The following is a 59,921-nucleotide window of genomic DNA, read 5'->3' on the forward strand; positions in this document are numbered from 1 at the left end:
CTTCTTGGGGAGTAGTGGCAATCCGACCATGCACACCATTGTTGTTCAGTGTTTGCCTGGTAGTAGACCCATGAACACTGACATTAGCCAATGCAAGAGAGGCCCATAGCTCCTTAGATATTACCCTGGGGCTCTTTGTGACCTCATGGAATATTATACACCTTACTCTTAGAGTGATTTTTATTGTTCGACCGCTCCTGGGGAGATTAACAATGGTATTTAATTTCCTTCATTTCTACATCATCTGCCTGACTGTGGGTTGGTGAACTCCAAATTCTTTAGAAATGGTTTTCTATCCTTTTCCAGCCTGGTGAGAATCAACAACTTTTTTCCCCGAGGTCCTCAGAAATCTCCTTTGATCAAGGCACGGCACACTTCCAAAACCTGTGTGGTGAAGATCAGACTTTGATAGTGAAGATACAGGTTTATGTTCTTTAAAATGGACAAGGCCTCCCATATTCACACCTGATTATCCCATCGATTGAAACACCTGACTTTTATTTCCCCTTTAAATGAACTGATAATCCAGCTGTTCATATACTTTTTCCAACAAACGTGTAATATTGGATATTTTTTCTCAATAAATAAATGGACAAGTTAATTTTTTTCTGTTATTTATTTAATTGGGTTCTCTTTATATAGTTCTAGGGCTTACCTGAAGATCTGATCACATTTGAGGTCATATTTATTCAGAAATAGAGAAAATTCTGAAGGGTTCACAAACTTTCTAGCACCACTGTGTCTATGTAAATAGATGCAGAAACAACCTGAAAATCAAGCCAAAGAGAACTGATTGCATTGTGGTAGATAATTTATTCTCACACAAATTATATTTAGACAATTTCAACAGGCCTGAAGCTGTCAATCCTCTCAACTGCAGAACTAGGCAGATTAGCTTGTAGGTAGTAGAACATACACGAGATATAACAAAAGTGAACATAGTAGCTGTAACATTGAAGATTCACAAAAATGATTCCAGGAATGTAAGGGTTACCGTATGAGGAACGTTTGGCAGCTCGAGCTGGAGCTGTATTCCCTGGAGTTCAGCAGAATGAGGGAGGATCTCATAGAAACATTGTGGATGTTAGAAGGCCTGAACAGATTAGATATGGCAAAGCTATTTCCCATGGTAGGGGAGTCTAGGACAAGAGGGCTTGACTTCAGGAATGAAGGACGTCCATTTAGAACTGAGATGCAGAGAAATTATTTTAGTCAGAGGGTGGTAAATCTGTGGAATTTGTTGCCACGAGTGGCTATGCAAGCCAAGTCACTGGGTGTATTTAAGGCAGAGATAGATAGGTTCTTGATTAGCCAGGGCATCAAAGGGTATGGGGAGAAGGCAGGAGAGTGGGGATGACTGGAAGAATTGGATCAGCCCGTGATGGAATGGTGGAGCAGACCTGATGGGCTGATTGGCCTATTTCTGCTCCTATATCTTATGGTCTTACAGGTGGAACTCAGCCCTACAAATAACTGCAACAAGAGGATAAATATACTTGCGCAAAGTACAAGTTGCTGCAGGATACACTGAAGTTAGAAGGAAGTAGCAATGTGAAACTCAAGCATCTGCTCGGATGAGTGGCCTGTGTTCCACCATACATGAAGCACAGAAAATCTAAAACTGAAAAAACAAATGCACAAACATTCAATTTCCATATTTAAAATATAAGAGCTGTAGAATTACTATTTCCAGAATTTGGTTCAATCCTGCCAAATCCATGAAATTGACAATAGACAATAGACAATAGGTGCAGGAGTAGGCCATTCGGCCCTTTGAGCCAGCACCGCCATTCACTGTGATCATGGCTGATCATTCACAATCAGTATCCACTTCCTGCCTTCTCCCCATAACCTTTGATTCCACTATCTTTAAGAGCTCTATCCATCTCTTTTTTGACTTGGGACAAGTTTTGTTTGATGGCAAAGCCATGCTATCAAAATGGAATTCCAGCTCAAAGATAAAGGACTTCAAACAGGATTCCTGCAAAACCTCAATTTCAGGATGTATATTGTATACATTTCTCTGACATTAAATATACCTGTTGAACATTGAGAATATAGAATTTAGTGTCACATAGTACATGGCAATATTTTATTTACAAAGTGAATCAAGATCCAGATAAAATGAACAGACACAGACACATTATAAAAAGAGCATGAACAATTTGGAAAAAGAGTGGACACTTTTTTTGATTCTAAGTTAAATAAAATAATCTGCCATGACACCAAAACTCCGAGGGACACCAGCATTTTGAGTGTGTTGCTTTGAATATCCAGCATCTGTAACTGTAACGAAAACCAATTTTCCCCGGATCAATAAAGTATGACTATGACCACCATCTGCAGATTTCCCCCTCCCCCCAACAAATTGCACAAATAAGACTCCAGCAAATGGGAAAAAAAGTGAGACGTTTTCCAAGAGTGAATTGGTTTTGATTTCTGATGGTTCTCACTGCCTGCTGCAACTGTCAATTGATTTAGCTGTCAATAACAGGTACATCTCGAACAAAGTATGCCCTGTATCACCACTGATGCTTCTCTCTCTCTCTCTCACTCAATTTGGTAATGGGGAGGGTGGGGGAGGAAGGAAGGTGAAGTTAGATTTAAAATTCAGCTCACCTACCTCACCTCAGGATTGAGAAAAGATCCGAAAGGGGATGCAGGAAAGATTCGAAGGAACAGCTTGAGAATAAGGAGTACAAAAGACTGCAGATGCTGGAATCTGGAGCAACAATCTGTGGAAGGAACTGAATGGACTGAGCAGCTATTTTAGAAGGAAAGGAATTGCTGACATTTCAAGTTGAAATCCTGCAATAAGACTCGGATTCATCTTAGTTCACTCTCCCCTCCTGAGTAAAAAGAGATCTAATCGCAGCATTAGAGGCTTACAATTACTTACACGTCAATAAGCTGAGGAAAGTTGGTAAACAACTTTTACAAGGAGGAAACACCTCACACATTGAATAGGATCTGGAATGATTGCGGACGCATATTGAATGCCTTTCATATAGAATGTACGAACCTGATATCAAAAGTGAAATATTACAAGCATTACTCAACATTATGCCAGTCTTGGGAAAATTAATTTCCTGCATTTTATTGTTCATTTTAGTTAATGCACTAGGATTAATTTCTCCAAATAAACTACTTTCCAACGGTATAAATATACTAGCAGGGCTTAGCAAAGTACAGCTGGGTTGTATCCTACACACTACCCAGCCAGGAGCTACACTTAGCACTGGCCGTGGATGAGCCGGGCACTGACAGAATAAGCTGAGGAAAGATTAGAGTCGCTGTTACCTGCAGCAAACGAGAAATATGAACCCAGTTGGAAGCCTGACTGAGCAGCTGTGATCTCCACCAACTGGGTCACTGATGCTGAAATATACCCCAAGATGGAGTTAATGCAAGCTTTATTTAGTGACTGGTCTTGGTGTCTGAACCCTGTTCAGCAGAAACAGGATTTTTTTTTAAGAAAAATGGAAGCAAGTCATGCAAAGTGGAAAGTGAAATCAGAAATGCAAATCATTTAACTGAAACATTTATTTTCCACTCATCGAGATCACTGAGGAGTTTTATAGTGTACATTTTCCCTCAAGTTTCCTGTTCAATTTCTGCACCGGGAATCTGGACAGATAACCTCAGCTTAACACGTTTGTTCAACCTCAGCTTAACACGTTTGATCTGTAGTTAAGTTCATCTAGTTTGCATTGCTCAGAACCACATTGCTTTATTTTCTTCAAATAGTGTAAAAGTGTATTCAAAACAGTATTGATTACTTATGAGTAGGATGTGCTTTTCAATCAAGGACAAAGGTAGCAGTAACACAGGATCACCTCCCATGGATTCTCCTCCAAGTCAGGCTGATGTGGGGTCATTTCTTCATCATCACAAGGTAACACTCTACCCAACAATGTGAAAATATTTTTACGACAAGAATACATACATTTCAAGACAATTATTTTCAACTTCTTAAAGGCATTTAGTGTTGAGAACAAGTACTGGCCTTTGCAGGCACTTCATAAATTATTAAACAAAAAAAAACCACAAGAAATCCTTATTTGTCCCTCTTATGCAGTTATTGGACTACCCAACACAAATCATGACTTTAAACCAAATCTCAGCTTTTCAAGGATAAACTTTGAAGATATGTACATTACTGGGTTAGGAGACTGCTGGGGCACAGGAAGGACAAAGACATACAATATGGGAACACACTGAATAAACATTGCAACAGACTCCTACAGGAACACCTGCAGCCCAGGGCTTCACACAGCTGCTGCTGGAAGTTACTCCCCCCGCCCCCTCAAGAAGTCGATGCTCATCATTCCGAGCACAGAATTGCTATTTGACTTGTACACTAGCATGTGTCTGTGTGCTCTTCAGGTGCAGCCCACTGATTAGGTATGAAATTGTCCTGGACAAATTTGCAATGAAAGCAACTTTTTTATATATATGTAAAAGGAAAGTGTAGCAGAGGTGTGTTAAACTCTGAGCAAGACAACAGTGCTATCGCTCAAAAGCAAATTAAGCGAATATTCTTTTCTGTTCATAGTAGGCTTCCATTCTGCACAGGGCATAATCCTGAAACAAAGAAATAGCATGTCAATACCTCTGAGAGCATGACTGAGTTACCCACAATTTTAAAATGCGAATAAGAATGGGCAGGCACCAAAGCCAGCAAGAACGAAGGCTGGGGTTGAAAGGGAGAGGGAGAGCACAAGGTGGAAAGGGAGGGCAAACATTGAGAATGAGAGAGCACAAGGGCAGCAGTCAGCTAAACTGGTCTCTCATGTCTTGCTCCACCATTCAATAAAACCATGGCTTCATACTTTGGCCTCCACACCATTCTTTTAACTCCCTTCTCACATCTATTGACTCCCCTTCGCTGACTATATTTAACATGACAATGACAATGTATTGGTCTCTAACGCTCTCCAGGGTTAAGAATTCCAAAGTTTCATGACTCTTCACAAGCAGGAATTCCGCCTTCTGTCTGAAATGAATGAACACTAAACTAATTTTCAAACATGCCCCTCTCAACATCCATGCTGTCAATCTCCCACATAATCTTAAATCTTTCCATAAGATCACACCTCTCACTTTGCTGCAGATGAATGAGTACAGGCTCAACTTGTTCAACATTTCAGATATCATCTTCCAGAATGAATCTTATGAACCTTTTCTGTAGTCCTGCAGTACAAACAAATTCTTCAGACATGGAGCTCACAACTGAATACATACTCCACGTGTACTTTCACCTGCTCCCTGCAAAAGAGCAAAACGTCTCCATTTACACTCCATACCCATTACAATAAAGGCTAACATCCTTCCCAATTAGCTAATATAATCATCTTCTCCGCTGCCGGATCCCGTGTAACACAGCATTCAGTTGCCTCCGTCAGTGATATTTCACATGTTCATTTTTCCTCCCATTTTCCCCATATCAGACGTCATTTGCCACCTCCTTGTCCACTCGCCATATCCCTATGCAAGCCGTGTGCTCCCCACGACTTGCTAACACACCCACCTCTGTATCATCAGCAAATCTGCTCAAGTCCCTCACACCCAGTCTGAACCGCAATTATTAATAGTTGAGTCCCAGCACCAACTCTTGAGGCTTGATGGGTTAGATGGCCTAAATCTGCCCTTATGTCTTATGGTCTTGTGGTCTTATGGCTTTGCCCTGGTTACTGACTAGTATTTTAAAACTAATCCAGTTATCTCAACTTACTTTTCTGTTAACTACTTTCCATTCCATGCCAACACAAGAAGTGGGGAAAGGGGATGGGAGAAGAAAGTAATTGAGGTGGCTGTATAAACAGGAGTGGCAGAAATATGCCCACACGACTCACCATGTACCCAAACTCAATTGTGGAAAGTTTTGCTTGTATAATAGCCCAAAGTGCCCACAGGTAGTGAGAGGCTAGGGCATACCTTTTTTAAAAAAAAGAGGTATATTGCATTAGTTGAGCCTTCTAAAACCAACCTGTTATCAGTTCAAGATGACCACCTCCCACAATGCACACAGGTCTCAGTTACGTAGCAGAGCAGCTTAGATTAAGAGTAACAAACCCCCCAGGCACATTGCCCTCCAGTCTCCTTCACAGCAGTTTGGTTGGTGGGGAAGAAGTTATTTGTGGCGATATGAGAGGAGTGTGCTGAGGGGTTGGAAGATGCAATGTAAACACCAAAGGAAAATGGAGATCACTGAGGCAGGCGAGGAGTTTATTCTCTGAAAGGCTCAGGAAAAGGTCTCAGTGGGGCCACAGTGAAGGTACAACAGAATGAAGCTGGCAAGTATTAGGGTCCAGCCGAGCTCTGGCCTGCATGGTATGAATGTGGACAGAGACAGGAGAAGAGGTCAGGAGGTGAGAAAGATAAACAAAGCTTTGCGGCTGTTCAGAAGGCTGCCATCACATTTCTTCAAGAGCCCTTTTGCTCAAGTATGAAGTGCAGTGAGATCGGTTTCCTACTAAACGACATTATTTTATGGTTTGAACAACATGTCAGGAAAGGCCCTGTATTGTTCGATGCACATTTAAAACTGATGTTGTACCTCTTTAGTACACCCAAGTGACATGCAGTCGCATTTTTGATGATAACATGCTAGTGCACTCTGAGGCTTCAATAACTCCCTTGTGGGTAAAAAGTGAGGTATTCTTGTCCCAACAGGGAGAATCTTATATCTTTGGGTTCTGAGTAGATAGCGGATTAAACAGCATCTACTGAGTCTACCAATCTTCAGATTCTAGAAGTTAATTGTGCAGAATAAGAATCACTTAACTGCTCACCTCACAAACTTAATACCCTATTGCAAACAAACCTCTCGCCAACTTAATCCCTTATTTACTCCACACAAGTGCCCAACCTGTTGATTTCGATGATCATCTCCTCTTCAATTTTTGTTTGGTCCTCGTGCACCGAGTCTCCTTTATTGCCAGAGTATTCAGAAAGATAATGGCGGATAAAATGAAGCTGAGGAGAAATAGGAGAGTTCAATGTTATTTAAGGGGAATGTGTAATCACATTTGGTCTTCAAGCTGACCGTGAATACTTTTAAGACAGACAGCAGACCTCCTGATGGCAAAATGCTCCTAAACAACTTCTGCAGGTGTTTCTTCAGAGACATTTTATTACCAAAACATGGTCATGAGTCAGTGCCAGATATTCTGGTATCTGAGAGAAAGGTGCATTTCCACTATACGAAAACGCTGTAGGAACTCAGGCGGCATCTATGGAGAGGAGTCAACATTACGGGCCGAGACCTTCACCAGCACTGAAAAGGAAGGGGGAAAGAAGCCAAAGTAAAGTGGTGAGGGGAGGGGAAGAAGTACAAGCTGGAAGGTGATATGCTAAACCAGGTGGGGGTGGGTGCAACCTAAGAGAAGTTGGGAGATGATAGATGGAAAATGGAAAGGGCTGAAGGAGGAATTTGATTTCCACCATTCGTGCAAATTTCCTGATATCCTTACCTGCTGCTGTCGGTTGGGATATTTTTCTTTATTAGCTTTGAAGAATGGCCATTGATCATAAGTGTAATCATACATCCATTCACAGAAGTGATTCCCAATATCAAAGCCTCTGAAAACACAAAGTCAGTACACCAGGAACAATCAAGCAGCCTCTTCCCAATAGCAATCCAGATACCCATCACATCTCCTTCCCAATGCATTCCTCTCCCAAAGATAGCTATTGTAGTTAGTGATCAAATCCAGCTGAACTGTGTACTAAAACATAAATAGTCCCCCACCCCCAGAACAAGTAGACCTTTTCATTTGCAAACATGGCAGTATTACCTAGAACCAAGCCAAAGCCAGGATGTGCTGGTGGTCCCCAAGCTGTTACTTCATCTGGGGGTGGGATATGGTAATAATTGCTTATATCAAAAGTACAGCAGCTCAAGTTGGAGCTCCAGTCTTTGCCTTAACCTCTCCGACAAGAAGTTGCTATTGGAACATGCATTATAATTGACAAAAACAATACTGGTTTAGTAACTTGATAACAATAAAATGCCGAGAGTTATCATTACCTGTAGTTATAGCTGCTGTACTCAAAATCAATTAACATCAATTTCTCTGTGGATGAAGCGTCTTTGTCTGCCAAATAGAGAATGTTACCTTGAAAGAGAAACAAGTAAGAAAACTAATTCAATAGAACTGTCTCAGTACTAATTTAGAACAAGTTCAAAGCAAATTCATTATCAAAGTACAATGTCACTATATACAACAGTGAGATTCATTTTCATAGAACATAGAATAGTACAGCACAGTACAGGCCCTTCGGCCCACAATGTTGTGCCGACCCTCAAACCCTGCCTCCCATATAAGACCCCACCTTAAATTCCTCCATATACCTGTCTAATAGTCTCTTAAACTTCACTAGTGTATCTGCCTCCACCACTGACTCAGGCAGTGCATTCCACGCACCAACCACTCTCTGAGTGAAAAAACCTTCCTCTAATATCCCCCTTGAACTACCCTCCCCTTACCTTAAAGCCATGTCCTCTTGTATTGAGCAGTGGTGTCCTGGGGAAGAGGCGCTGGATATCCACTCTATGTATTCCTCTTATCATCTTGTACACCTCTATCATGTCTCCTCTCATCCTCCTTCTCTCCAAAGAGTTAAGCCCTAGCTCCCTTAATCTCTGATCATAATCCATACTTTCTAAACCAGGCAGCATCCTGGTAAATCTCCTCTGTACCCTTTCCAATGCTTCCACATCCACATATAGTGAGGTGACCAGAACTGGACACAGTACTCCAAGTGTGGCCTAACCAGAGTTTTATAGAGCTGCATCACTACTCTTAAACTCTGTCCCTCGACTTATGAAAGCTAACACCCCATAAGCTTTCTTAACTACCCTATCCACCTGTGAGGCAACTTTCAGGGATCTGTGGACATGTACCCTGAGATCCCTCTGCTCCTCCACACTACCAAGTATCCTGCCATTTACTTTGTACTCTGCCTTGGAGTTTGTCCTTCCAAAGTGTACCACCCCACACTTCTCCGGGTTGAACTCCATCTGCCACTTCTCAGCCCACTTCTGCAACCTATCAATGTCTCTCTGCAATCTTTGACAATTCTCTACACTACCTACAACACCACCAACCTTTGTGTCGTCTGAGAGACACTGTTGTGGGCATTCACAATAAATACAAGAAACATAATAGCATCAATGAAAGACTGCATCCAACAGGATGGACACACAATCAATGCGCAAATATCAACTATGCAAAATACTAAAAGAAAGAAAAAAATAATCATCATCTGTGAGGGCATAGTTAGAGCAGTGAGAATGACTCTGGGGCAGTGTTGTGTTTTTTGTGTAAGATGTGGGAATTCTGGGAGTCCTCCAATCTCCCAGATAACCACATCTGCACCGGGTGTACCGAGCTACAGCTCGATGACTTTCAGCTCACACAGGAGACTGAGGAAGTGATCAACAGGAGCTGCAGGGAGGAGGTCACCCCCATGTTGCAGGAGGTGACTGTCGGATGGAAGAGAGTTGGCCAGCCAGTACAGAGTATCCCTGCAGCCATTATTGAGGGGAATAAGTATACAATTTGGATACTGCTGGTGGGGAGGGGCACACGACCTATTGGGTGGAGCTACAGCGACTGGGTCTCTGGCACCAAGTGTGGCGCTGTGGCTCAGAAAAGAGGTGAACAGGATTTCAGTAGTGATAAGATATTCCACAGTTCGAGAAATAGAGACGAGATTCTATGGACGCAATAAAGATACCTGGATGGTATTTTGCCTCCCAAGTGCCAAGGTCAGGGATGCGTTGGATCAGGTCCACGGTATTCTAAAGTGGGAGAGTGAACAGCCAAAAGTCTTGGTGCACATTGGCACCAAAGACATAGGTAGGAAAGCAGAGGAGGCGCTGAAGAGAGAATTTAGGGAGCTAGGTAGAAAGCCAGAAAGCAGGACATCCTGGGTAGTAATCTCTGTATTGCTGCTTGTGCCAAATGCCAGTGGGGGCAAAAATAGGAGAATTGGCAGGGGGCAGGGGTTCAGATTTCTGGATCACTATGATCTCTTCTAGGGAACTTACAACCTGTACAAAAGGAGTGGGTTCCACCGGATTCTGAGGGGAATCAATATCCTTGCTGACAGGTTTGCTAGAGCTGCACAAGAGGGTGGGAGCCGTCATAATAGGGCAGCTGGTTTACAAACAGCGGAAGCGTGTAGTGAGACTGCAAGCAAGGACAGGCTGATGATAGGGCAAAATTAGTCAGCAGGATGAGTTGCAATGTAAAAGGAGGGACAAAAATGAAAAGGGTGATGAATACAGGATTGAAGATGTTACATTTGAATGTATACGGAATAAGGTGGGTGAACTTGTAGCACAATTAGAGATTGGCAGGTACTGTATAATGCCGTGGTGATCATTGAGTCGTGGCTGAGGGAAGATTATAGCTGGCAGCTTAACGTATACACATTGTATCAAAAGGACAGGGAGCTAGTCAGAAGGGGTGGGGTGGTTCTGTTGGTTAAAAAATGAAATCAAATTCTTAGAAAAAGGTGACAATCACAAGGTGTAGAATCGTTGTGAGTGGAGCTAAGAACCTGCAAGGATGTGAGTTATATACGGGACTCTAAACAACAGCAAAGGTGTGGACTACAAATTATAACAGGAAATAGAAAAGGCATTTCAAAAGGGCAATGTTACGATAATTATGGGGCATTTCAGTATGCAGGTAGATTGGGAAAATCAGGTTGGTGCTGGATCCCAAGAAGGGGAATTTGTACAGTACCTACAAAATGGCTTTTTAGAGTAACTTGTGTTTGAATCCAATAGGGGATCAGCTATTCTGCACTGGGTGTGGTGCACGGAATCTGGATTGATCAGAGAGTTTAAGGTAAAGGAAGCCTTAAGGGCCAGTGATCATAATATGATAGGATACACCCTGCAATTTGAGAGGGAGAAGCCAAGTCAGATGTATCAGTATTACAGTAGATAAAGGGAATTACAGAGGCATGAGAGAGGAGCTGGCTAAAACTGATTGGAAAGGAACACTAGCAAGATGACGCCAGACCAGCAACGGCTCGAATTTCTGGGAGCAATTCAGAAGGCCCGGTATATATACACATCCAAAGAGGAAATGGTATTTCTAAAGGCAGCGTGACACAACCATGGCTAACAAGAGAAGTCAAAGCCAAAGAAAGGGCATCTTGTAGGGCAACAATTAGTGGGAAGTTTGAGGTTTTATAAAACAACAGAAGGCATCTAAAAAAAGGTCAAAAGGAGGAAAAGATGGAACATGAAGGTAAGCTACCCAATAACATTAAAGAGGATACCAAAAGTTTCTTCAGATATATGAAGAGTAAAAGAGGCGAGGCAAGAGATCAGATTGCTGCAAAATGATGCTGGATAGGTAGCTATGGGGGACAAGGAAATGGCAGATGAATCAAATAAGTACTCTGCATCAGTCTTCACCATGGAAGACACTAGCAGCATGTTGGAAGATTAAGAGCTTCAGGGGGCAGGAGTGAGTGAAGTTGCCATTAATAGGGAGAAGGTGCCTAGGAAGCTGAAAGGTCTGAAGGTAGATAGGCCACCTAGACCTGAAGTTCTGAGACACAGAGAGAGTGAGAGGTGGCTGAAAAGATTGTGAAGGGATTAGTAATGATCTTTCAAGAATCAGTGGATGGGAATTTGTTGGAATCAATTGTTAAGAATGTAGCTTCAGGGTACTTGGAAGCACATGGCCAAAGTCAGCATGGTTTCCTCAAGGGAAAATCTTGCTTGACAAATCTGCTGGAATTCTTTGAAGAAATGATAAGCAGGATAGACAAAGAAGAACCAGTGGATGTTGTGTTCTGGATTTTCAGAAAACCTATGACAAGGCGCTGCATACGAGGCTGCTTAAAAAGTTAAGGGCATATGGTATTACAAAATGATACTAGGATGAATTGGGTATTGGGGGATTGCCAGGAGGTAAAGAGTGGGAATAGAAGGAGCCTTTTCTGGTTGGGTCACAGTGACTAGTGGTGTACCACGGGAGTCTGGGTTGGGACGATTTCTTTTTACATTATATGTCAATGATTCGGATAATGGAATTGATGGCTTTATGGCCAAACTTGTGGATGATATGCAGATAGGTAGAGGGGTAGGTAGCACTGAGGAAGCAGGGAGGCTGCAGAAGGACCTAGAAATTAGGAGAATGGGCAAAAAAGTGGCAGATGGAATACAGTGTCAGGAAATGTATGGTCATGCACTTTGGTAGAAGGAATAAAAGCAAGACTATTTTCTAAATGGAGAGAAAATTCAAAAAATCCGAGGTGCAAAAGGACCCGAGTTCTCATGCAGAATTCCCTAAAGGTTAATTTGCAAGTTGAGTCTGAAGTGAGGAAAGCAAATGCATTGTTAGCATTCATTTTGAGAGGACTAGAATATAAAAGCACGGATGTAGTGTTGAGACTTTATACAGCACTGAGTAAGGCCTCACTTGGACCCCTTATCTATGAAAGGATGCACTAACATTGGAGGGAGTTCAGAGAAGGTTCATGAGAATGATTCTGGCAATGAAAGGGTTACCATGACTGATTGATGCCTCTGGGCCCGAACTCACTGGAATTCAGAAGATTGAAGGGGTGGGAAATCTCATTGAAACCTACTGAATGTTGAAAGGCATCAATAGAGTGGATATGGAGAGGATGTTTCTTATAACAACATACATCAAAGTTGCTGGTGAACGCAGCAGGCCAAGCAGCATCTCTAGGAAGAGGTACAGTCGACGTTTCAGGCCGAGACCCTTCGTCAGGACTAACTGAAGGAAGAGTGAGTAAGGGATTTGAAAGCTGGAGGGGGAGGGGGAGATGCAAAATGATAGGAGAAGACAGGAGGGGGAGGGATAGAGCCGAGAGCTGGACAGGTGATAGGCAAAAGGGGATACGAGAGGATCATGGGACAGGAGGTCCGGGAAGAAAGACTGGGGGGGGGGGTGACCCAGAGGATGGGCAAGAGGTATATTCAGAGGGACAGAGGGAGAAAAAGGAGAGTGAGAGAAAGAATGTGTGCATAAAAATGAGTAACAGCTGGGGTACGAGGGGGAGGTGGGGCCTCGGCCTGAAACGTCGACTGTACCTCTTCCTAGAGATGCTGCTTGGCCTGCTGCGTTCACCAGCAACTTTGATGTATGTTGCTTGAATTTCCAGCATCTGCAGAATTCCTGTTGTTTGAGGATATTTCTTATGGTGGGATCGTCTAAGACCAGAGGACACAGCCTCAGAATAGAGGGGCGACTCAGAACGGTGATGAGGAGGAATATCTTTAGCCAGAGACTGGTGTATCTGTGGAATTCGTTGCCACAGGTGGCAATGGAGGCCCTGTCATTGGGTATATTTAAGCCAGAGGTTGATTGGCTCTTGATTAGTCAGGGCGTGAAGGGATACGGGGAGAAGGTACAAGATTGGGGCTAAGAGGGAAATTGATCACCAATGATGAAATGTCAGAGCAGACGTGATGGGCCAAATGACCTAATTCTGCTCCTATCTCTTATGGTCTAAATAAACAAGCAATAAATATCGAGAACATAAATGAAGCGTCTTTGAAAGAGAGTCCATAGGTTGTGGGAACAGTTCAGTGATGTGGTGAGTGAAGTGGAGTAAAGTTATCCCTTCTGGTTCAAGAGCCTGACGGGTGAGGGGTAATAGCTGTTCCTGAACCTGGTGGTGTGAGTCTGGAGGCTCTTGTACCTTCTTCCTGATGGCAACAGTGAGAAGGGAGCATAGCCTGGATGGCAGGGGACAGCTCTCCGAGTACATGGATTCAGTGCTGGGGAGGGCTTTACCCTTGATGGACTAGGCTGTACCCACTACCATTTGCAGGAATTTCCATTCAAGGGCATCAGTGTTTCCATACCAGTGAAGCAAACACCACCGCATATCTATAGAAGTTCTTATCAAGGTTTTAAATGACGTGCCAAATCTTCACAAACTTCTAAGACAGTAGATACACTGTCATGTTTTCTTCATAATGGCACTTCCATGCTGGACCCAGGACAGATTTTCTGAAGTGATAACAGAGTGAAGAACCAATGAAATGGCATCTGCTGTTGACCTGTTGTGACACTAGTCAATTTGGAGTAGGTACAAGTCAGTTCCCAGGCAGGAGTTGACATGTTTCATCATCAAACTTTCAAAACATTTCATCACAGTGAATGTAAGTGCTACTGGATGAGTCATTGTGGCGGGTCATTCAGTTCTTCTCAGGCACCAGTATAGTTGAAACTTGCTTGAAGCCGGTGGGTACCTCAGATTGCTAAAGTGAGAGGTTAAAGATATTGGTGAACACTGTAGCTAGTTGATCAGGACAGTCTGGGCCAGGTACTCTGCCTGGGCTGGTTGCTTTCCCTAGGTTCACTCTCGTGAAGGATGCTCTCATGTCCGCCCGGATTGAGGATTTTCTGATTTTCATCACCAATTTAGTGTTGGAAAGCAATAACTCAGCGAGTCTGTTATAGGAACACTTTGCGCAGGTTAACCCAAAACAAACTAGTCCCACCTTCAATTTGAGTCACTTGTTTCCATGCAAATATTGAAGTGCAAAATCTCTTCCACATGTATTCCTCTGAATAAATCTACCAAGGCAGTCACTTCAAATGATGGTTGGTACCTTCAGTGTGAGGTGGGTGGGAAGACAAGTTCAAGTAGATTTCATCCCCTATCTGTCATTTCTCTTACCGCAGGCTCCATCTAGTGGCACTGCCTTTCAGGACTATCAGCAGTAACGTTCTGTTCCACTTGTAATTGTAACTGAAGTGCAGATAGCAGTAACAAAAAAATCAAAATAATTGATGAGATGGGGAGAAAGCAGGAAATTATGAGGTCTAACTGTTTTACTTTGTAGGTTACAAATAAAAAGCTCTGATTGCACCTGTTGTTGTGGTCAAGTATAATACTCCACTTATGTGGGTCTTAAAACAGGATCCAAAGCCATTTTTAGTTTTCTTTTCATTTTGACAGTGCTCAAGACATACCATCTTCTCCCAATGTTGAGAAAACAGTTTTATTATTGAAGTTTATTCAACTTGTTGACCATGCAAACTCACACCCTCAACTCTATTCAGCCCATCTTGCTGGTGTCAAGCCACTAGCCCAAAATTGATTGTTACCTTTTGTTGTTACTTCAATCCATCACAGGTCTGCTGCGCATCCTGCCAATTTAAAGCTAATTATAGAAGTGTACTTATTCTACAACTCATTCTTACCTTCCTGCACGTCATTGTGGCAAAAAACCACAGGTGACCAAGTAGCTTCAAGAAGTGCCCTGAAAGAAAATGAATCAAATTAGTAAATTCCATTGATTTGAGAGAGTAGTGAAGAAAAGAAAAAAGATGAGGAATTATTTTAGAAACAATAATTTCTTTTTCTCCCCAAAATACAAACTTTAGATCAAGCCAATGACCAAGGTCTCCTGTATATTAAGCAGCAATGATCAAAGAATAGTTAAATTCTTACTTTAAACTTCTCAACTCTCCTGGTAGGTTGAAAGTCTTCAGTTTATTAAACTTTTTGACATGTGCCTCTCTGATGAATGTCAGCCCCATTATCTGCTTGAGATACCTTTACAATAGAGGAAAGATTTGGTCTTATTAGAAGTACTTCAGATCAAATCACAAGACTGCTCACTCAGTTTCAACTAAGACCTGGAACCATTGCTTAGAAATCAGAAAAATTAGCCATTTGATCCATCAACCTGATCTGCCATTCTAACTGCTCCTGGCTGATCTTCTTTTATAATGTCTTGTACTCATTCTCTGTTGAGTTTTGGGTCTAGAAGCCACATTATCCCAATCTTCTTTAACGGAGGATTCCATAGATTCTTGTCAGTCTTAAGTTTATGGAGACTGAACGCTGCCGCTAATCCTACCCCAATTCCCACTACCCAGAGGAAATATTCTCCCTGTATCCAGTCGAGCACGCAAGTATTTAGGGCATTTCAAAGAGATCTCGACTCGCTCATCTAGAGTGGCCTGATCAACCTGATCTTTTCTCACTCAGTGGATCAGCCATCCCAGAGATTAGTCTAGTTAATCTTGTTTGAACCCCTTCTATGGTCTCTTAAATAAGGAGACAAAACTTCATCCAATGCTCCTGATGTCATCCACGTTTCATTCTGTGTAACTGTAGCAAGGCTTTCTTGATCCAGTACTCAAAACATTTTGTAAAGAAGAAGAACATACTTTCATATCTGGCTACGTGTTTAAGTGAAGGGTGTACCGTGACACTCAGATCCCATCAACATTTCACAAACCAACAAGGTTTGGATGGTGGATGATAATGGCCTGCAAAAGACCAGCACCCAGCCATACTTAGCAGCCACAAGACAAGGCAGAGCTAGGAGAGGACAACAGTTCAGGGAGTATATTTAACAGCAGTATCCTGGACCTAACTACAAGACGGGGGTGCAGCAGCTAATGTAATGTTTTAAAGCACCGGTGGTCAGGGTACAATTCCTGTTCTGCTTTTGGCAGATGGGAGTGGAGGTGCTCGATGAAGTGGTTCCCCCAACTTATAACTGGTCTCACCTATGTAGAGGATGTCGCTTCAGGAGCACCGGACACAATAAATGATTCCAAAGGATTTGCAGGTGAAGTGATGCCTCACCTGGAAGGACTGTTTGAACCTGAAGTATATGATTGTTTTGCAATTACTGTTGCATTGGCCAGTTCAACAGCCTACCCTTGATATCCATTCCACACAACTTGATACATACCTGTCCATGGTCTCAAACAGCCACTTTGGTTCCTTGTTGAAGGGCATGACCATTCCATGGAATCGTGACATTTTAACGGCAATCTCTGCTGAAATATCTGGAAATCCCAATTCTTCAGTCAACAGTCGACGGCTCTATTCAGACAGATTTGGAGGATGCCAAATTAAAGTGTTTCAACTTCAATGTATTATTTTAGTCCATCATTAATGTTAGTTACACACTCTTGCCTAACAAAGTGCCCCCTCAGATACAAGAACAAACGCAGAGAAATGGGATAGTGGATGTGGGATTCACATGCTACCAACTTGCTAACAGTCAACACGGGGAATGGGTTAGGATTTATGCAGTGCTATCATACGTAAAAATACTTGGGTCTTTCCCTGCTAGGATCAGAATCAGCTATTTACTCTTGGTCTATATTCAAATACACTCCTAGATGCTACAGAATGCAGTGTTATCCAACACCTGCAGTAAAGAATATCAGTCAAATGAAATTGTGATCTACATCTCAGCATTTTGAAAAGAGCAGTCTATGTTCTGGTAGACCCCTTGATATATCCTTCAAACATTAACTCTAAATGTATCCAGAACTTAAAGCTAGCTTTGATTTGACATCACTTATTCATTCTAAACAAGAGGAGCTCCTCCATTTGGTGTTCATACTACCACAAGGATAACTGCTCCTAGTTCAGACTGAAAAATATATCTAATAACATCAATGAAGGATGAGGAGGGGGTTTTAGATTGAGAACTTCATGAGGAAAGTGGAAATACAAACAGGAATAATTCTTTCCACTGGCAAGAAGTCTGCGAACCCTTCCAACCAAGAGGTAATATATCAGTGCCAGAGAGAACAGAGTACAGCACAGTACAGGCCCTTCGGCCCACATTGTTGTGCTGACCCTCAAACCCTGCCTCCCATATAACCCCCCCACCTTAAATTCCTCCCTATACCTGTCTAGTAGTCTCTTAAATTTCACTAGTGTATCTGCCTCCACCACTGACTCAGGCAGGGTATTCCATGCACCAACCACTCTCTGAGTAAAAAACATTCCTCTAATATCCCCGTTGAACTTCTCACCCCTTACCTTAAAGCCATGTCCTCTTGTATTGAGCAGTGGTGCCCTGGGGAAGAGGCACTGGCTATCCACTCTATCTATTCCTCTTAATATCTTATATACCTCCATCATGTCTCCTCTCATCCTGCTCCTCACCAAACAGTAAAGCCCTAGCTCCCTTAATCTCTGATCATAATCATAATCCATACTCTCTAAACCAGGCAGCATCCTGGTAAATCTCCTCTGTACCCTTTCCAATGCATCCACATCCTTCCTATAGTGAGGTGACCAGAACTGGTCACAGTACTCCAAGTGTGGCCTAATCAGTTTTATAGAGCTGTATCATTACATCGTGACTCTTAAACCCTATCCCTCGACTTATGAAAGCTAACACTCAATAAGCTTCCTTAACTACCTTATCTACCTGTGAGGCAACTTTCAGGGATCTGTGGACATGTACCCCCAGATCCCTCTGCTCCTCCACACTACCAAGTATCCTGCCATTTACTTTGTACTCTGCCTTGGAGTTTGTCCTTCCAAAGTGTACCACCTCACACTTCTCTGGGTTGAACTCCACTTGCCACTTCTCAGCCCACTTCTGCAACCTATCAATGTCTCTCTACAATCTTTGACAATCCTCTACACTATCTACAACACCACCAACCTTTGTGTCATCTGCAAACCTGCCAACCCATTCTTCTACCCCTACATTCAGGTTGTTAATAAAAATCATGAAAATTAGAGGTCCCAGAACCAATCCTTGTGGGACACCACTAGTCACAACCCTCCAATCCGAATGTACTCCCTCCACCACGACCCTCTGCCTTCTGCAGGCAAGCCAATTCTGAATCCACCTGGCCAAACTTCCCTGGATCCCATGCCTTCTGACTTTCTGAATAAGCCTACCGTGTGGAACCTTGTCAAATGCCTTACTAAAATCCATACAGATCACATCCACTGCACTACTCTCATCTATATGCCTGGTCACCTCCTCAAAGAACTCTATCAGGCTTGTTAGACACATCTGCCCTTCACAAAGCCATGCTGACTATCCCTGATCAGACCATGATTCTCTAAATGCCCACAGATCCTATCTCTAAGAATCTTTTCCAACAGCTTTCCCACCACAGACGTAAGATTCACTGGTCTATAATTACCCGGACTACCCCTACTACCTGTTTTGAACAAGGGGACAACATTTGCCTCCCTCCAATCCTCCGGTACCATTCCCGTGGACAACAAGGACATAAGCAGCCTGGGGAATATTCCGTCAGGCGTCGGAGACTTATCTGTTTTAATGTATTTTAATAATTCCAACACCTTCTCTGCCTTAATATCAACATGCTCCGGAACATCAACCTCACTAATATTGCCTTCAAGTCATGTCCCCTCTCATTGGTGAATATCGAAGAGAAGTATTCATTGAGGACTTCGCTCACTTCCACAACCTCCAGGCACTTCTTCCCACCTTCATCTCTATGTCCTACCTTCAGTCCAGTCATCCTTTTGTTCTTCACATAATTGAAGAATGCCTTGGGGTTTTCCTTTACCCTACTCGCCAAGGCCTTCTCATGCCCCCTTCTTGCTCCTCTCAGCCCCTTCTTAAGCTCCTTTCTTGCTACCCTATATTCCTCGATAGACCCATCTGATCCTTGCTTCCTAAACCTCATGTATGCTGCCTTCTTCCACCTGACTAGAATTTCCACCTCACTTGTCACCCATGGTTCCTTCACCCTACCATTCTTTATCTTCCTCACTGGGACAAATTTATCCCTAACATCCAGCAACAGATCCCTAAACATCGACCACATCCATAGTACCTTTCCCTGCAAAAGCATCATCCCAATTCACACCCGCAAGTTCTAGCCTTAGAGACTCATAATTTGCCCTTCCCCAATTAAAAATTTTCCTGTCTTCTCTGATTCCATGATAATGCTGAAGGCCAGGGAGTGGTGGTCACTGTCCCGCAGATGCTCACCCACTGAGAGATCTGTGACCTGACCCAGTTCGTTACCTAATACTAGATCTAGTATGACATTCCCCCTAGTCGGCCTGTCAACAGACTGTGACAGGAATCCGTCCTGGACACACTTAACAAATTGCCCCGTCCAAACCCTTGGAACTAATCAGGTGCCAATCAATATTAGGGAAGTTAAAGTCACCATGATAATAACCCTGTTATTTTTGCACCTTTCCAAACTCTGCCTCCCAATCTGCTCCTCGGTATCTCTGCTGCAACCAGGGGGCCTATAGAATACACCCAATAGAGTAACTGCTCCCTTCCTGTTCCTGACTTCCAACCATATTGACTCAAAAGAGGATCCTGCTACATTACCCACCCTTTCTGTAGCTGTAATAGTATCCCTGACCAGTAATGCCACCCCTCCTCCCCTTTTTCCGCCCTCTCTATCCCTTTTAAAGCACTGAAATCCAGGAATATTGAGTATCCATTTCTGCCCTGGTGCCAGCCAAGTCTCTGTAATGGCCACTACATCATAATTCCATGTATGTATCCAAGCTCTCAGTTCATCACCTTTGTTCCTGATGCTTCTTGATTTGAAGTACACGCACTTTAGCCCTTCTACCTTACTACCTTTACACCGTTTATTCTGCTTCTCTCTCCTCAAAGCCTCTCTGTACGTTAGATCTAGCGTTACTCCATGCATTTCTTTCACTGCTCTAACGCTCTGGGTCCCATCCCCCTTGCAAATTAGTTTAAACCCTCCCGAACCATGCCAGTGAACCTACCTGCAAGGATATTGCTCCCCCTCGAGTTCGGGTGCAACCCATCCAATCTGTACAGGTCCCACCTTCCCCAGAAGAGATCCCAATGATTCAAAAATCTAAAACCCTGCCCCCTGCACCAACTCCTCAGCCACGCGTTCAACTGCCATCCCCTCCAATTCTTACCATCTCTGTCACTTAGCACTGGCAGCAATCCTGAGAACGCCACCCTTGAGGTCCTGTTCTTCAGCCTTCTGCCTAGTTCCCGAAACTCACACTTCAGGACCTCATCCCTCTTCCTGCCTATGTCATTGGTCCCAACATGTATCACGACTTCTGGTTGCTTTCCCTCTCATATCAGGATGTCGTGCACCTGGTCAGAGACATCCCGGACCCTGGCACCCGGGAGGCAACAAACCATGCAGGTGTCCTTCTCACATCCACAAAATCTCCTGTCTGCTCCCCTGACTATAGAGTCTCCAATGACAATAGCTCTCCTCTTCTCCGTCCCACCCTTCTGTACCACAGGGTCAGACTCAGTGCCAGAGGTCCTGACACCGTGGCTCACACCTGGTCGGTCGTCCCTGCCAACAGTATCCAGGACGGTAAACTTATTATTCAGGGGAATGGCTACAGGGGTGCTCTGTACTACCCGTCTATTCACTTTCACTTTCCCCCCTCTGACTGCCACCCAACGACCTGCTTCCGACAGCCTAGGTGTGACTATCTCCCTGTAGCTCTCATCTATGACTAGGAGAGGAGGAGAAGATGGCGACGCGACGCAGCGTGCTCGGCTGCTCTGAATTGATATCATATTTGTTAAATAGGGGCCGTGCACAATCCTGATTTGATGGAGATGGACATGAGAAGCAAGGAGGAACATCTGGAGAAACTTCTGAAATGCCTGCTTCGCTGCTGCTGCTACTGTGCGATGAAGAATCTCCAGAGGGGAAACTCCCAATTCCTCAGCTTTGCCTATTGCCTGTTGCTGGGGCCGGGGTTGAAGCGCTCGGCAGAGATGGTGCTCGTTGCTCGGTGTCAGAGGCTCGAAGTTTTCGGACGGACTCAGAGTCGGACTGTGGTCGGGTGCTTCCAGGATGCTGCATCGGCAAGTTTGCGGCGCTGCAAGCTCATGGCAGGGAGAGTTTCTCCCTTCAACCATCTGCGTGAGATGATGGGACTTTCGAGAGACTTTCAGACTTTTTTCTTTTTTACCATGCCCATGGTCTGTTCTTCATCAAATTATGGTATTGCTTTGCACTGTCGTAACTATGTGTTTTAATTATGTGGTTTTTGTCAGTTTTTTTAGTTTTGGTTTGTCTTGTGTTTCTGTGATATCATTCTGGAGGAATATTGTATCATTTCTTAATGCATGCGTTACTAATAGACAATAAAAGAGGACTGCGTGTCCTCATAACCTAATCTAATCATCCTCCCTTACGAGTCGAAGGTTATCCAGCTGCTGCTCCAGATTCCTCACATGGTCTTCCAGATCGCCCAGCTGCATGCACTTCTAACAGATGTGACTCTGTGGGAGAGGGGCGTTCCCCCACGACTGCCATATCTCACATGAGAGGCCATCACCATCTCAGCAGGCATTGTAAAGACTAACTGGGAACAAGCTCGTCCTCCACCTCTTCTCGTCGAAGCCTCTTGAGTCAAAGCCTCAAAGCTTCACTCCTTCACTGGCCCACTCACTCACTCACTGGCCACTTTCCATGGGCCATTCCGCTTAAGCTACCCCTCTATTTATTTGTTTGAGAGTAGCCAGGGCACATAGATTAGTACGCCAACAAGAGATCCTGCCTTCAGAAAGTGGTGGAAGCTAGATTGGAGAACAGAGTATTGAAACTGCAGGGGACAAGGATGATTTATACCAGCGGTCCCCAACCACCGGGTTGCAGACCGGTACCAGGCCGCAAAGCCTGTGCTACCGGGCCGCGAGGAAACAATATGATTTAGCGATAGGAGTCAGCTGCACCTTTCCTCACTCCCTGACACGCCCACTATTGAGCTTGAACTTACGCGAGGTCATTACGCCCGCATCATCCACGTCAGCGCGGGAAGGAGATCAACTCCTCGAGCTTGCAAATGATGGCGGGCTGAAAAGTATGTTTGATATAACATCTCTGCCGGCATTCTGGATCAAAGTAAAGGCTAAATATCCTGAGGCAGACACGAAAGCACTGAAACGTTGCTTTCATTTCCAACATTTTTCTGCGAAACGGAGTTTTCTGCAATGAATGCAACGAAAACTAAATTGCGAAATAGACTGGACATAAGGAACCCCCTTCGAGTTTCGCTGTCTCCCATCACCCCTCGATAGAACCGCCTTGTTGCAGGAAAACAAGCCCAGGGCTCCCACTGATTCAGCGATATTGGTGTGTTGCAATGATTTTATATGTTCATACGGGGAAAATATGTGCTGTGTTTAATATCCAAACGTAACTTAAAACGCTATGACGTTATTGACTTACTTATATAACCATATAACAATTACAGCAGGGAAACAGGCCATCTCGGCCCTTCTAGTCGGTGCCGAACGCTACTCTCACCTAGTCCCACCGACCTACACTCAGCCCATAACCCTTCATTCCTTTCCTGTCCAATTTTTCTTTAAATGATAATATCGAACCTGCCTCTACCACTTCTACTGGAAGTTCGATCAAAACTTACTTCAACCTCCCCTGTCCTCCCCTAATAGCTGACTTATCACTATACTCGTGCGAGGAAAATATGCACTGTGTGTTTAATATTAAATTCATTAGATAAATCATTTTAGAAACGGAATTGAGTGTACTAGCCACTTATCACCTATATTCCGGTCGTGATTAACCCTTCCCCTCAAACAGAATCGCCAAAAACCATTTGCAGAAAAAAAATATCGGCTGATACACGCAGGCACAGGTCACGCATGCACACTGGTGCCCGCACAAGGCTTCATGGTCATTGTAGTCTTTCTCTGGGTAAACACAATGTATTTGACTGCTACTCTTGTCCGTTGGCAACCCTACCCACCCCCCCACCCAGGTCAGCCGGTCCGCAAGAATATTGTCAATATTAATCCGGTCCGCAGTGCAAAAAAGGTTGGGGACCCCTGATTTATACAAAATAAACATTTGGTCTACATAATGATTCTGGAAAAACCTCTGATCAATGGAGTAAAAAAAAACTAGAGTTTAATTGGTTCTCTTACCATTCATAAGGCGACAGTGATTTACAACCTTTGAGATAGGACAGGAATTTGATATTCATCCACCTGTATCAGCATTTTACATGGGCACCATGACAAATTGCTCCAACAGCTTGTGGAGATCTTACATTTGGTGTGCATGTATTGAAAAGATTTAACTTCTATCAACTACAAGGCACCAAGGTTAGCAAATGAACAAAACTGTTCTGGCCACAGTGAAGAATTGCCTGGTCTATCTACACTGACAAGATCTTAAAATAATTTTGTAAGTAAGTTGACATACTGCAAAGAGAAAGAACAAGTTAATTCCATTTTCCATCAGTTACCATGCTAATACTTCAATACCAACTCCAATTGCCAATCTGGTGACGGCCTTGGTCACCAGACCCAACAAAATAAACCACTTGTAACCAGTTCAGCAAGACTTCTGAGGTGTAGGATATTCGACAGAAGATGAATGATTGTGCATGGATGATGCAGTTTGAGAAATGTTCCTGTAACAAATTTAATAATAAAAATGTGACACTGGAAAGTAATAACTTCATACTGGAATGTATTGCTCCAAACGTCCTTGTGGAAACACTCCATATAATCTTGGTCCCAGGGCACGTTCTGCCAAAACTGCAAACATCACGCTCTCCAAAACCAGAGAATCCACACCCTGTGAGGGACAACAAAAGTGCTTACAGTCAAAACAGCAAAATTCTCATCCAATACAGTGATCATTTAAACACATTCTGGAAATGGTTTTTCAAAATAAGCAATACGCATGTGAGAAAAAAGTTCAACGTAAATTTATTATCAAAGAACATATGTCACCATGTACAACACTGAGATTCATTTTCTTGCAGGCATACTCAATAAATCCAAAATAGAATAACAACCATACCAATTAGGAGATTTCAACCGGTGTACAAAAAACAGCAAAATGTGCAAATATAGAAAGAAAGAAATAATAATAATAATAAACAATAAATATTAAGAACAAGAAAAGAAGAGTCCTTGAAAGTGAGTCCACAGGCTGTAGGAACATTTCAATGATGACCAAGTGAAGTTGAGTGAAGTTATCCCCTCTGGTTCAAGAGCCTGGTGGTGTGAGTCCCGAGGCTCCAGTACCTACTTCCTAATGGTAGCAGTGAGAAGACAGCATGTCTTGGGTGGTGGGGGTCCCTGATGATGGACGCTGCTTTCCTGTGACAATGTTTTGTGTAGATGTGCTCAATGGTGGGGAGCGCTAGGCCAGTAAGATTTGACAATTGAAATAGCATCATGTTAGAGTAGTCATGCAGCACAGAAACAGATCCTGTAATCGACTGTGTCCATGCCAACCATCAGGCATCTATTCATATTAATCCCACTTACTTGCTCCATAGTTTTCTATGTTCTGAATTCAAATACTTGTCCGAAGCAAAAATATTATCAATGTACCTTCCTCTACCACCTTATCAGGCAATGAGTTCCAGATTACAATCATGCTCCAAGTGAAAACATTTTCTTCAGATTTCCTCCAACCCAAACTTATGCTCTCTATTTTCTGATACCTCTGCTGGTAGTTAATGTGCTTAAGGTTTCCTAACATCATCAGCCTTACTTTGACCCCTCAGGATTTTTCATACCTCTATATCAGCCTCCCCTTCTCCCTCAGCTCCAAGGAAAACAAACCCAGCCTTCCCAGTTTCTCTCACAACACAGATTTCCCATCTAATCACATCCTTCTACACGTTAAAATGTGTAGTATTCCAACTGTAGTCTAATCAATGCTTTATAAAGTTTACTATAACTTCATTCACGAATGAAGGCAAGTATCCCAGATGTCTTCTTCTACCAACTGTTTACCCATGCTTCCATCTTCAGGGATCTTTGGACTCATGCTGCATGGTCACTGTCAGAATTGAAATCAGGAACCAGAGTAACCAACAGCTAAACAAGCAAAACCCCAATCTCAGTGTTACCAAAGAAATTAAAATGAACACAGAATGCCTACAATGATAAAATATGGCTTCAGCTGCAGAACAGCCAACCTGAATTGTATTTACATCAGGAGAATATACAAAGGACGGCATCATTTTCAGTCAAGGGCTGCAAAATACTGGACTTGACTTGAAAGCTGTGTATAAACAGCTGTGCCAATGGGCTATTGTTTTGTTTGGTGCCAAAACACGAGGTTTTCCCAATGGAGAGGTGGGGGAAGGGAGATGAGAATCAGGCCAGAAATATAGCCAGAAGGAAAAAGGAAACTGGCTCCTTAGAAAGCTTAAACTAGAATATAAAAAAAATATAGGCATCCATTAGTCTTGTAAGACCATGGATTTGCTCCTTGGAAGGTTTCCAGGCCACAGGCCTGGGCAAGGTTGTATGGAAGACCGGCAGTTGCCCATGCTGCAAATCTCCCCTCTCCATGCCACTGATGTTGTCCAAGGGAAGGGCACTAGCACCAATACAGCTTGGCACCGGTGTCATCGCAGAGCAATGTGGTTAAGTGCCTTGCTCAAGGACACAACACACTGCCTCAGCTGAGGCTTGAACTAGCGACCTTCAGATCACTAGCCCAACGACTTAACCATTTGGCCACGTGCCAACACTTAAATAGACTAAACTACAAACTGGGTCACAGTTTATACACTTCTCAATAGTGTACAACTCATTTGACAAGCATACAGAATTACATTGCAATCCCCAAGATGCACTATTGGTTAATGAGAAACTAGACAGTAAAAAGGAGGGGATGGTAACTGTGAACTGTAAGACATTGTTTAGCAGAAGTCATGGTAACATGAAAACAGAACCACTTTGTTTTTGATTTAGCAGCAGAAATCCCAACTTCTTAATTATCCCTTTTCTTTGATATTGAGGTGTCACACATTCGATAAATCAAATGGCTTTATTTTGTTTAATCTGCAACACAAATTATTGTGTAGCATAGCACTGAAGTGTCCAAGTCATTTGGAATTGTGTGAATTTTCCCTTGCCTAAATTCCATCTTCTCCTTTTCCAAATTAGGAAAATTTATTGCAGCAAGGCACTACCAATTCAAGTCCTGATGCACTGCTCAAGTCAAATCTAAATGGGACTGGAAATAGTTAAAAGATTAGACAGATACTTAGTTCAATGGTATTAACAGGCTCATTATACGTCAAGTGTCTGAACTTCAGCACAATTTAAATAAAGGTTCTCCTGGCCTCTACTGGGAACGAAGATGTCAATATTCAGCTATGCAACTAGAGACAGCATTTCGCAGACATTTGCTATGTTGATTCTGATGTGGTTACAGAAGTGAACATTGCAGAATTATGTGCAAGCAAGAGTAAACATATTAAAACCGGACAAAACAGGTGAAGCAAAAATAAAAGCAAAATAATTGATAATTATTGTAAACAATCCTGATTCGTTATGGGAACCACAAATTTAAAAGCAGCTCGAGCAGCTCCGCTATTTATTGCTGTCATCAAATGAGTCAGTTACACTGACCTGTAGGATGGCTCCATAAACACGCAGCAGTACCTGGCGAGGCTCATCGCCCACACTTAACACATGATCTGGCAGAGTGCAGAGATACAACAGGTTACTGAGGCCTCCACTAGAGACAAAAAGGACACAGACACAAGAAAAAAAACATCAGCGATTTGGGAACTGATTATAAGATTTTCTAGCATTTCATTTACTCCGAACAGGAAAGTTTACTTTGTAGAGGTTAATAATTTACAGTATTCTGAAACCAAAGGTTCAGATCACACCATGGTCTCAAATGACTGACATGCTGCCCAAGACCAGAGACAAACAGCCAGGAATTTGGAGAACTAGCCATATCACTGCCTGGTATTGAGACTCCAATGTGCAAAATCAAGAGGCTGTGGAAAGCTGCACACTTACCCAACTCTATCATGGGCACAAGCCTCCCCACCATCTTCTTCTAGTTACTACACAGTTAATGTTTTAGGAACGGTTTCTTCCCCTCTATCAATAGATTTTTGAACTGTCCATGAACACTACTGCATTATTCCTTTTTGGCAATATTTATTATTCGCAATTTCTAGTCATTTTTATGTCTTGAACTGTATCATAAAAGAACAAATTTCACAACATGTCAGCTAATAAACCTGATTCTGATTGTGAAGATTTCCTCTCCAAGACTGAAGTAATTTAACAATTACAAGTGATCTCCCTCAGCTAAAGCTGACCCATCCAGTTTTAAAATGAACACTACTGAAGGGACACTCAACTTGGTGTAAAGGAATTTCATTGTTCCAGATCCCAATTCCAAATCTGAATTAATGAGTTTAAATAAGCACATGACCAATTATTCATTTTGAATTGAACTGGTGCTCCAGCTTCTTTTCCAAATACCTGAAATCATGACTGTTTACATATGCACCAAGGTTTACACAATTCAAACTGCTAGGCAGAGATCAAGGTCACATTAAGCTGGATAAAAAAACACCTGTCTAGGTTATCATTATGTGATTCCTTTGACACTGGATCTAGCCCTCAGACTGACAAGTTCATGTGCTGACTGGTGTGTAACAGCTACCTCATATTAAATCACACACAAGCTACCTTCACTCTCCAATCAACACACACAAAGTTGCTGGTGAACGCAGCAGGCCAGGCAGCATCTATAAGAAGAGGTACAGTCGACGTTTCGGGCCAAGATCCTTCGTCAGGACTAACTGAAAGAAGAGACAGTAAGAGATTTGAAAGTGGGAGGGGGAGGAGGAGATCCAAAATGATAGGAGAAGACAGGAGGGGGAGGAATGGAGCCAAGAGCTGGAAAGTTCATTGGCAAAAGGGATACCAGGCTGGAGAAGGGAGAGGACCATGGGACTGGAGGCCAAGGGAGAAAGAAAGGGGGAGGGGGGAGAAAAACCCAGAGGATGGGCAAGGAGTTATAGTGAGAGGGACAGAGGAAGAAAAAAAGAGGGGAAAAAAGGGGGAAAGAAAAAAATAATAAATAAGGGATGGGGTACGAAGGAGAGGTGGGGCATTAACAGAAGTTAGAGAAGTCAATGTTCATGTCATCAGGTTGGAGTCTACCCAGACGGAATATAAGGTGTTGTTCCTCCAACCTAAGTGTGGCTTCATCTTTACAGTAGAGGAGGCCGTGGATAGACATATCAGAATGGGAATGGGACGTGGAATTAAAATGTGTGGCTACTGGGAGATCCTACTTTCTCTAGTGGACAGAGCGATGGTGTTCAGCAAAATGGTCTCCCAGCCTGCGTCGGGTCTCGCCAATATACAGAAGGCCGCATCGGGAGCACCGGATGCAGTATATCACCCCAGCCGACTAACAGGTGAAGTGTCACCTCACCTGGAAGGACTGTCTGGGGCCCTGAATGGTGGTAAGGGAGGAAGTGTAAGGGCATGTGTAGCACTTGTTTTGCTTACAAGGATAAGTGCCGGGAGGGAGATCAGTGAGGAGGGATGGGGGGGACGAATGGACAAGGGAGTCGCGTAGGGAGCAATCCCTGTGGAAAGCAGGGGGGGGGGAGAGGAGATGTGCTTAGTGGTGGGATCCTGTTGGAGGTGGGTGAAGTTACAGAGAATTATATGTTGGACCTGGAGGCAGGTGGAGTGGTAGGTGAGGACCAGGGGAACCCTATTCCTAGTGGGGTGGCGGGAGGATGGGGTGAGAGCAGATGTATGTGAAATGGGAGAGATGTGTTTGAGAGCAGAGTTGATGGTAGAGGAAGGGAAGCCCCTTTCTTTAAAAAAGGAGAACATCTCCTTCGTCCTGGAATGAAAAGCCTCATCCTGAGAGCAGATGCGGCGGAGATGGAGGAATTGCGAGAAGAGGATAGCATTTTTGCAAGAGACAGGGTGGGAAGAGGAATAGTCCAAATAGCTGCGGGTCCGTAGGCTTATAGTAGACATCAGTAGATAAGGTGTCTCCGGAGATAGAGACAGAAAGATCAAGAAAGGGGAGGGAGGTGTTGGAAATGGACCAGCTAAACTTGAGGGCAGGGTGAAAGTTGGAGGCAAAGTTAATGAAGTCAATGAGCTCAGCATGCGTGCAGGAAGCAGCGCCAATGCAGTCGTCGATGTAGCGAAGGAAAAGTGGGGAACAGATACCAGTATTGTTCCACAAAGCCAACAAAAAGGCAGGGATAACTCGGGCCCAAGCGGGTGCCCATGGCTACACCTTTAGTTTGGAGGAGGTGGGAGGAACCAAAGGAGAAATCATTAAGAGTAAGGACCAATTCCGCTAGACGGAGGAGAGTGGTGGTAGAGGGGATCTGGTTATGTCTGGAATCCAAAAAGAAGCAGAGAGCTTTGAGACCTTCCTGGTGGGGGATGGAGGTATATAGGGACTGGACATTCATGGTAAAAATAAAGCGGTGGGGGCCAGGGAACTTAAAATCATTGAAAGAATTCAGAGCATGAGAAGTATCACGAACATAGGTGGGAAGAGATTGAACAAGGGGGGATAAAACAGTGTCGAGGTATGCAGAAATGAATTCGGTGGGGTGCAGATTTCCTCGTGTTTGCGTTTTTAAATTCACTCCCCAATATGAAGTTTTAGACCAGCAGTTATAGGTCCTTCAAGGGTACCTCTAAAAAACATGACTGTTACCCTGGGATACTGCTTGGGAACTCAAGATTCTTTGTTATTAACAATAGTCTGTCCCTTTATGAGGGCAAGGGCGAGGGGGAGAACACGCACGTGCGTGCGCCTGTGATATGTTGAATTGTCAGGTGAACGATTAGTTTTTATTGCACTGCAGATCATGGTCTTTCTTGGAGGCTTCGCTAAATGCTTGCTAGGTGGGTGGTGGGTGCTGATACTTTCTTTTTTTGCTGAAGTAGTGGGGGGAGGGGAAGGGAAGGGTGTTGCTTTGCTGCTGCTTGTGTGGGGGAAGTAGGGGTGCTTTGGGGTTCCAACATTTTTACTGTCACATTCTTTGGGGCAGTCTTCTGTTTTGGTGAATGTCTGTGAAGAACAAGAATTCCAGGTTGTGTATTGTATACATTCCCTGATATGAAATGGAACTATTGAACTTTTGAACTTGAATGACACTGTGCAGGAGTTGGCCAGTTCAAAGAGAAGACGACAGAGGAAGGTCACACCGATAGGGGAATGCTGTTTTTCAGGGATAAGGGAAGAATAAGCTTGTCTGACATCTCAGTAATTTCTCCTGTGTATTATATGCATGTCTCATGACTCTGGCTCACTATACAGATCATCAGCATTTGCCCCAATACTGGGCAATACATGTTGAGAATGAGGATAAAATGACCTTTCAAAAACAAAACCTTGCCTGCATCACTTTTATGAAGATAACCAATTCCCCATGTGACATCAATGCCAAGGTTATGAAAAGGAGTGACCTTCTGGCAAAGTGATTGGCTGGGAGGGAGCAGGGAGCACCAACTCCAGTGGAAACATCTGGTGATAAAATACTTGGAGCATGTCTTATTACTTGCATTTCGAGACAAAATGCAGGCCCCAATGCAAAATTTCTAATCCACTCATCGCACATATTGAAGTACATCATCTTCTGAGCAAATATATCTTGATCACAAAGGTATCTATCAATGACGATTCTGTTTATCCACTTATCTTCATCACCCTGGCTCATTAACAATGACAGCAACAGAAACTTTGCTGCAATCAGACAAGGACCAGAAGACATAGGAGCAGAATCACGCCATTTGGCCTAATGAGTCTGCTCTGCCATTTAACCATGGCTGATCCTTTTCTCCCCCACTCTTCAGCCCCACTCCCCAGCCTTCTCCCAGTAGCCTTTGATGCCATGTCCAATCAAGAACCTATGTAGTTCTGCCTTAAATACACCCAACGACCTGGTCTCCACAGCTGCCTGTGGTAACAAATTCACCACCTTCTGGCTAAAAACAAATTTTACACATCTCTGCTTTAAATGGATGCCCATCTATCCTGAGGCTGTGCCCTCTTGTCCTAGACTCCCCCACCATGGGAAACAAGCTTTCCACATCTACTCTATCTAGGCCTTTCAATATTCAAAAGGTTTCAATGAGATCCCAATTCATCCTTCCAAATTCCAGCAAGTACAGATCCAGAACTATGAATGATAACTCTTTCATTCCCAGAATCATCCTTGTGAACCTCCTCTGAACACTGTCCAATGCCAACACATCTTTTCTTAAGTGAGGACCCCTAAACTGTTCACAATTTTCAAGGTGAGGCCTCACCAGTGCCTTAAAAAGCCTCAGCATCACATCTCAGATTGTGTATTCTAGACCTCTTGAAATGAATGCTAACATTGCATTTGCCTTCCTCACCACCAACTCTACCTGCAAGTTAACATTTAGGGTGTTCTGCACAAGGATTCTCAAGTCACTTTGCATCTCAGATGTTTGGATTTTCTTCTTGTTTAGAAAATAGCCTGCACAGTTATTTCTACTATCAAAGAGTATTACCATGCATTTCCTGCATTGTATTTCATTTGGCACTTTCTTACCCATTCTCCTAATCTGTCTAAGTCCTTCTGCAGCCGATCTGTTTCTTCAACACGACCTGCTCCTCCACCAATCTTCGTAACATCTGCAAACTTGGTAACAAATCCATCTATTCCATCATCTAATTCACTGATATATCTCCTCAGACAGTACATCATTAGACAACTCCCGATGTCTAACTGCCCTGATGAGCACCGTAATTAACACTTAGTGTCCCCCACTAGAAATACCAGAATTGCTTTGGTAAGAGTGACCAGGAAACCAGGAAGGGAACCTGAAAGTGGTGTCACAGGTAGACTGGGTGAAGATGACCTCTGGCACACTTGCCTTGGGATTCTCTTTAATTCTACTTGACAAGCACCTTCTCCGACTGAACAATCCACACACTGTTTTAAGAAACTCACTGGAATGCACCTACATATACCTCAGTCCTAACGGCTATGGAGGTAGGAATGGTCTATAGTTTCATCCCATCACGAGTGCACTTTTCTTATTTGAGTTCTACTTATGTTGTGTCATTATGTCCTCTTTGAGTGTAGCTGTGATACAGTCTCTGACTAGCAGTGCAACTCTTCCCCCTCTTACCTCCTTATCCCTTCTGAAAATTTAAACCCTGGAATACTAAATCAATCAGTTCCATCCCTCTCTTAACCATGTCTCTGAATATCCTCCAAAATTCCACAACAGTTCCCATAAACCAATATAGAGGAAATGTAACCCTATTAGTAAAGGAAGTAGGGAGAGAGGATGCAAGAAAAGATCAACAGTTGGTTTGTCAGAGTAAGGATAAAATCTATTACTGAGGAGGCAATAGCAGTTCATTTAGAAAATTATAGGTTTGAGCAGATTGAAAGGCAATTATGAAAGGAAGATGTTTGACAAATTGTTGGAATTTGTAGCAATTAGCTGAACAGATAAGGGTGAATGAGTTGTCATGGGTTCAGTTGGACTTTCAGAAACCCTTTAATATGTTGCTGTGCAAATGATTGAGCAAAATTACGGAGCCAGGATAGATGATTGCTTAAATGCAGAGAAAAAATTAAGAATTAAGGTGGTCATTTTTAAAATGAAAGGTTGTAACCAGTGAGGTGCTGCACTGCTAGGGCCTTGACCATACACAAACTATGTAACGGTTTAGTTGAGTAGGTAATACACTCAGTGGCCAGTTTATTACAGTACTTCAAACTTGAAATTTCATAGGGAGAAAGTAAAGTCTGATGTGGCAGAATGTAAAGGAAATTACAGTGGTATGAGAGAGGGATTGGCCAAAGTAAATTGGAAGGAGATAGAAACATAGAAGCCTACAGCACAATACAGACCCTTCAGCCCACAATACTGTGCCGAACATGTACTTACTGAGAAATTACCCAAGGTTATCCAGACCTCAATGTACCTATCCAGGAGTCTCTTAAAAGACCCCATGTTAACCGCCTCCACCACATCGACCGCAACCCGTTCCAAGCCCTCACCACTCTCTGCATAAAAGAAAAACTTACCCCTGACATCTCCTCTGTACCCACTTCCAAGCCCCTTAAAACTGTGCCCTCTCGTGTTAGCCATTTCAGCCCTGGGAAAAAGCCTCTGACTATCCACGCGATCAATGCCTCTCATCGTTTTATACACCTTTATCAGGTCACCTCTCATCCTCCACCGCTCCAAGGAGAAAAGGCCCAGTTCACTCAACCTATTCTCATAAGGCATGCTCCCCAATACAGGCAACACCCTTGCAAACCTCCTCTGCACCCGTTCTATAGTTTCTACATCCTTCCTGTAGTGAGGTGACCAGAAGTGAACACAGTACTCCAAGTGGGGCCCGACCAGGGTCCTATATAGCTGTAACATTACTTCTTGGCTCTTAAACTTAATCCCATGGTTGATGAAGGCCAATGTACCGTATGCCTATTAACCACAGAATCAACCTGCACAGCAGCTTTGAGTGTCCTATGGACTCAGACCCCAAGATCCCTTGGATCCTCCACACTGCCAAGAGTCTTACCATTAAGACTACATTCTGCCATCATATTTGACCTACCAAAATGAACCACCTCACACTTATCTGGGTTGAACTCCATCTGCCACTATCCACAACACCCCCAGCCTTTGTGTCATCAGCAAATTTACTAACCCATCCCTCCAGTTCCTCATCCAGGTCATTTAGAAAAATCACGAAAAGAAGGGGTCCCAGAACAGATCCTTGAGGCACACCACTGGTGACTGACCTCCATGCAGAATATGACCCGTCTACAACCACACTTTGCCTTCTGTGAGCAAGCCAACTGTGAATCCACAAAGCAAGGTCCCCTTTGATCCCATGCCTCCTCACTTTCTCTATAAGCCTTGCATGGGGTAACTTATCAAATGCCTTGCTGAAATCCATATTCACTACATCTACTGCTCTACCTTCAATGTGTTTAATCATTTCCTCAAAAAAAATCAATCAGGCTTGTAAGGCATGACCTGCCTTTGACAAAGCAATAATGACTAGTCCTAATCATATTATGCCTCTCCAAATGTTCATAAATCCTGCCTCTCAGCATCTTTTCCATCAACTTACCAACCACTGAAGTAAGACTCACGGGTCTATAATTTCCTGGGCTATCTCTACTCCCTTTCTTGAATAAGGGAACAACATCTGCAACCCTCCAATCTTCCAGAACCTCTCCCATCCCCATTGATGATCCAAGGATCATCGCCAGAGGCTTAGCAATCTCCTCCCTCACTTCCCACAGTAGCCTGGGGTAGATCTCATCCAGTCCCGGAGACTTACCCAACTCAATGCTTTCCAAAAGCTCCAGCACATCCTCTTTCTTAATATCTATATGCTCAAGCTTTTCAATCCGCTTTAAGTCATCCCTACAACTGCCAAGGTCCTTTTCCGTAATGAAGACTTTGCTTGAGTATTCACTAAGTACCTCTGCTATCTCCTCCGGTTCCATACACACCTTTCCACTGTCACACTTGATTGGTCCTACTCCCTCACGTCTTATCCTCTTGCTCTTCACATACTTGTAGAATGCCTTGGGGTTTCCTTAATCTTGCTCGCCAAGGCCTTTTCTCATGGCCCCTTCTGGCTCTCCTAATTTCAGGCTCTTCCTGCTAGCCTTATAATTTTCTAAATCTCTATCATTACCTAGTTTTTTGAACCTTTCGTAAGCTTTTCTTTTCTTCTTGACTAGATTTTCAACAGCCTTTATACACCACGGTTCCTGTACCCTATCATCCTTTCCCGGTCTCATTGGAACGTACCTGTGCAGAACGCCACTGAAATATCCCCTGAACATTTGCCACATTTCTGATGTATATTTCCCTGAGAACATCTGTTCCCAATTTATGCTTCTAAGTTCCTGCCTGGTAGCTTCATATTTCCCCTTAGTCCAATTAAACATTTTTCTAACTTGTCTGTTCCTATCCCTCTCCAATGCTATGGTAAAGGAGATAGAATTGTGATCACTATCTCCAAAATGCTCGCCCACTGAGAGACCTGACACTTGACCAGGTTCATTTCTCAATACCAGATCAAGTCTAGCCTCTCCTCTTGTAGGCTTATTTACATAAGTCAGGGATAAGTGTTTTTTTTAAAATGCAGAGAGTGGTGTGTGTGTGGAATGAGCTGCCAGTGGCGGTGGTGGAGGCGGAAACAATAGGGTCTTTTAAGAGACTGCTGGATAGATACATGGAGCTTAGAAAAATAAAGGGCTATGGGTAAGCTTAGGGAGTTCTAAGGTAAGGGCATGTTCAGCACAGCTTTGTGGGCGGAAGGGCCTATATTGTGCTGTAGGTTTTCTATGTTTGTATATTGTGTCAGGAAACCTTCCTGAACACACCTAATAAACTCCACCCCATCTAAAGCCCTTGCTCTCAGGAGATGCAAATCAATATTTGGGAAGTTAAAATCTCCCACCACGACAACCCTGTTATTAATACACCTTTCCAGAATCTGTCTCCTATCTGTCTCCCTAGCAGCAGCAAAGATGCTGGCAGGGATGACAGCAGAGCAGCAATGGCATGAGTTTCTAGTAAAAATGAGGAAGGTGCAGGATAGATGTATTCCAAAAACAAAGAAGTACTCAAATGGCAAAATGGTTCAACTGTGGCTGACAAGGGATGTCAAAGCTAATGTAAAAGCAAAAAAGAGGGCATACAACAAAGCAAAAATTAGTGGGAAGACAGGCTTGGGAAACCTTTAAAAACCTACAGAGAGCAACTAAAAGAACCATTAAGCGGGAAAAGATGAAATATGAAAGCAAGCTAGCAAACATGATCAAAGTGGATAGTAAAAGCCTTTTCAAGTACATAAAGATAAAAGAGATGAGAAAGGACACAGGACTGCTAGAGAATGAGGGCAGAGAAATAATAATGGGGAATAAGGAGATGGTAGATGAACTGAATGAGTATTTTGCATCATTCTTCACCATGGAAGACACCAACAGTGTGCCAGAAGTTGAAAGGTGTGAGGGAAGGGAAGAGAGTACAGTTACTATTATAAAGGAGAAGGTGCATAAAAAGCTGAAAGACCAAATGGTACATGTCATCCAGACCAGATGAACTGAACCCTAGAGTTCTGAAAGAGGTAGTAGTAGAGATTGTGGAGGCATTAGTAATGATCTTTCAAAAACTAGACAATTGCATATGTCTCTCCGCTCTGTAAGGAGGAAGGCAGCAGAAAGGAAATTATGGACCGGTTTGCCTGACCTCAGTGGTTGGGAAGATGGTGGAGTCAATTGTTAATGATGAGGTTATGGAGTACTTGGGGACACAGGACAAGATAGGAGAAAGTCAGCATGCTTTTCTTAAGGGAAAATTTTGCCTGATGAACCTGTTGGAATTCTTTGAGGAGATTACAAGTAGGATAGATAAAGGGGATGCAATGGATGTTGTATATTTAGACTTCCAGAAGGCCTTTGACAAGGTGACACACATGAGGCTGCTTACCAAGTTAACAGCCCGTGGTATTACAGGAAAGTTACTAACATGGTTAGAGCATTGGCTGATTGGTAAGAGACAGGGAATGGGAATAAAAGGGTCCTTTTCTGGTCGGCTGCTAGAGACTAGTGGTGTTCCACAGGGGTCAGGTGTAGGAACCGCTTCTTTTTATGTTGTACATCTACGATTTAGATGATGGAATAAATGGCTTTGATGCCAAGATTGCAAATGATATGAAGATTGGTGGAGGGGCAGGTAGTGTTGAGGAAACAAGTAGGCTGCAGAAGGACTTAGATTAGGAAAATAGACAAGAAAGAGGCAAATGAAATACAATGTTGGAAAATGCATGGTCATGCACTTTGGTAGTAGAAATAAATTTGCAGACTATTTTCTAAACAAGGAGAAAATCCAAAAATCTGAGATGCAAAGTGATTTGGGAGTCCTTGAGTAGAACACCCTGAAGGTTAACCTGCAGGTCAAGTCGGTGGTGAGGAAGACAAATGCCATGTTAGCAGTCATTTCAAGAGGCCTAGAATACAAGGGCAGGGATGTAATACTGAGACTATAAGAGGCACTGGTGAGGCCTCACCTTGAGTATTTTGGACAGTTTTGGGGTCCTCAGCTTATAAGAGATGTGCTGGCATTGGAGAGGGTTCAGAAGAGGTTCACAAGGATGATTCCAGGAATGAAAGGGTTATCATACGAGCAACATTTGTTGATTTTGGTTCTGTACTTGCTGGAATTTAGAAGGATGAGGTGGGATCTCATGGAAACCTTTCGAATGTTGAAAGGCTTAAACAGAGTAGATATGAAAAGGACGTTTCCCATGGTGGGGGAGTCTAGGACAATGGGACACAGCCTCAGGATAGAGGAGCGTCCATTTAAGACAGGTGCAGGGAATTTTTTTTTAGCCGAGGGTGGTGAATTTGTGGAATTTGTTACCACAAAAGCTGTGGAAGATAGGTTGTTGGGTGTATTTAAGGCAGAGTTTGATAGGTACTTGATTGAACACGGCATCAAAGGTTACAGGGAGAAGGCTGCGGAGGGGAAAAAAGGATCAGTCAAGAATGCAGAGCAGACTCGATGGGCCAATGGCCTAATTCTGGTCCTATGTCTTATTACGTACAACTGCTTGTTAATGCAAATATCTAATCAGAGAATCGTGTGGCAGCAAGTCAATGCATAAATGCATGCAGACATCGTCAAGTGGTTCAGTTTCTGAACAGACCAAATATCAGAATAGGGAACAAATGTGATTTAATTGACTTTGACCATGGAATGATTGTTAGGACTGGATAGGGTGGTTTGAGTATCTCAGAATCTGCAGATCTCCGAGGATTTTCACACATAATTGTCTCTAGAGTTTATAGAAAATGATGTGGAAAAAAAAAACAATGAGTGGCAGTTCTGTAGGTGAAAACGCCATGCACACTATGCTAATGAGAGGTCAGAGAATAATGGCCAGACTGGTTCAGGCTGACAGAAAGGCAACACTAACTCAAATAACCACACACTATAACAGTGGTGTGCAGAACAGCATCTCTGAATGGACAATCCAACAAACCTTGAAGTGGATGGGCTACAAAAGACGACCACAAACATATAGGAGGTACCTAATTAGATGGCAATTGAGCATACATTCAAGCTTCTTGATGATACAAAGACTAGTGGCAACAGGGGCTGAGGACAGTTTAGAGAAGTGCTAAGGGAACAAGTGAAGTGAATGGTCGAGGGCATGGCAGATGTAAACATTTTATTATGCATTTTGACAGAAAAATAGGAAAAGGCGGCTGCTTTTAGAATGTCAAGAAAGTGAAGGTGTTGGTGTTCAGATGATATCATGGATAGTCTCTGAAAGGAATAGAGTTAATAGCCAGATTCAGCAAACTGTTGGGAAGTTTAACAGTAGTTTACTCATTACTGTGAGAAGATTTGAGAACAAGAATTAAGACATCTTGCTCCAATACAGGTGTCCCCCGCATTTCAAAAGTTTGCTTTACGAAACTTCACTGTTATGAAAGACCTATATTAGTTCCCTGCTTTCGCCAACAGAAGGTGTTTTCACTGTTATGAAAAAAGGCAGCGCGCGCCCCGAGCAGCCGCTCTCCCCCGGATTCGGAACGGCATTCTCGCCGGCATTGCTTAAACACGTGCCTGTGAGCAGCCGTTTGTAAAATGAGTTCTAAGGTATCGGAAAAGAGCTCATAAGGGTGTTACACTTAGCGTAAAACTAGACATAATTAACCCTTTTGATCATGGTGACCGAAGTAAGGACAAAGTGAGTTTGGCTTGTGGAAGCTTACCAAGATGATGTTGAAGAGGTTTTGGCATCCCATGACCAAGAACTGATAGATGAAGAGCTGATGCAATTGGAAGAGGAAAGGATAACAATTAAAACCGAATGCAGTAGCGAACTGAACGTGAAGCAACTGCGTGAGATTTTCGCTGCAATGATAAAGTACAACTTTAATTTTGAAAGGGTACGTAGGTTTAGGGGCTATTTGCAGGATGGTTTGAGTGCTTACAAACAACTGTATGATAGAAAAATGCGTGAGGCTCAGCAGTCAAGCAAGCCGTCCACATCAGCCACAGCAGATGACGAACCTCGACCTTCGACATCCAGGCAGGCAGTCATAGGAGAAGATTAGCTGCCTGCCCTAATGGAAACGAGATGACACCCCAGTGTCCTGTCACCCCAACCCCCAGGCCACGGACAGATACCGATCCGCGAAGAATGCAGCGGTAGCCGGGAGGTACACAGCACATCTTTAAGAAAAAAGCCGAAATAAACATAATGATTAATTAGGTGCCGCCCGGCACGTAATTGTCGGCCCAGATCAGAGACGATTGCCTCCCGGCTACCGCTGCATGCTTCGCAGATCAGTATTGGGTCGCTGCCCAGAGGGTGGGGGCCACTGCACCACCCTAACTCCGACGACTCAGTCTAACACACCATCATCAGTGTGCTCGGCAAGCTGTCTTCCCGATTCCCTTAAGTGATACTACACTGTACATACACTATTTCTACTTTATATAAGCTGTGTATTTTTACGTGTTATTTGGTATGATTTGGCAGCTTCATAGTTTAAAGGTTACTGGAGAGAGTGTTTTTGCCAACAGCGCTTGCGTGAGATTTTCTGCCGAGAGCACTTGCGCCGTGTTTTTGCCGACGGCGCTTGCGTGAGATTTTCACTACGGACAACAGTGCAGGCAATGATTATGGAAAAGTATTTCTACTTTATATAGGCTGTGTATTTATCATCATTCCTGCTTTTACTATATGTTACTGTTATTTTAGGCTTTATGTGTTATTTGGCGTGATTTGGTAGGTTATTTTTAGGTCTGCGAACGCTCACAAAATTTTCCCATATAGATAAATGGTAATCGCTTCTTCGCTTTACGACATTCCGGCTTATGAACCGTTTCATAGGAACGCTCTACCTTCGGATGGCGGGGGAAACCTGTATAAGGAAGCAAAAACTTGCAATAAAGTGGAGTACAGTTAAGGTTCACCAGATCACCTCACTATAGGAAGGATGTGGAAACTATAGAAAGGGTGCAGAGGAGATTTACAAGGATGTTGCCTGGATTGGGGAGCATGCCTCATGAGAATACGTTGAGTGAACTTGGCCTTTTTTGCTTGGAGCGTTGGAGGATGAGAGGTGTCCTGATACAGGTGTATAAGATGATGAGAAGCATTGATCGCGTGGATATCAGAGGCTTTTTCCCAGGGCTGAAATGGCTAGCACGAGAGGGCACAGTTTTAAGGTTCTTGGAAGTAGGTACAGAGGAGATGTCAGGCAGATGTGGAATGGGCTGCCGGGAACGGTGGTAGAAGCAGATACGATAGGGTCTTTTAAGAGACTCCCGGATAGGTACATGGAGATTTTTTTCAAAAAAATAGAGGGCTAAGGATCACCCTAGGTAATTTCTAAAGTAAGTACATGTTTGGCACAGCATTGTGGGCCGAAGGGCCTGTATTGTGTTACCTTGATCCCCGGAAACAATGCAATAAGTATTTAGCAACACATACAAATGCTGAAGGAACTCAGCAGGCCAGGTAGCATCTATGAAAAAAAAGTACAGTTCACGTTTTGGACCAAGACCTTTTGGGGAGTTCCTCCAGCATTTTGTGTGTATTGCTTGGATTTCCAGCATCTGCAGATTCTCTCTTGTTTGCAAAAAGTGATCAAGCAGATTAGGCCTGAACTCCTGGAATTTAAGAATATAAACGGGAATCACAGTGAAACTTCCTAAATCCCTACGAAGCTTGATAGCAAAAGTAGAGCTGATGCTTCTGCCAGGTGGGCTGCTTCAAACTAGAAGACAGAGTCTCAAAATAAGCAGCCAGCTATTCAGGAAATGAGAATAAAATTATTTACTTGGAGGCTGATGAATCTTTGGAATTCACTACTCAAGCAAGTTGTAGAGAGTAGTCATCAAATATTTTCATGACAGAATTCCTGGATATTTTTGGAGATTAACGAGTGAAATAATATGGGTCAGTACAGAAAGATGTTAATGAGATGAAAGGTAAACCACGACATCCCAGCATCGAGACCAGATTTACACTGTTGGCTCTGATGGGCAGCTGTGTCACCTGCAGGTCCGACACCAGATGCCTAGAAGACACTATATTCTGTACTCTGTCACAGTAAGTAATTGCCAGGAAAATTGAGGGAATGATTCAATGTTTTCCCACCAACTCACGGGAATTCTGGTCCATAACGACATGCAGTGAAGGAGCAGCATGTAAGATGGCTTTGAAAATTTGTCAGAAAAGCTTAGGAGCAAATTATGCAAGGAGCATACCATCTCCCAAACCAGCCACCCAAGCCCAGACAAGCAGCACCTGATATGCAAAACAGGACATTCATTCACCTCAGCCGCCAACACTGAACAAGCAGGAATGGAGCAGAAGAAGCATCTTCCTCAACTAAGTATCTGCCTGAAGGAATAGGAGAAATGTAGACGCAACACTTGAAAGTAGTCGCCAGTGGAGCGCCTTCTGGTCAATATTTTCATACTAGAATTCATTTAAGTATCTGTAATGTCAGTGTTCAGGAGCGTGACAAAATTTGCTCATGATATCAGGCTTGAAAAGCAACTATGCCCCGTTTCTCAGACACTGCTTTAGAAGTGGTGTTAGTTTGTTATCTGTGCAAGCAAACTTTGGCAAAGCTGTTTCAGTAATGTCACTTAAGCATGCTTTACATCCCTGTAGAGCTCACCATTAAAGGTCCACATGTTGCTGACCTCTTCGCCAAGATGACTATTGCAGCTGAGCACTGTCCTACACTTCAAAACCTTATGTTCATTCAACAAAAAAACATGCACTCTTGCACTCAAAGTTCATACCAAAGTTAGAAACAAAGGGATTTGATCATAGCAGCACTTTAGCTGTCCAAGATCAGATTTTCCTTTGGCAAGGTGCTCCCTGATCATCTAACCGTGATTAAGAATGCAAAAAGACAGGGAGATTGGTCTCTTAAGCTCCGCCTTAACCTACTTCGATTATATCAGCCTTTACTCATTAAACACATTTCATCCTCCATATAATCCATCTCACAAGGAACTAAGAAACCTTTAGTAAGGAAATTAAAACACTCAATGCAAACTTCCTCAAAAGCAAAGCTGATAATCTAACATACTCAGGTCTTTGTTGGTACCTGGCGATTAGATTTTCTGGACCAATTATTTTTTTAAAAAAGTATCCTGTAACAGTAGCATAATAAATTTTCCAGTGCACCATATTTAAAGAGAGTACCTCTTTAAAGGAGTATCATTTCATGAGCCAAATCAAGAACTGTTAGGCTTTCTGATGAGTTAGATAGTGGAATAGTAAATCTTTACTGTGTGTGGTGTCACTTGTCAAATTCTATGTGCTCTATTGATCAACCACATTGAAAGCCAAAAAAGGTCAAATTCAGTAACGGGTTGGTAAAATTTTAAAATGTTAACTAGCAACAGATATCTTTTTTGTCCTTCCCTTCTAACCTTAGCCACGTTCTGTCAATCTGCTTTTTGGAGTGTTTGTTAATTCCATTTCCCTTTCATCCTAAAGTCCGAAATCTCCATCCAATTAACCCTCTCATCCTGTGGAGAAGCTGATCCCAACAGTACCTGATTGGACTCTCATGAACAATGCACCTGTTTTTGATAATATATTATGCAGCTCTTACATAAACAAACTTTAAAGACAGCCACGACTGGCAGCTCAAGGTTCATTGGGTACAAGTGCTGTAACTGTGATAGAGGTGGAGATAGGGGAGTTGTATTTTTGATTAGGGAGAACATCAGGGAGAACTGGCATAATTTATATATTACTATTTAACTATTTATGGTTCTATTACTATTTATTATTTATGGAGCAACTGTAACGAAAACCAATTTCCCCCAGGATTAATAAAGTATGACTATGACTATCAAGCAGAAATTTACGGATATCCCTGGGAGGAAGCTTGGTGAGGCTATGTGGGTACAACTAAGGGGTGATCACTTTAATGTTGTGCACTATAAGCCCCTCCAAATGAGAAATAGAGCAGCAAACCATAGGAATAATAGGGTTGCAAAAGTAGGCAATTGTAACTTCCCTCTTGACAAAGACAGACATAGTACCAAAGAACGCTGGTGAGGTAATGGGGGACAAAGAAATAGTCCATGAACTTGTTGGGTATTTTGCATGTCTTCATTGTGGAAGACAATAGCAGTGTGCCAGAGGTCCATGAGTGTCAGGGAGCAGGAATGAGTGTCATTGTTATTACAAAAGAAGAAGTGCTAAACAAACTGAAAGGTTTTAAGGTGGTGAAGTCACTTGGACCACACGGGCTACATCCCAGAATTCTGAAAGAAGTTGCTGAAAAATAGCAAATGCATTGGTTTTGATCTTTCAAGAATCACTTAATTCTGGCACGGTTCAAGAGGACTGGAAAATTGCAAATGTCACTCCACCCTTCAAGGGAGGAAGGCAAAAGAAAAGAAATTAGAGGCTAGTTAGCCTAAACTCAGCGGTTGGGAAAGTGTTGGAGTCCAACACTTATAATGAGGTTTCGGAGTACTTGGAGACTAATAAGTCAAAGTCTGCTGGCTTCTGTAAAAGGAAATCTTGCCTGACAAATCTGTTAGAGTTCTTTGAGGAAGTAACAATCAGGGTGGACAAAGGAGAGGCAGTGGATGTCTTTTATTTGGATTTTCAGAGGCATTTTATAAGGTGCCACACATGAGGCTGCTTAACAAGATAAAATCCCATGGTGTTACAGGAAAGATACTGGCACGGATACAGGAATGGCGGACAGGAGGGAGGCAGCGAGTGGGAATAAAAGGAGCTTTTTCTGGTTGGCTGCCAGTGACTAATGGCCTCAGGGATCAGTATTGTTTGTCAATGATTCAGGTTATGGAATTGATAGCTTTGTGGAAAGGTAGGCAGTTCTGAGGAAGCAATGTGATTGCAGAACGACTTAGACAAATTGGAAGAATGGCAAAGAAGTGGCAGATGGAATACAGTGTTGGGAAATGTATGACAATGCATTTTGGTAAAAGGAATAATAGTGCAGACTATTATCTAAATGGGGAGAAAATTCGAACATCAGAAGTGCAAAGGGACTTGGGAGTCCTCGTACAAGACTCCCAGAAGGTTAATTTACAGCTTGAGTCTGTGGTAAAGAAGGTAAATGCAATATTGGCATTTATTTCAAGGGGAGTAGAATATAAAAGCAAGGAGGTGATGCTGAGGCTTTATAAGACACTAGTCTTGGAGAACTGTCAACAGTTTTGGGCCCCATATCTCAGAAAGAATGTGTTCTCATTGGAGAGAGTCCAGAGGATGTTCATGAGGATGATACTGGGAATGAAGTGGTTAACGTAAAAGGTGTGTTTGGCAGGTTTGGGCCTGTACTCACTGGAATTTAGAAGAATACTAGGGAATCTCATTGAAACCTACCGAATGTTGAAAGGACTATATAGGGTGAATGTGGAGAGGGTATTTCCTATGGTTGGAGTATCCAGAACTAGAGGGCATAGCCTCAAAATTGAAGGGCGACCCTTCAGAACAGAGGAAAGGAGAATTTTTTTTTTAGCCAGAGAGAAGTGAATACGTGGAATACTCTGCCACAGGCAGCTGTGGATGCCAAAACCACGGGTATATTTAAAGCAAAAATTGATAATTTCCTGATTGTTCAGGGCATCAAAGGTTATAGTAAGATGCTATAGTGGAGCAGACGAAATGGGCTGAATGGCCTAATTCTGCTCCTCTATCTTATGGTCTCCTATGGAATTAGATGGAGGAGAATTTGTCAAGTGTACCCAGGAAGATGCTCAAATAATATGGAGATGACGGTACTAAGAGGGGGAAATACTTGACCTCTTCTTGAGAAATGTGGCCAAAGTGTCAGTGGGGGCATAGTTTGGAACCAGTAAAGATAATGTTTAATTTTAAAGTAGGTTTGGAAAAAAACTGATAGGACTGGTACACAAGTGAAAGTGCTAATGTGGGGCACAGCTCATTCTGATGGCATTAGACAGGAACTTGTCGACAGTTTGTCAGCAATTAAAGAGACATCTGGCAAGGAGACTTTAACAGTGAGATAAACATGGCTCAGGGAGTGAAGCAAAGGCTGGCAAGGGTAGGAAAGCCCGGCTGATGAGGATCATCAGGGAAAATGAGGCAGCAAATGTCAGGTAAAGGCAGATGGGACCAAACAAACAAGGGAAACACACCTCGACATTGAGAGGTGTTGGCAATCTTAAAGTGTATAAAGCTAGATTTCTGCTTAGCTTAACCTGCGTGACAGCGATTACACTCTAAACGTCTTTACTCTTTGCTGGGTATTTCCATCCTTGCTTTTGGACATTCGCACGGAGGCTTGCTGTATTAAGTGGCCTACATGAATTCCAGAGAATACTTTAATGGATTTGTACCTACCTGATAGTTGAGATTTGAAACTCATCCACAGTAATCAACTTCCAGGACCCACCAAGAAACTCCTTACACCAGGCATACGCTTGAACTTTGGCCTCCCAGTTCACTTCCTCGCTCCGACCATCCTTGTACTGCTCGGCCTCGGAATCCTCGTACTCCTCGTCGCTCATTCTGGGCTCCTCCCTTCTCAGGTTGGTGTTCCTGGAGTGCTCTCTGCTCCCAATTCCGCGTAGGCGATGAGGCTCCGGGGCCACCGCGTTGCAAGCACCGTCTCCTTTACATAAAGCTTTGGCCTCCATTTTCCCGTTACTGTCAGTTGCTAGCCAGGGAGCCGAAATACAAAGAACAAATATCAACCAACGTTCAACAGTTCTGACTGACAAGCACCCCCTTGAACATCAACACGCTGAGAGTTTAACTGGAAGTCTGCACCAGATGGGCTTAGGGTCTCTGAATGTCCCCTCAGGCGGGGACAACTATACAACTTCAAGCAGATCGGCACACTGAAACCACGACCGAGAATCTCGCACCTCCAGAATACAGATGCCACAGCGACTACCGGCGAAAGCACATTCCCAACTGAATGGTCCGCAGATCACATGGCCCCGCTTCCTCTGCGGGCAAGCGGCCGGACCAGGAAGAGGCGGCTCCCACTAACCGACACGGACCTCACTGACAGCGATTGTCGCCGCCTACGTCTGAACGTGACCCCTTCAGGGGGGCGGGGTCCGAGGCGCCAATTGATTGACACCAATTTCTATCCAATAAAATGCAGCAATTGGGGTGCGATGGTGTTGGGCGGAACGCGGCCATCTTTGATGGACGGCACTCTTAGCCAATAGTGTCGAAGAGAGGCTCCGATTCGTACCGCTGAGTGAAGAAAAGCGGCGCGTCTCATTGATTAACAGGAAAATTTGCCAATCAACAGTGAGTAGTAGGGCGAAGGAGCAGCCTTAGTTTGGGATTGGTGAGACTGTTGACAAATGGAAAATGAGGAAGAAAAGGGCGCCAACTCACGATCGGCCGCCTCACAGGGTAAAGGTGACTGCGCTGCTCGGACTGGAGGTGGGCTGAGGGAATTCGATATCTTTACATGCGTTATTGACGGCTTTTAAATGTTGTTTTGTTTACTGAACGCTTCCTTTGCATTTCACGCAACACACATCAAGAGATGCAAACAACCGGAATTCTGCAGATGCTGGAAATCCAAGCAACACGCATCAAAGTTGCTGGTGAACGCAGCAGGCCAGGCACCATCGTCAGGACTAACGAAGGGTCTCGGCCCGAAACATCGACTGTACCTCTTCCTAGAGATGCTGCCGGGCCTGCTGCGTTCACCAGCAACTTTGATGCGTGTTGCTTGAATTTCCAGCATCTGCAGAGTTTCTCGTGTTTTCGTTTACATCTCAGTGTTTGTGTTTTTCTGTTCTGTTTTAGCTGAGCATTGATTCGGAGATCTGTAAACGGCTAATGACAGCTGTTGTAATCTCGGTGGTGTCTCAAAGTAAATTTGTTGTCAAAAGTACATATATGCCACCCTGAGATCCGTTTTCTTGCGACCGTACTTAAGTATTTAATTAGTCTTGGCGGAAATGTTGACTAACAGATGTTATCTTAGCTGTTGAGTTTTTTTTTACAGATTATTTTACCGTGTTTATTTTATTTTTCGAATATTACGGGCTAATTACGAAGTGGAATAAACTGACGTCGTCTTCGCTGTGTGTGCTGCCGTCAGGGCGTAATCTGCTGCTAATATTGTTTAGTCTAATGATGTACATTGTGGCCTATTGGAACATTCTGTAACCCAGACTATGCACAAAAAAATGGCCAGTTCTCATACAAAAAAAAGGTTATCTAAAGCTGGAGAATTTAGCACTGAGTCCTGCATGGTGCATAGTTCCCGGATAGAAGATGAGATTTTTTTTTGAGTGTCTTGTGCTGTGTATGACTTGCTGTGTTTTGCACCTTGGCGCTGGAGTAACGCTGTTTCGTTTGACTGTATTCATGTATAGTTGAATGACAATTAAACTTGAAAAGCTCCTCATACATTAACTTTTTTTTTCAAGGGATCATTCTCGTGAACCTTCTCTGGACCCTTTCCAATGCCAGAGCATCCTTTCTTAGATGGGGGGGGGGGTCCAAAACTGCACTTTGGGGTTTTTTTGGGGGCCTATTTCATTTAGAATGGAGGTACAGAGACTTTGTATATGCACGGTGTAGAATTACCAGTTAGGCCTAGAAAATTGAAATATTCAAATTACAGAAGGCCCCAAGTGTCATGGATGTAAGTGGAACTGGCCCTTAACAGCCACTTTAGTTTTAGGTTATTATAAAAACTTTATTTCATCCATTACTGTCTTCTGGTTTCCTTAATTAACTTACTTATATATCAGTTCTGATAAAGGATCTTGGCCTTAGAACAACTGTGTCTCTCTCCACAGAGACCTCTTAACCTGATTTCTTTTTCTCATTAATTTTTGTTTTAGAATTCAATGAGAAAAAGGATTAGATTATGAGGACACACAGTCCTCTTTTATTGTCATGCATTAAGAAATGATACAATATTCCTCCGGTGTGATATCAGAGAAACACAGGACAGACCAAGACTGAAAAACTAACAAAAACCACATAATTATAACATATAGTTACAACAGCGCAACAATACCATAACTTGATGAAGAACAGGCCATGGCACAGTAAAAAAGTTCAAAGTCTCTCGAAAGTGCCACGTCTCACGCAGATGGGAGAAGGAAGAAAACTCTCCCTGCCATGCCCAACCATGGTCCGACTCTTGAGTCATCTGAAAACTTCGAGCTCTGATCAGCCCTCCGACACAGAGTACCGATCACCACCTCTGCCGAATGCTTCGACCTCAGCCTTGGTCGTAACAGCAGGCAAAGCCGGGGATTTTGGGGTCTTGCCTCCGGAGATCCTCGATCGCACAGTAGCAGCGGCAGCAAACCAGGCATTTCAGAAATTTCTCCAGATGTTCCTCTGCTTCTCACGTCTGTCTCCATCAAATCAGAATTGTGCACGGCATCCTACTTACAAATACGATGTCATTTCACCGAAGAGCTGCGCGCGCTATGTTGCGCTGCCATCTTCTCCCGCCATTGAAAGGAAATCATGTCTTAATCTCTACAGTATTTTATAACAATCTGTAGGTTGGAAATAATGACAATTGAAGAGGGACAAGGAAAGGGACATTAAAAAAAAATGAATGAAGAGGCAGTATGGGTAAGAATGTGTGTGCTTGTGTTCATTTGTCTTTCTGTCTGCATGTGGTTAGAGTATGAGTAGGCATTGCCTTTATGCTTATGTCTGTATACAGGTGTACAGTGGTCCTTGTTACTAATGCAAGAACTCATTCTGCCCAGACTAAGTGATAGCTGAAGTGTGACAGTTAACCCATGTTACAAGGAATCATGTACTATCATCTTGTACTCTTCCATTAATCTGGCTCCTAAACAGCAACAGAAATCATGCTGAAGGAAAATCAATATTGAAAGGGTCAAACAATGCAAAGAAAGCTGGATTTAATAGATGAAAAACAGGCTTTAACCTGATTGTTTTATGTTCCAGTTGACAATGCCTAAAAATGTGGAGATCAAAGCTGTAGTGCATGACTGGAATCGACTTGTAGAAAATGCTAAAAGACTAAGCATATCAGAAGGCACTTTAATAATGCAGGAAGACACATTCTTCAATGTTTCTAAAGGACGCCTTAAATTGCGAAATCTGAAGGTGAGAGAATTGTCTTCGCATTATGATTGGTAGAAGTTAGCGCTAATCTTGTGTGCATGTGTGGGCTGTGTATTGGCTCAGTCAAGAATTAGGAAATCCAATGAGAAATGCTTTTCTCCTGTTGGGTGATGATGGGGGTCACAATCTTGAAGTCTGCCAACTTTTCATGCTCGATTTTTATATCTCATTACCTTTTGCTTTTTATGACTTGCAACTTTCCAATCTACTAGATTTCTACTTTTTTTTTGGAAGCTTGTTAATGTATTTCAAGTCTTTTGGACTGTTTACCCAAACATACAATGTAAGTGGAGTGCACCAATTTTACTGTACATAGTCCACACAATTCTAAAGATGTTCCAGTGTCCTCTTTACCATTAACCATTCAATATGGCTTATTCTAATCAACTCGCATTCTTTTAAATTTGCCTTCTAAATTTAAACCCTTGATTTATGACTCCACCCAGGCAAATTTAATCATGTAATGGTCAATATTTACGAGCATCAGAATGTCTGCTGATCCTGATTTGTTGCTTATCAACATTTCCTCTACCTTAACAATTCTACAGTATCCTGATTATTGAAAGTACTGCTCTAGGAGCCATGTTGTTCTACCTCAGTATGAAAATTAAAAGCTGTTATTGTATTTGCATTTTTATTCTATATATTTAATGATCTCACAATTTACAGGAGTGTAGTTAGGTTCATTCTCTGAATTTGGGTCTGTAGCAGCCTCTAATTGTCTTGAAAAAGTAGTGATGAACAACCCTTTTGAACACATAGTTTATAAATTCCTACTCAACAATATAAGGTTGGCATTGCATATCCCAGTCCTGCTGGTATGTGACCTGGACTCAGAGCTGTGTCTTAGTTGTACGAGAACTTTTAAGTGGCAGATAAGCTCTCTTGATGCAAAGGACAGTCATTCAAATCATTATGTATAATTGGATCCATTTTTTAACCAGCATAATAGCAATATATGTATTTTAAAAATCTGTCATGTTAATCTTTAACTGTGAGAAGTAGTTATAATTTATCTCCCGTTTCTATTCCTTTATGATTTCTGCTTTGCTTACAATTTGTTTTTGTTTCAGAATGAAGATGGAGGCCAGCTCATATTCTATAACCGAGCTGATACAGATGGACCCAAGCTCTCAGACTATTCTATATACCCCACTGGTAATCCAGATGTGCTTACGGTGGGTACTGGAATCTTCCAATCACCTTGAGATCTATTCTTGACGTGAATGCTATTTGATGTGGGTTGTGCAAACCAATATAAGATTCTCTATAGGGGCTCCGATTTGTTTAGGAAATTGTGAGTTTTGAAAGAAAAATGCTCTAAATGTTGTTTGTGGGCCTGACTCTTCAACTTGAATCAGAATCAGGTTTATTATCACTGGCACGTGATATGAAATTTGTTAACTTAGCAGCAGTTCAATGCAATTCATAATCCAGCCGGGAAAAAAATAATAAAATAAAAACAATAAACAAGTAAATCAATTGCTTATATTGAATAGATTTTTTTAAAGAAGTGCAAAAACAAACACTATAAGTGAGGTAGTGTCCAAAGGTTCAATGTCCATTTAGGAATTGGATGGCAGAGGGGAAGAAGCTGTTCCTGAATTGTTGTGTACTTTCAGGCTTCTGTACCTCCTGCCTGATGGTAAGAGTGAGAAAAGGGCATGCCCTGGATGCTGCAGGTCCTTAATAATGGACACTGCCTTTCTGGGACACTGCTCCCTTAAGATGTCCTGGTTACTTTGTAGGCTAGTACCCAAGATAGAGCTGACTAGATTTACAACCTTCTGCAGCTTCTTTCAGTCCTGTGCAGTAGCCCCTCCGTACCAGACAGTGATGCAGCCTGTCAGAATGCTCTCCACGGTACAACTATAGAAGTTTTTGAGTATATTTGTTGACATACTAAATCTCTTCAAACTCCTAATGAAGTATAGCCACTGTGTTGCCTTCTTTATAAGTGCATCCATATTTTGGGACCAGGTTAGGTAATCTCAGATCTTGACACCCAGGAACTTGAAGCTGCTCACTCTCTCCATTTCTGATCCCTCTGAGGATTGGTATGGGATCCTTTGTCTTGCGCTTCCTGAAATCCACAATCAGCTCTTTTGTCTTACTGACGTTGAGTGCCAGGTTATTGCTGTGGCACCACTCCACTAGTTGGCATATCTCACTCCTGTATGCCCTCTCATCACCACCTGAGATTCTACCAACAATGGTTGTATCATCAGTAAATTTATAGATGGTATTTGAACTATACCTAGCTACACAGTCATAAAGAGTAGAACAGTGGACTAAGCACACACCCCTGAGGTGCGCCAATGTTGATCGGCAGTGAGGTGGATATGTTATCACCAATCTGCACAGACTGTGGTCTTCCGTTTAGGAAGTCGAGGATCCAATTGCAGAGGGAGGTACAGAGGCCCAGGTTCTGCAACTTCTCAATCATGATTGTGGCAATAATGGTATTAAATGCCGAGCTATAGTCAATGAACAGCATCCTGACGTAAGTGTTTGTTCATTTTATTTAAAAATACAAAGCAGAACAGACCATTCTGCCCCAACAAGCCGCACTGTCTAGCAACCCACCTATTTTAGACCATAGCCCAATTATGGGGCAATTTACAATGAGAAGTCTTTGGACTGTGGGAAGAAACCAGAACACCCGAAGAACCCATGCATTCACAGGGAGGACGTACAAACTCTTTACAGAGGTGTGGAATTGAACTCCAAACTCCGACCCGAACTGTCATGCTAACAGCTATGAGCTATGCTACTGCTGTTCACTAAAGTCTGTCTTTCTTTTTCCAATATTTTTATTGATTTCTATGTAGAAGAATAGAGTCCAAGAGAATACATATTATAAAACAAAAGAAAAAATATAGTAATACCAGATACAGTATATTGAATCACATTAACGAACTCCTTACTCTATATTCATATAGGTTAGATTAATTCGTATATTAGAATATAAACAATTTTATTTAAAAAAAGATCTACACCCACTACCAAAGTTGAAGCTGTTTGGGGGAAAAAAAACAACTTAACAGATAATAAAATATGCTATTAACCAACTTCTGTATTTTGACGAGAAGTCAAAGATAATGCAAATAATTTAAAAACGGCCCCCACAGATTTTGAAAATCTTAGATTCAGAAATTGAGTAATGGATCTTTTCTAAATTTAGGCATGCCATAACATCCCGTAACCACTAAGCATGATTAGGCGGAACAGCATCCTTCCATTTAAACAAAAGCGCCCTCCTCGCCATAAGAGAGAGAAAAGCCAGAATGTGCACATCAGATGTCTTCAAAATGATATCTTTCCTTCCAACAATACCAGATAGGGCAGTCAAAGGATTAGGTTTAAAATTTACTTTAAAGAGTACAGAAAAAGTTTGGAATATTTCCTTCCAATATTTTCCAAGACTTGGGTACGTCCAAAACATATGAATAAATGAAGCTTCTCCATTGTTACACCTATTACAGTAGGGACATATATCCATATAAAAACGAGATGACTTATCCTTGGTCATATAAGCCCTATGAGCCACTTTAGATTATAGGAGGGAATGACGAGCACATAACGATGAAGTATTAACCAATTTAAAAATCTCATTCCAAGTTTCTTCAGAAATTGAAGTCTGTAAATCTTGTTCCCAAAGATTTTTGATTTTGTCTAAAGAATTATTTCTCATTCCCAACAACATATCATAATTATTGGATATTGAACCATTATAAAATGATTTCATATTAAGAATTTCATCTAATATGTTCTTATCAGGACTATTAGGAAATGTATATAATTGAGATCGCAGAAAATCTCTAATTTGTGAGTACCGGAAAAAATGGGTTTTTGGTAAACTATATTTAGTTGACAATTGTTCGAATGAAGAAAGACTTCCTCCAACAGGCAGATCCTGGAAACAGGTAATGCCCAATCTTTCCCATTGTTTAAAAAGTACATCAGTCATAGAAGGCTTAAAATATTTTTTTTTAAGTGGGACTAGAAAGGGAGAATCTCAATAAACTGAAGTGTTTTCTAAATTGTATCCAAATCCTCAAAGTATGTTTGACTACCACATTTTCAGTTATCTTACTTAAGGATAAAGGAAGTGAAGATCCCAAAAGAGAGATAATAGAAAATTTATTAAAGAAACCCACCCGGGACAGTCCTCATGATTGATATAGTATAACCAAAACGTGAGATTCCGTATATTAGCTGCCCAGTAATAAAACCGAAAATTTGGTAAAGTGAAACCTCCATTCTTTTTAACTTTCTGGAGATGGACTTTATTCAGTTGAGGATGTTTATTTTTCCATATGTAGGAGGATAAAATAGTCCAGAAAGTCAAAAAAGGATTTAGGAATAAAAAAGGGTAAAGCCTGAAAGAGATATAAAAAATTTAAGTAAAACATTCATTTTAATAGAATTAATTCAACCAATCAATGATAACGAAAGGGGTGACCAATTTGATAATGTTCTTTTTATATAATTTAATAAAGTAAGAAAATTTTCTTTAAATAGGCATTTATAATTCTTAGTAATTGTTACAGCTAAATAAGTGAATTGGTAATTTTTAAAGGAAGGTTAGTATCAGTTAATAGCAAATTATTCAAAGGAAAAAGTTCACTCTTGTGTAGGTTTAGATTATATCCAGAAAACTGACTAAAACAAGAGAGTAAAGAAAGCACAGAAGGTAATGAAGTTTCGACATTAGAGATGTAAAGCAATAAATCATCCGCATAAAGTGAAACTTTGTGGATAGTACCCTTCTGTAAAATACCACTGATATCATTAGATTCTCGAAAAGCAATAGCTAAAGGTTCTAGAGCCAGGTCAAAAAGCAAAGAACTCAAAGGGCAACCTTGTCTGGTTCCACGTTGAAGTTTAAATGGTTTAGAATTCTGAGAATTAATAAGAACCCAAGCAAAAGGGGGTAAATACAGTAATTTAGTCCATAGAATAAAGTTGGACCCAAAATTAAATTTTTCTAAAATTTTAAATAAATAATGCCATTCAACCCGATCAAAAGCCTTCTCAGCGTCTAAGGATATCACACACTCTGATATCTCCTTAGAAGGAGAATAGATAACATTTAATAATCATAATCAATGAATATTAAAATGAGAATATTGATTTTTAATAAAACCAGTCTGATTGTCAGAAATGTTAGATGGTAAGATATCTTACATCCTACAAGCCAGAACTTTAGATGGAATTTTAGCATCAACATTAAGTAAGGAAATTGTTCTATATGAAGAATATTCAGTTGGGTTCTATTTTTCTTTAGGATAAGGGAAATAGAAGCTTCGTAAAAAGATTGTGGCAAACTACCTAACTCAAAAGAATCTGAAAAGACTGAACATAAATGAGGTATAAGCAAAGAAGAAAAAGCCTTATAAAATTCTCCAGAAAATCCGTCAGGACCTGGAGCTTTCCCTGAATGTAGTGAACATACAGCCTCGGCTAGTTCTTCGTGAGAAATACATTGATCCAACTGTTTTTGGTTATCAGCAGAAAGCGTAGGGATATTTATTTGGTCTAAAAAAAATTATCCATTACAGTATTATCTTTAAGAAGATCAGAACTATAAAGTTTAGAGTAAAATTCTCTAGAAGTATCATTTATTTCTAAATGATCAGTTGTCCTAATACCGTTAGCTTTATAAATTTCTTTAATCTGTCGTTTAGCACTAGAAGTTTTAATTTGGTTAGCCAATAATTTACTTGTTTTATCTCCATTAATGTAAAATTGACTTTTATCCTTTAGGAGTTGAGTTTCAATAGGGTATGTTAATAAAAAATCATATTTAGTTTTAATTTCAACCTGTCTTTTATATAAAACAGGATCTGAAGTCAAAGCATATTCTTCATCTAATTGTTTCAGCTGATTGGCTAAATTAATCGTCTTTATTAACTTTTTGCTTTACACTTGCAGTATAAGAAATCATTTGTCCTCTAATATGCGCTTTAAAGGCATCACATATGACAAGGTTAGAAGTCTCCTCCACCATATTCTCTTCAAAAAAGAGTAATTTGTCTCTCCAAGAACTTTAAGAAATCCTTGTCAAATAACAACGTTAAATTAAAACGCCAGAATCTGTTTGAGGAAAACCAGGAAGATTTATGGATAAGAGCACAGGAGCATGGTCAGAAATAGCAATCTCTTTATATTCACAAGATCTAACTAATGGAATCATTTGGTTATCAATAAAAAAAATAGTCAATTCTGGAATATGTATGATGAACATGAGAGAAAAATGAGTATTCTCTATCTGCTGGTTGTAAGAAACGGCATATATCAACAACACCACATTTCATTAGAAATGAATGGATAAACGAAGCTGATTCTAATTCAATTCCATTTTCAGCATTTTCTTTTGTTCATATTTATTCTGCATTATTTGCCCTGTTTTATAGATGTCTTTACAGTTTTTCTCATGAAAGGGAACATTTCTGATTTACCCAATCTTTTTGTACTAGATTTATGAAGCTTTGATAACATGCTTATTTGGTACACAGAATGGAATGGAGAAGTTGGGCAACTAGAAATTCTGGCTAACCTTGTGAACTGAACTGAAATGTTCTATGAAGTAATCACTCAGTCTGCATTTGGTTAATTCAAATTATAGCTGACTGCATTGTGAGCATTGAGTACAGAATGCTGAATTGGAAGTGGCTGCCTCACCTTGAAAGAGTATTTGTGTCCCTGGGTGACAGGTTAAAGACTAGGTTTTGCACCCCTTTGGATAAAAATTTGCTGTAGGAACATCACTAGGTTTCTGTGTAACTTGAAATGTTTTATTTCTATTTTAGTTGTGATATTTGATTCCATCCAGATTTACAATAAAATAGACACTTATAATAATAATCTAAGCCAAAAATATATTGAGGCACGTAAAGAAGTTGCAAACGTGCTTATTTCTTTGCAACACCTAAATTGAAAACCTAGTATCAAGACTCTAGTTCTTATAACTGCATACAGGATAACTGACTAAAAATAATAAATATCAGTCCTCATTCAATACCTCTCATAAGTATACTTTTATGAAATCTTCCCTCATTCTCCTATTCACTAAGAAGTAAAGTCCTAACCTATTCAACCTTGCCCTATAACTCGGGTCGTCAAGTCCTGACAACATCCTTGTAAATTTTCTCTGCACTCTTTCAATCTTTATTAATATCTTTCATGTAGGTAGATGACCAAAACTGCATACAATGCTTCAAATTAAGCCTCACTAACATCTTGTACAGCTTCAACATAGCATCCCAATATATTCAATACTTTGATGTAGGAAGGCCAATAAGCCAAAAACTCTTTATGACACTATCTACTTGTCATGCCACTTTCAAAGAATTATGAATCTGTATTTACACTCAGTGCCCTACCACTCACTATGTAAGACCTACTCTGGTTTGTCCTCCGAAAGTGTAGCACCTCCATGTGTCTGCATTATTCTCTATGCATTAGTACCCCTGAACTATTAAGCAGTGGACAGCCTCAATAAAGAAAATACTGAAATGTACAAAATGGCTGCACTAATAAGAAGCAATGGTTTAATTGATGCTTGTTTTTTTTTTGTTTAGAAATTGCTATCTGATGCTCTAGGAGTAAAAGGTTTTGTGAAGAAGGAACGTTGGTTATATATGGTTGGGCAAACGAGAGTTCATGCTGATTTGGTAGAAGGGTTGGGGCGATTTGTGGAATTAGAGGTGAGATTTTTAATACATTAAAATTAAACCAGTGATGTTTTTCATTGTCCTGTTGTATACATAAGTAAATTTGGTGCAGTACTGTTTAGTTGCAGTTTTAATCCAATTGCCCTTGTCAGTTGCCTCTATTGTACATTCATGGCAGGAGTCACTAATCAGTGATCGGGAATTTGAATCCTGCTTCTCTTCCATCCCACCCTTAACACATTTTTGTTGACACCTGGTCGTGATCAACTGTAATGTATCAGGAATCCAGTTTGAAATGACTTAGTTTCACATTAGCTGATGTCTATGCCCACTGGGAAACCAAAGCAATTTATTAGTGCTAGTGCACTCAACTTGTTGTTGTTCTTGTTTTTCATTTGTACTTACTGTATGTGCTGATATCATTTAATAAGAAAGTACTGAATGCATATTGTATTCTTATCCTATGAATTGTCCTCATCAATGGACCAAACAGCAGCTGATGAGAAGGCTCAATGTATCATCTGGTAATCACTTGGGCAAGGAGGTTGTGTAGGGAATGGAGTAGACAGATACATGGATTATAGGGATTATTCTCTGTAGAGAATAGTGTTCATCTTCTGGAATTTGGTGGAGTCTGACGCATGGGGATGGAGTTAAGTCTGAGGAGCATTAATCAATTAAAAGTTGCATTGACCATGTGGCATAGGTGGTTTTAAATATTTAAGGTATTGCACTGATTTTTGATTTTCACTTCATCTTAAAGGTTGTTCTCAGAGAAGACCAAAGCCTAGAAGAAGGAGAAGCCATAGCCCAAAAACTGATGGGCGAGCTGGGGATTAAGAAAGAAGATCTTGTGACTGGAGCTTACATGGACTTGCTATTAGCTGACCAGTAATATTCTCTGGGAGGCTGGGGTAATGAGGCAACTTGTACAAATATTAGTTCAGAACCCTGTGATTGTAAAGAATAGGAGACCAAATTCAAGAACCAATGACAAGTCAGTTGGCAGGGGCTGGTGTAGCATGCATATGGAAGTTTTATTGAAGCTTAGTGGCCAGTGGCACCAAATACTACAAACGGGGCTTAAATCTGCTTTCTAGTTTGATTACAGCAATAGCCTTCAAACTGCCCTACACTGAGGTGGGAGGTTATAATCAAAACTCTTGCTGGAAAGTATATGTCTACATTATGCCACTAATTCCTCCCACTGACAATGCACTGGTGGGACCGAAAAATAAGCACTTCAACATCGTACCTAGAAGGCTATAAATGTTCTGGAACTATAACTTAAAATAAATTACCTGAACAAAATAACACACATCCAGATTTGCCACATTTTTTTTGCTTTTAATCTTTGGCATGAAACACCTGTTACAAGACTACTATCTGACTTCCTAATGGCTTGGTCCAACTCATTGACTCTAAAAGTTCTGATTCCCATTAATTTCCCACAATTCCTGAGTGTTCAGGCTTCTGTCCAAACTAATTAAGAGGCCTTGTTAAGATACTGAGACCATTTTCTTCAGCTTACCCTCAAGAATCTGAGGTAATACTGATGTTCGAAGCGCTCGGCAGGGATGGTGCTCGGTGTTGGAGGGCCGGTCGGAGGCTCGAAGTTTTTGGACGGACTCGAGTCGGCTGTGGTCGGGTGCTGCATCGGCAAGTTTGCGGCGCTGGAGGTTCATGGCAGGGAGAGTTTTTCTTCCTTCTACCATCTACGTGAGATGATGGGACTTTCGAGAGACTTTGAGACTTTTTTTTACTGTGCCCATGGTCTGTTCTTTATCAAATTATGGTATTGCTTTGCACTGTTGTAACTATATGTCATAATTATGTGGTTTTTGTCAGTTTTTCAGTCTTGGTTTGTCTTGTGTTTCTGTGATATCATACTGGAGGAACATTGTTTCATTTCTTAATGTATGCAGTACTAAATGACAATAAAGGAGGACTGCGTGTCCTCATAATCTAATCTAATGTTCCTACTCTTGGATCAGTCTCCCTGTGAGAAACAAGGGCCCTTAAATAGAGTTGGATAAGTGTGGATAGGAGGGATTCAGAGGGACATGTACTATTTGCCTGTATTTAGTACAAGCTTGCTGGACACCATGGTCAGCATTGGTGAGTTGGGCTGTTTGGCTCAATGACCTGGGCATAATTTACTGTAGTACACAAGACAAGAGCAGAATTGGGCTGTTCAGCCCATTGTGTCTGGTCTGCCATTCAATCATGACTGATGTATTTTCTCTCTGCTGCCTTCTCCCTTGTGTAATTCATTAACATAATTATGTAAGGAGGGTCTCAATATTGGTGAGATAGTGTCTGCCATTTTTCTATATCCAAGGCTAAAAGGAATAAAAGAAATTCATTTACACAGATTGTTATCCCTTTCCCAAGCAAATATATTTCTGCTGAGCATAATTAATTCTCTTGTGCATTACTTGGGATTGTATTGTAATGGAATTTACTTCAAGATAAATAACTGCAAACATGTATATTAAAAATA

At 42.0% G+C, this 59,921-nt stretch overlaps 1 protein-coding gene across 1 annotated transcript; it reads right to left on the reverse strand.

Annotated features, from left to right (window-relative positions):
- Window positions 1-2,515: 2,515 nt before the first annotated feature.
- chkb (choline kinase beta) lies at window positions 2,516-46,676 on the reverse strand. The gene is made up of 11 exons (XM_063072927.1): window positions 45,981-46,676; window positions 27,170-27,278; window positions 24,249-24,362; window positions 16,727-16,860; window positions 15,469-15,573; window positions 15,219-15,277; window positions 8,033-8,120; window positions 7,476-7,584; window positions 6,872-6,978; window positions 5,856-5,937; window positions 2,516-4,584 (listed from the first exon to the last, which is right to left on the reverse strand). The coding sequence occupies exons 1-11, from the start codon at window positions 46,274-46,276 to the stop codon at window positions 4,528-4,530; spliced, it is 1,260 nt and encodes a 419-aa protein (XP_062928997.1). The 5' UTR covers window positions 46,277-46,676; the 3' UTR covers window positions 2,516-4,527.
- Window positions 46,677-59,921: the final 13,245 nt, after the last annotated feature.

Source organism: Mobula hypostoma, chromosome 20 (assembly GCF_963921235.1).
Source record: "Mobula hypostoma chromosome 20, sMobHyp1.1, whole genome shotgun sequence".
NCBI lineage: Eukaryota > Metazoa > Chordata > Chondrichthyes > Myliobatiformes > Myliobatidae > Mobula > Mobula hypostoma.

Excerpts from the sequence above, each read along its gene's own strand:
- chkb (XM_063072927.1), bottom strand. The coding sequence starts at position 46,276 with ATGGAGGCCAAAGCTTTATGTAAAGGAGACGGTGCTTGCAACGCGGTG. Across the intron at positions 27,279-45,980 it reads TTTCAAATCTCAACTATCAG|TGGAGGCCTCAGTAACCTGT; the intron begins GTAGGTACAAAT and ends TTTTGTCTCTAG. Across the intron at positions 15,574-16,726 it reads CTGTTTGAGACCATGGACAG|GTATCTCAAGCAGATAATGG; the intron begins GTATGTATCAAG and ends TCTATTGTAAAG.